The following is a 72,089-nucleotide window of genomic DNA, read 5'->3' on the forward strand; positions in this document are numbered from 1 at the left end:
GCTTTCCTACAGGCGATGGCCTGTCTGAACATGCCCCAATCAACAGTTCCTAACCAGGAAACGCTACAAAAAATCCGCCCCTTGTAAAGAGGTGGAGCCTGATCTGACTCCGATATCTCATTACTCTGACCGTGCTGAGCGACCATCCTCAGGATCTATCCATCGTTGGGAAGCTTATTAATATCATGTTTTTATTTGTCTCCCATGTAAATAATGACCCGACAAACAATTTTTTTTTTTTTTTTTTTTTCAAATGTTGTACATTTATTTATACCATAACCCCTGCTTTGTATAAGAATTGTGTTGAATAAAAACAAAACTAATGATTCAAAGGCTGTTTTCATTATTTTTTCAACTTAACACGCATGACATCTTTTAAAATCCTCACAAGAACACCCCATCTGTATACATGGCTGGCTAGGGTCGTAAGTCATTGTGTTATAAGGGGGGGTCCACAGTGTACTGACAAACTCTGCCACTTTTTTATCATTTTGGCCTAAATCCTCACTGTACAAGGCCATAATATCGGGGTATGACCTTCCTTTAGATCTATGATATAAGAAAAACACACAGTGTTGACCACAAGTGAAGGTCTGAAGACTTTGTACTTGACGACCGCTGTAAATGGTTTCTTGACAGTTGTTGAGCAGAAAGTTATTTATCTTCCGAGGGAAAGGTCTGAAATCCGGGGGGTTTGCATAGGAATCAAAAAATTCACCACGGTGGTCCTCCCTTAGATAAATAGCCAGCCAATGTTCTCCGGGCATATTTTTAGGGTGTGTGTTGATTATGTACATTGCAGGTAAATTCTTGATCTTAAATTTAGGCAGCTGATCGCAGGCGTAGACTCCTTGAAACAGTTTCCGTGAGCCGGCCAGGGCATTCATGATGTGGTTGAGCTCTCTGGTGTTCATTTTAATAATAATCATACAGAACGTTTCTCCTCTGATTCTCCTCAATAATGTTGTCAAACACAGCATTCACGACCATATTTACAGTGCGTGGTAGAGGCTGCTTGAAACGCATCACCAAACGCATATTGCACGTCTTCATCAGTGAAAAATGTTGTCCACACTCTTCGTCAGGGGTCAGGTTGAAACCGTACAGGGTGTAACCGCTGCAGTATTCCCGGCGATCGATCAGCAGAGTTTGATCCTTGAGATGGCGACCCGTAGCCAGTACTAGACTGTAATATTCACGAACCGCATTGCCGTTTTCAAAGTCAGGTTGAAAAGGTCTGGATGGAACCTGCACACCATCGATGTACAACGCTATAAATTCCGCGTTATAATGTTTAAAGATAAAGGGGTTCTTGTTGTAAACCCCGGTAAATGCATCATTATCCACGAGACCTATAATAACCTGTTTTGGGAGCTGTCCTAGAAACAGATTTTCCTGGTTCATCACCCGTGTCCCTGCGGGGATACTGTGGACTTTCATATAGACTCTTTCGATCGGGTACTTGGCGTTTGCCGTCATTAACGCCTGCGCGTGTCCTAGTTTAACCGCCGGGGAGACGGACACTTTTTTCACAAACAGCGAGGCCGATAATATGGTCAGTTTATATTTTTCAGTATCAGGGGTCATCAGACAAAAAGCACTTTTACTACGGATCATTTTAATTTTAATGTCTACCCCGTTGAGCATGAGTTTTTCTTGGAAAAATATGTCTGCATGGATATGCCCCATTAGCTCAAAGGTCCTCCCTTCTGTTGAAAAGGCCGTTCTTTTTTGCAAACCCTTATTGAGTCCCTCTGGATCCTTGTCGTCCATAGCTTCCGGGATGTCTTTGAAGAAAAGGCCGGGGTTGAACTGTTTGCTTAGGGTCTCCTCACTATAATTAAGGATACACTCCATCATGGCTCTATAGGGGTAAGTATTGCTGCTTTGACTAATGAGCCGATCTCCCAGGGTCACATCCACCTGTGAAAACATGGTGGCCACCGGGTAATTGATGACCCCAGCGTTGGTCGTCTTCTCGATTGCATCGCCATCCTCATCAGTCACTTTACAGTTCATTAAAATAAATGTGTTATTCAAATCAATATAATCCTCGCCATTGCCAGCCATAAAAAACTCCAGAGGGGCCGTGTCTGAAATTGCAGAAAGAGAGGGAATCTCTACATATATGATCTTATCTATACTCGTTTGAGTGTATGGAACTGTAAACAGATCCAGTTCTGATTTGACGCATTCTTCCGATAGACTGTGGACAAAAGACATGTTTAAAAGATGTATCCTGAGGCTCTATTTTTCTTTCTTTTAGACTTTCTTTTTGCAGGTTTTTTCTTGTGCTGCTTCCTTCTCCGAGTGTTTCCACGATATGTTGGAGAATGAGAGATTCTTCGTTTTTTGTTAGCCACGGATCTTCGTCTCCCCCTGGTGGACACATGCTGTTTCTTCTTTTACCCCCCCTCCTCGCCATTACCATGAGACCCGAACCCTCCTGATGCTCATGGCTAGCTGCCCGGTTCATAACATTGGTGAACACGTCACTAACAATATTTTTAGCCGCTGATTTCAAGTGGGGTCTGGCTATAGCAAAGCCTCTCCTAAGCAGGGGTACGGCCATTCTAAAGAGACCACGAAAGAGTCCTCCTAGACCGGCGCCATACATTGTGGGGGCTCCTACAATACCGGGCAAGCCGTTCCCGGCTTGCATCTTGTAATAATCCACATAGGCGCTAGGATCTACATAACCCCTCGAGGTAGCCATTTTAATAATGTACACACTGTTTCAGGGGTCGAAAATGTAGTTTGACAATAACTTTACCGAAGCGGAAGGGTACGTTGATATTCTGATCCGATTTGACTTCGATCGTGATGTTGTCAAAGTGGGTCTTTGAGACTGGTACGTAGTGTGGCTTGTCATAAGTAATTGTGACCATGTCATTGCTTTTACCTTTAATAAGTACATTTCTCAAAAGGGGGACATAACTATCCCCGACCCTCTGGTGGGTTATGATATCCGTATACACATAAAGAGTGTAAAAGCCGCCCCACCACTTCTGAGAACCTGCTCTCTGTGTCAGAATAGAACCCTAATATACGCCCCAGTTGGCCGCTGGTTTGAATGCTAATACCTGGTTTTGACACCTTGTACACTCTGTTTTTAATAGGGTTGTAATATAGCTTGATGTTGGGGGTGCCTTCTGAGAACTGTTTATGCATCTCATCTAATATTTTATCCACATTGTCATAATAACCTCCTCGTATCGTGAATATCCATTGATTTTAACATCATCAAAAATGGCGAAGGTGGCATCCTTATCTTGTAAAACAGCCCAAGTGTAAGGATACTGTATTTCCGCCAACCCCACTTCCCACGACCCCCTTAGATCTATAGATTTTCCAAATTGTACCGTGTAACTGGATATTTCATTTTTAGGGTATATATCGAGAGAGGCGTTACTGGGTAGAGTCACGTAGAAGCCTCCTGATTCCATCTTGAGTACCGAAAGTAATGCCCCCAACACACCCACGGGCATGTTGTTATAAGGATTGAATATCGCAAACCTGTTGTTCCGGGACCCAACTATTGAACTTTTCAGGCCATCCAAGCCATTTCACCAACACGTATTTTTTCCGGTTCTGGGTTTTTTCAGCTAATATCTTTTCAACTCTGTATACACTGTCTTTACCCACAATCATTTTTTGTAACTCGGCTTCGTAAAACGTTCCTTCTATATCCTCCCCGTCATAGTCTTTTAACCGGTACACGGGGGGGTCTCTAGCCAACTGTTCGGTAACTGTAAAATATTCGTCAGAAAATGTTTGTTCATAACCTTTGGCAAAAGTACTCCTTAGCTTTGAAACGCGAACCACATCACCGATGTTGAACTTATAAGTAGTTTTTCCCTTCTTAATAAATGGTCCGTATAATTCTTTATAGACCTTAAAAGAATTACTTTGATCAACATCTATAGGCTTCATTTTAATACTGGTGTGATACCCTTGGTTGTAAGCATCGATAAAATCCTGAACTTTATCAAAATACTTGAACGTGTTGACCGCTGTAAAATATCTCCAGATTTTGGTCTTCATGGTGCGGTTAAACCTCTCCACTACCGATGCCTTAAGCTCATTACCGGTGGTGAAATGATGTATTTTGTGTCTCTTCAGTAGATTCTGAAATTCTCTGTTGAGAAACTCTTTTCCTTTATTAGTCTGCAGTTTTTTAGGACATCGACCCTGGGACAATATATCCTTGTCACCGCCCGACCTGTTTTATTATGTAGAATGCGAGCCCAGGCATATTTTGATAACACATCGATACACATCAACATCAATTTGTGACCATTGTTATGTTTTGATAAATTTGACATATCGACTAGATCCATTTGTCATTGTGAGTCTATGTCAGTTGCATATACGCGGTTTCTTTTAAAGTTAATCCTGAGAGGTTTATGTAAGGTATAGGCGTCTTGTTCCCGTAACCATTCTGAAACAACCACATCATTAACCTTCACTCCGGCCTCAGCGAGTCCTCTTTGAAAACCCTTCTTACCCGCCAAACCCCCAATCTTGGCTGGGTTGTAGTATAGTTCCTGCATTTGGGGAGCTTGCCGAGTCATTCTGTCAAATAACCACACAGACCCACACTATGCGCAAAGTTTTTATACAAGGTTTTTTATTCAACTTCAGGAGAGCAGATACCCCTTTTTAGACATTTGAGAAAAGTATAACATACACAACAATTTTTTCTACGGTCCAGACAAAAAGAAATCAGATGATTGGTTACTTGATCTATATCAACAAATATACCTGTTTCTTTATCTTGTAGGCACACACCTCAGTTACATATGTAAATAAAACAACAATATGACCTATTTTAAAAGTAAACAGAGGTGTATTAAACATGCTCAGCAAAAGGTCATACAGATGTTGATGAAATGGCCTAATATCATTCTTGGCCCCCTTGAGCGCTTCATCCCAGTGTTCGTACCCCCCGGTCTTTGTTACAGCAGCCATTAACTTTTCCAGGTTTGAAAGTTGATCCTCATCGATGGTTAAATCTGTAGAGAAAAGGCTCGCGTTGGCTACTTTTCTGTCAAGCACATGGTGTAATAGCGCTCTCAGGTTAGCTGCAGAGTGTTGATGACAGAACCAGTTGCAGAAGCAGTCCAGAACATTCCCCATGTTCAAAGTCCCTTAGTTCAGGTCAGAGTCTGAATCAGTGGCGTAGATGTCGAATTCCTCGTCGCTGCCCCCAGCTTTAACTTCTTTACCGAAGAAATAAGCTTTTAGCTTGCCAGCGGTTTTTCTACTCGGCTCATCCAGGTCATTGAGCAGCTGCCCAAGTTTCTCTATTATAAACGGCTCCTTTTTCAGCTCCAGCAAAATCTCATCTATGATTTTCTGGACTTGTCCCACAGTTACATGTATGTGGGAGTAAGACAGCGCCTTGATTAATGCCGGTTTCAGCCACGGTTTGTTCAGTCTTCTGTAAAACACGTTGAAATACAACAGGAAATAGTAACGGTCTGGTTCAAACAAACAACTGTGTCTCAACTGACTGGCGTGATTCACTTCACACCCCCGACAGACTTCTTTCAGAGCTCGGTCGATGAGAGCACTCAGAATATACACCAGGGTGCTTTTAACCACTCTGCTTACTTGGTCACATACCCCGGGCATAAATCCTGCATCTTCATCACGCCATTGGGACAGTCCGATGCTCATTGGGTCGCCTGGTGGTTTGTGGGGTGTTTCTACATCCATTGGACTGACCCCCTCCTGAGACGCACAGACGGTAGACAGTTCGGCAAAATCGAGGCCCTCCATGAGCTCCAGAGGCTGGGGATCCCCGAGACTCATTTGGACATCCATCGCACCGCATGTTGTTTCGTCCTGAGGGACCGGGGTCTGAGGTCTTGGAGAGTAACCGCAGTCAAAGGGTTCCAGAGTGTATACAAAATCTGGGGAATAGAACCAGGGGTGATCCCGGGTTTGAAGAGGCCTGTAGAGCCTGTCGACGTCCGCAGCTTTCGGGTAAGACATTCTCTTTAATTTTAAACCATGAATGAATTGTTGCGCCTTTTATCCTATCTCTTCACTACGTCACGACACACCGCCCTCTTAGAAGAGAGTAGCCCCTGAGCCGTCAGACCCCCCTCCAAAACCCCACACGTCGTCTGTTTTATCATCGTCGTCGTCATTCAAGGGGGATATATAATCCATAATCCAGCATATTCTCCTTCTAACCAAATCCAGTTGCGAACATTTGGTCAAGATGTCAAAACCATCATTTATACAGTTTATGACCTCTTTCAAGAACGGCCAGTCCACGGCGTCAAACATAATTTCAGTAACCTGTTTTTCTGGATCCTCCACACCCCCTTCAATAGGGTTTGTAATCAGGGTACTGCTAAACAAAACCTTACGATCTGTAGTTTGAGTTAGACTCTTCACCACTCTACCGTAGTTCTGCAAGCTTTCCCATTCACACCTTTCAAAACCCTGAGTCGGAGACTCCATTTCGCATTCTCTTGGACCCTCTTGCAAGCCTTCTAGAGTCTTATCCACAAGCCCCAGATCTCTCCAGGCCATCACCTTCAACCAGTCCTCATAAGAGTATTCAATTACCGTCTCAAAAGGTTCCAACGTACCCTCCTTCTCTCCCAAAGCAAAAAGCTCCACTCCAACATAGCTGGGATCCCTTTTAAAGCGCAGGGCGACCTGCCTTTGAAAGAGTTTCCAAAGTGTCCTGATGTGCCCTTTAGCAATGCCAAACAGGTCTGTGAAAATGGCATCCTTTCGCGGCACTTCAGACGCCATCTCACAGTCTAGCCGACCTGAAATGCCTGAGCCCGTTTTACCAGCCGGCTTTGATAGGAGTTATTCGAAACACCAGGACGGGTTGGTTTCCGTAGTGTAGTGGCTATCACGTTTGCCTCACACGCGAAAGGTCCCCGGTTTGAAACCGGGCGGAAACAGCCTGCTGTGGGCCGGCCCTTTTCGTCCTGCTTGCCCTCGTGGTTCCCCGGAGGCGGTAGGTGGCTTTTCTTCATTGGAGTGCCCGAAATTGGTGCACTCAGAGCGTCCGTCAATCGACAGGTTGAAATTGTAAATGCTGGTGTAGGCACTTTTAATTAAAATCTGATGATGAAGTTATTGTTGTTGTTGTTGTTGTTCTTGTTGTCGTCGTGGTCGCCGTCATTATTATTGTTAAAGTAAAGCTACCGTAAGGTGTAGAAGGCACAATAGCTCTGTGATTGTCTGATGGTGGCACAAGACAAGCAGCAGCTGTTTGAACAAGCCATTGAGCATCACCTTGTTGGGGTAAGTGTAAGTCTTGTCATAGCTCAGGGCGTTCTTCCTTTGAAAGAGTTTTCAAAGTGTCCTGATGTGCCCTTGAGCAATGCAAAATAGGTCAGTGAAAATAGAAACCTTTATCTCACAGGCTGGCCCACGGGAAACGCCTGTGTGCGTTTTACCAGCCGGCTTCGATAGGAGTTATTCGAAACACCAGGACGGGTCGGTTTCTGTAGTGTAGTGGCTATCACGTTCGCCTCACACGCGAAAGGTCCCCGGTTCGAAACCGGGCGGAAACAACCCGTGGTGCACGCGTGCCAGTGCCGTGTTACCCGTCCCCCATCTCTCTGCCCCAAGGGTGGCTGTCGTTTTCTCTTCCTCGGAGTGGCAAGAAATCCTGACCTTGAGAACAAACGATGTAAGAAGGGTAGCTTTGCGAGGCGCTGGAACTGACACTTTTAAAATCGATACATGTTGTTGCTGTTACAATACGACCGTAGCAGGATCGGCGACATTGCTGTTACTCTTATGTAGTTGAAGGCGCAAAATAGCTCTGATAGTCTGGTGGTGACGGAAGACCACCAGCCGTTTGAACAAGCCATTCAGCATCACCTTGTTGGGCTAAGTGCAGGCACTGTCTGATCGCAGGGCGTCCTGCCTTTGAAAGAGTTTCCGAAGTATCCCGAAATCGGTGCACTCAGAGCGTCCGTCCGTCGACAGGATGAAATTGTAAACGCTGGTGTAGCCACTTTTAATTAAAATCTGATGATGATGATGATGATGATGTTGTTGTTCTTGTTGATGTTGTTGTTCTTGTTGTTGTTCTTGTTGTCGTCGTGGTCGCCGTCATTATTATTGTTAAAGTAAAGCAGTAGTTAGATTTGTTGCTACCGTAAGGTGTAGAAGGCACAATAGCTCTGATAGTCTGGTGGTGAAGGAAGACCACCAGCCGTTTGAACAAGCCATTCAGCATCACCTTGTTGGGTTAAGTGCAGGCACTGTCAGAGCGCAGGGCGTCCTGCCTTTGATAGAGTTTCCAAAGTGTCCTGATGTGCCCTTGAGCAATGCAAAATAGGTCAGTGAAAATAGAAACCTTTATCTCACAGGCTGGCCCACGGGAAACGCCTGTGCGCGTTTTACCAGCCTGCTTCGATGGGAGCCATTCGAAACGCCAGGACGGGTCGGTTTTACCAGCAGTCTCCAACGGTAACCGTTCTAAGCAAGAGGTGACGGTGTCAGTTTCCGAAGTGTAGCGGTTATCACGTTCTCCTAACGCACGAAAGGTCCCCGGTTTGAAACCGGGCGGAAAGAGCCTGCTGTGGGCCGGCCCTTTTCGTCCTGCTTGCCCTCGTGGTTCCCCGGAGGCGGTAGGTGGCTTTTCTTCATTGGAGTTCCCGAAATTGGTGGACTCAGAGCGTCCGTCCGTCGACAGGTTGAAATTGTAAACGCTGGTGTAGCCACTTTTAATTAAAATCTGATGATGATGTTATTGTTCTTGTTGTTGTTGTTGTTGTTCTTGTTTTTCTTTTTGTCGTCGAGGTCGCCGTCATTATTATTGTTAAAGTAAAGCTACCGTAAGGTGTAGAAGGCACAATAGCTCTGTGATTGTCTGATGGTGGCACAAGATGAGCAGCAGCTGTTTGAACAAGCCAGTGAGCATGACCTTGTTGGGGTAAGTGTAAGTCTTGTCATAGCTCAGGGCGTTCTTCCTTTGTAAGAGTTTCCAAAGTGTCCTGATGTGTCCTTGAGCAATGCAAAATAGGTCAGTGAAAATAGAAACCTTTATCTCACAGGCTGGCCCACGGGAAACGCCTGTGCGCGTTTTACCAGCCGGCTTCGATGGGAGCCATTCGAAACACCAGGACAGGTCGGTTTCCGTAGTGTAGTGGCTATCACGTTCGCCTCACACGCGAAAGGTCCCTGGTTCGAAACCGGGCGGAAACAACCCGCGGTGCACGCGTGCTAGTGCTTTGTTATCTGTCCCTGTAACGCGGCCGGCCATCGTTTTCTCTTCCTCGGAGTGTCAAGAAATCCTGACCTTGAGAACAAACGATCACAGAAGGGTAGCTTTGCGAGGCGCTGGAACTGACAGTTTTAAAATCGATACATGTTGTTGCTGTTACAATACGACCGTAGCAGGATCGGCGACATTGCTGTTACTCTTATGAGTAGATAGTAGGGTTTTATGGGCGCGGCCTATTTTGTTATGACGTATGCCCTAAGCTTATTAATATTCCTACGTCATAATTGGGGGGCGTGATTTTAGGTAGAGTTATTTCCTTAATTATTCCTACGTCATATCCGTCAGAAAGTGTACACCCATAAAACCCTGAACAACAAGGCCGCCCATAACCTGTTGTTCTTGTTGTTCTTGTTGGTCAACTGTAGAGTGTGAATGGGTCGGCTCTTCCTGTAGTGTTTGGGGGTCTTTTTTAAATATACATGTAATGGTTTAGTAAATCTAAACCGTTATAAGATCAACAAGTTCTGCTGTCTGTAATGGTCCCAGGTCTTAACAATGCCAGTTTTGAATAGTGCGTTTATCATATTCACACTGTCTCTGTCTGTCTCTCTCTCTCTCTCGCCCAATCATTTTATAAGATCAACAAGTTCTGTTGTCTGTTATGATCCCAGGTCCTAACAATGCCTGTTTTGCATAGGGTACTTATGTTATCCACACTGTATCTGGCTCTGTCTCTCCCCTCAAATTTAATTAAAAATAAAATTAAAAAAGAGGGTGTGTGTGTGGGTGTTTGTGTGTATAGGTTAATTGTTTAAAAAAAAAAAAAAAAAAAGCTGTGGTTATATTTTATCTCTCACATAATGTGTTCAGTCGTTTTACTTAAATACATTCTAGGGTCTTAAAGCTCATAAGAGTTAGACTTAAGATAAGGATATGCTTTTAAGGTATTTTAGCAGTCTCAATCCCTGATGATAAGGAATCGTTTAAAAAATAAAAACAACTGATCACTCAATGCTAAATAGATCACAACACTCAAGGCTAAATCACTCACACCATGGGTGGCGGGGGTGGGCTCAGACAACAGTACGTATGGCATGTGGTATCAAAACATTAAGAATACTTTTAACCTATATAATTTATAAGCTTTGTAAAATAAACCCAAATATCTCTTTTGCGGGGATAAACGCTGTTCTGAGTAGTTTGTGACTTGTTTAATACCAAACAAAGCATCGCTATTAAAAAAAAAAAAAAAATCACTGTAAAAGCGCTAGTTATTTTTGATCTTTATAGTTATTTTCTTGGCTCAGGTTGTTTTTTAGCGCTTATAAAGGCCTGAAATATTCTTAGTGGTTTGTTGACTATAGGTCTTGATGCTTAAAAATGTTTTTTTGAGAGACCTAAAGGTTCTAATAAAAGTTTAGAGTAGAGAGGAAGAGATCGTCTCCATCTTGGTTTCTATTTGAAATTTGATGCAGTGTCATTTTATTGGTTGGTTTTGATATGTTAATTGGTAACAGGGCGGCACAAAGGCCAGACCAGAACAATGCCTTACAAGCAGATCCGGCATGTGGCCATCAGTATAAGTATGAAGGTCTGGTCTTCAGCTCGACAGACTCATACTGACCTTTCGATTTAAGACTAAAGATCAACAATGTCCGGAAACAACATCAGCGACTTCGATTTAAACGAGTTTTTAGGCAAGTCTTCAGATTATTTTCATTGACTCAGAGCGTGTTGTGTGCATGTATTGTAAATAAGGCTATAACATCTGTTTTAAGTTCTGTAAAATTATTTTTCAGCCAGTCAACAGGAGTTAATTCCCAACGCTGAGGAGATCATCTGGAACAACGACGGTAAGATTTTTGTGTTTGCGCTCATGGGTTCTTATGTATGGGTGTGTGTGGTTTTGAAGCGGCTCATTAGAGTTATGAAAACATTTTAATATATATTAATGCCGGTCTCTTTAATTACACAGAAACTATCGAAAGGCCTGTGATTAATGTCTCCGAGGATCGACCAAGAGAAGTGGTTGTCCCTAGACATGCTGTCTGCCGACCGGGTAAGAACTAAACCCCTGTTTGTTTGTATAACGTTTCTGTAAGATGTTTGAGTCCAGTTTTGTTAATTTAAAAAAATTATCCTGTCTAACAGTATTAAGAAACGTGGTTCGAGACAACGAAAGGCCTTCCACATCGAGGGCTTGTTTCGTTTTACCTTCGAGAACCGTAACCTTTCACGAATCTGAAAGGCCGTCAGCCCCGGTATCTGATAGATGTGAGTATATGTCTGCAGCCTGTAAGAGGTAAAAGCTTTTTATAAAGCGGTGTGGTTAAAGGTTAAACATGTCTCTTACCTTCACAGCGGTGCAAAAAGCTAAACCAGCCGAAAAACATAAGAAACGATTATTCTGTGGAGGTAAGTAAGATCTTTCAAACTTTAATGTTTTTAAAAGGGCTTTGTTTGCCCGTTGAGGGCTAATATTTAAGCCATGGGTGACCGTTTCCTGTAGGGCGGGGGCTTCTGGGAAAGATCTTTAGAAGTCCGGACAGGTCTAGGCTTGTTTCTGGGGAACGTGTTTAGAAATGACCGATTGCCGTACCGTCTGGTTAGGAAGTAAAGCCGTCTGAAAGGGTTTAGTAAGTTGTTTGGCTTATCTCCCGCTATTATACTTCTGTTTTAAAGTGGTTGTAGGAAAAGGCTTGAAGGTGTTCATTGTATTTAATATTTAAACAGATCGTGAAAACGTTTGTGAAACAGGAAGTCCCGGGATCAGGAAGCGTTTACACTTGGAAGGTTCGTTTAAAAATGAAATGTTGTTGTGTGTGTGTGTGTTTTATTAACAATATTACAGTTTTTAAAGAAACATTTAAGAAACAGTTTATTTACAGCGGCTTCTCTCTTTTACATTTATTATCAAGTCCTAATAAATATATTGTCTGTAAATAATAAGGTGTTGTAGTGAATGTCTAAGGCTATTTTCAAAGGTCTAAAAAAGCTAAAGGTTTTGAATGTCCTGGACATGTTGTTTTAAGTTTGATTTCTGTCGCCGTTTAAAGATGTAAATGTAATGTATATTTTTATTCTTCCCAAGACTCTTGGGATAGTCATTCTGTGGATGAGCTATTGAGGACAATTACCCCGTCTAAGTGGGATCAAACATCTTCCCCGGTGAGATCACCGAGAGGATCCCCCACGGTGGTCTTGGAGACCCCCCAACATCTACTCAGGCCACAGCCTTCTGGGGGTAATTCAACACCCCAGATTCAGCCCGCCGCATTGTCGGGCGGAACAAATACAGGCATCCAACAACCTCAGGGGTCGCCGTCAGTCAGGGCTGACACACCACCCAACGACGGCCTGGTTTCAACATCGTCCCCCCAGACCCGTTTCTTGGCTACAGAAACGCGGAACAGTACCCCGCGCTTGGCCAGGGTGTCACCGCAAAGGCCTTCTTGGTCTCCGTCCATGAGTATACGCTCGCTCCCTGCCTCCTTCGACCGAGATTTACCGGAGCGACCATCCTTTGAAGCTGAGCCAGGCCACCAGCCCCCGGAGCTACTTCCTGAAGGTCGGCATGAGTTGCTACATACTTTGTTACAAAATCAAAGACTTGTGTTACTGGGGCAAAACCTGGTGATAGAGAGCCAAAACACCCTTATTAATACCCTTACTAACGAATTGTACCGTATTTAATGTTTTAATAGACACAAAACGCCTTACTATTGTGGGTTGTTGGAAAAATAAAAAATAAATTAAAAAATGTCCTGACTTGGTAAAAGAACTCACAAACTAAAGGATTATGAACAAGCTAGGGCCCCAAAAAGACCTTCCCGAGAGAACATCCCCGGCCCTGTTGTGAACTCCTCTGATGTCCCAATGAACCTGGAACTATTACAAATGATAAATGATTTAAATAACCCCCAATTACCACCGATAGAATGTGAATTAACACACTTACCGGTGAACCCCGACCTGTTACAGATGGTCAATGATCTAAATAACCACCTCCCACCGGTAGCGCTTATAGAGGTTCACCCCCTAGTTCACCCCGATTTGTTTGAAATGGTGGAGGCTTTGGAGGAGCTACCCCGACCAAATTCTGCCCCTATTATAAATTATTTGAGACAATTAGAACACAGGATGGCGGCAGAAGCAGCCATCACTATAGAGGAGGGTCTTGACATTAACCGGTTGGATATCTTTGAAGGACTTTTACAGGCTTTAAATGAGCCTCCTCAAAAAGGGGGTTTTGTAGATGTCAGCAGTGGGGGTGTTCGGAATGTGGAGGGTTCTGAGACTGATAAGGCTGTGGAGGACATGCTCTGTGAGAATGTAGGGGGTGAAGGCTTGGTTCAAAATGATGATGTGTCCAAGAGTACCAGTGATCCCGTGATTATAGATAGACCGGCCTATAACAATTTTGAAATGATTCAGCGTTTTACTTTTGCAGAACTTTTAAATTGTGACAATTATGCAGAAATATTTGTCAACATACACGAGGCCTTGCAGAAAATGCTTGAACAGGTTGCTGAAAGGGTCAGACCTCGAGATGTTGTACAGTTAGAACTCAGAGGGGATGCTTTGTTTAGCAACCTATCTGCAATGCTGAGTGGAGATAATTTAGATGTCTGGCTAAAATCGAAGCGTTATTGCAAAGTAACGCAGCCATCTTAGCTGATGAAAGTCTGTCTCTGGTAATGAATGTGGTTCGTAACCCTGAGGGTGGGGCGCTTAGAAGACTGTCGAAATGCTTGAAGAACGACATAATTAGGACCAAGCTCAGGCAATTAGTGGTGAGTTCCAGTGGGGACAATAAGCTCTGTTTTGCTTACAGTTTAATAAAACTACTCACCCCCGACATGCCTGAACCCCAAGCTCTGCAAGAGGCTTTAATGCTTCATCAGAGGGCCGGCTTAAACTCTCAACAGATGGTTGCCTTTTCAGACATTACCAAGTTTGAGGAGTTGTTGTCTTTAAAAATTGTTGTGTGGTACCGTTGTGAGGTAAAGGAAGTATTTGTTAAATTTCAGACACATCCTGAAACCCATACACAGACACTGTTTCTCTTCCTAGGTGATAGACATTAATTTGGAATAAAGAGTTTGACGGCTTTTTTGGGTTGTTCGTATGTTTGTCATTGGTGTTATAAGGCCTTCAATGATAAGCTTAAGCACCGCTGTGACGGTTACTGTAACGTCTGTTTCAATCCGCAATGTCGTAAGGGTTTGGCCCCTACCATCCAATGTAAAGATTGCTTAAGGATTTGTCTCTCAACGTTCTGTTTTTCCGAGCATAAGGTACAGAGGGCCGCTGCTGAGGGGGTTAAAAAACTGAGTTATTGTGATCAAACTAAATATTGCCCGCAGTGTTGCCTCCAGTACCATTTTCATGAGGTTAAACCACACAAATGTCTGGAGCCGAGATGCAGGATCTGTAATGCTGATTTAACCTCGGGGTCCGAACACCAGTGCTTTATTCAGCCGGTTAAAAAGGAGCCGCCGCACAACCGGTATGTCTTTTTTGCTTTTGAATGCCGGCAAGAAAACGGGGTCCACGTTGCTAATTATATACACTGTATTGACATGTTGGATCGTGAGTGGTCAGCTAGCGGTGAGAGTTGTGTCAGGGATTTCTTTACGCGGTATCGCGGTCCAAAATACCTCAATTACACATTTATTGCCCACAATGCTAAGGGTTATGATTCTTACATTTTGATGAAGTATCTGGTGGAAAATGGGGTGACCCCAAAAATAATAGCTCAGGGTAGCAAGATCATGTGTTTCACCGACGAAGCTTTCAACTAACGTTACATAGACTCGTTAAATTTCCTCCCCATGAAATTGAGCGCTTTGCCTAAGGCTCTGGGTTTTGAGGCTCAGAAGAAAGGTTGGTTCTGCCATTTTTTTAATACTAAGGACACTCAAAATTATCGAGGGTCCTACCCGCCCGCCTCTTATTATGGGGTTGATACTATGATGTCTCATGAGAGGGAGGAATTCTTTAAATGGTACAATACGGTTAAGTGAGGTGTTTTTGATTTCCGAGAAGAGATGGCCGCTTATTGTAAAAATGATGTGGTGATCCTTAAAGAAGCCTGTGTGCGTTTCTGCGCCGAGGTTATCAACACATCGGGTCTCGACCCTTTGCAAAGTGTGACCATAGTGTCTCTCTGCATGAAAATGTATCGGTCCAATTTCTTGCAGAGAAACACTATAGCGGTCACCACTTCTGACAACTATCGTGCTAGACAAAATAACTTTTCGACTGTCTCCATACAGTGGCTGGAATACCTGAGTGCCCGGGATAACATATTCATCAGACATGCTTTAAATCAAGGGGAAGTCAAAATGGGGCCTTACTACTTAGACGGTTTTAGCGACGTGTTCGGGCGGCGTACCGCTAATGAGTTTGCTGGTTGTATTTACCATGGCTGTCCTCAGTGCTTCGACCCAAACACCTTTAACCCCGAATCACAAAAACTCTGCGGTGATATCTACTATGATTTCCAGGAACGAATTGAAACTTTAAAAAACACCTATGGTTTGAACGTGCTGGTGATTTGGGAACACGAGTGGACGACCCTGAAGCAACAGGATGCGGGGGTACAATGGTTTATGGAAACCTTGGACTTTCCTGAATGTCTAGAGCCCCGGGATGCGTTATTTGTGGGTCGTACCAATGCCCTCTGTTTACATTATGAGGTAAAGGAGGGTGAGAGAGTAGATTACTATGATTTCACCAGTCTGTACCCTTATGTCAACAAGACCAAAATGTACCCGCTGGGGCGTCCAACCATTGTTTATCGTGACTTTCTCGAAATCGGACATTACTTTAGTTTGATCAAAGTCACCATGTACCCTCCTCGCGAGCTGTTCTTACCCGTGTTGCCTTACAGGTGTTCGGGAAAATTGATGTTCCCTCTGTGTAGAACGTGTGTGGAAACTGAAAATCAAACTACCTCTTGTCTGCACAGTGATGAAGAGAGAGCGCTGACGGGTGTCTGGTGTAGCATTGAGCTTGACAAGGCGGTGGAGAAAGGTTACAGAGTCGGTAAGGTGTATGAGGTTTGGCATTTTTCTGAAAAAACTGATACTCTTTTTGCTGATTACATTATGACCCATCTGAAAGGGAAACAGGAGGCATCGGGCAATCCCTCATGGTGTGTTGACTCCGCGGCCAAAGAGCGATACGTTCAGCAATATTTTGAAAAGGAAGGGATCCGTCTAGAGCCGGGGAACATAACTGTAAACCCCGCCAAGAGACAAATGTCCAAACTGATTTTAAACAGTCTGTGGGGTAAGTTTGGGGAAAGAAATTACCGTCTAAACACAACCTTGATTAAAACCCCTGAACTGTTCATAGAATTTATGTTTTCCAAACAACATGCAGTATCACACTTTCAATTCTTAAATGACCACGTGGCACAGGTCCAGTGGAGGGCCCCTAAAGATTTCCCCACCAAACAGGGGAACGTTAATGTTTTCATAGCGGTTTTTACCTCGGCTTACGCCCGGCTTGAACTGTACAACTTAATGGATCAGTTGCAGGAACGCACGCTCTATCATGATACTGACTCTGTAATCTTTGTCACCAGGCCAGGGGATTGGGTCCCTCCCCTCGGGGACTACCTTGGGGAGTTAACGAGCGAACTAGATCCTCAGGACCACATAGTGGAGTTTGTTTCAGGGGGTCCTAAGACTTACGCATACAGAACGGCTGCGGGTAAGACCTGTATGAAAGTTAAGGGTTTCACTCTGAACCATTGTAACAACAAGCTCATTAACATCAAGTCTCTGACGACCCTGGTAGAAAGTTTTGTAACCGAGAAAGACGCGCCTCCTCGTGAGATTATTACAGCCGGAAATCAGATCTATCGCAATAAAAAGGGGTACACGTTGGAAAATAGATCACTAAACAAACGGTTCAGGGTGGTGTACAATAAAAGAGTGTTGAAGACTGATTATACCACTCTGCCTTATGGATATTAGCGGTGGTTTTGAAAACAGACTTCAACACCCTTTCTCCTGTATTATAGCCGGTCCCTCCAATTCGGGGAAGAGCTATCTTATAAAGAACATCATAGAAGATGTGGACGCAACCGTGTCCCAAGCTCTTGACAACATAGTGTGGTGTTTCTCTTGCTGGCAACCTCTCTACGATGATTTGGCTTGGAAAAAAAATAATCTGAAATTTGTGCAAGGTCTCCCCGCCTCGTTGTGTGGCGATGACTTGTTCCCGCCCGGTAATACTAACCTAGTGATCCTTGATGACCTGATGGAGCAGGCCGGTGACAACAGTGAAGTGGAAAAAGCTTTCACAAAGTACACTCATCATAGGAATTTAAGTATTATTTATTTAGTTCAAAATCTATTTTTTCAAGGTAAAAAAAGCCGCACTATTAATTTATATGCCAATTATATAATTCTTTTTAAAAACCCCAGAGATAAACTACAGGTCACCGTCTTGGCTCGTCAAATGTACCCTAACCAGACCAAGTTCTTTTTGGAGGCATTTGAGGATGCCACCAAAAAACCCTACGGGTACTTGATTGCGGAATTAAATGCACAAACCCCAGAAGACTTTCGCCTAAGAACAGGTTTGTGCCCGCACGATTGGCCGGCAGTCTATGTGCTAAAGAAAAGGAAATAAATAAGAATGTCTGTTCGGATTAAAAGAAATCTGCCGCTTTTGCAAATGTTATTTGAGAGGAGCCCGCGCCATAGGAAAGCTGTGCTGGCAGGGGCCCCCTCGGATTTGATCGAGACCCTGTGTGAAATAGCTTTTAACATCTTACGCGGTAATATACCCCTAACCCCTTCTCAACATTCTAAACTCAAAAAACAAAAAGCGGTTATCAAGATCATCGCTAATAAGAAGTATTCTATTAAAAGAAAAAGAAAGAAGATTAATCAAACCGGGGGTTTTATAGGACCGCTGTTGAGCATAGCCGTGCCTTTCCTAACCAGTCTTCTAGCTTCCAGAGTGGGTTAATAATGGAATATGCTCAGAAAATGTTTTTGATCCCTCAGGAGCAGCTTGAGAAACTGAGAAAAAATGTTGTCGGGCCAGAGCCCATTAGACAAACGGCCGAAAACAACCTGGACTCTGAAATGAAAGCTATACAGGCCAGGGCCGATTTAAATCAGTATTCCAAAGCCCAGTTGTATACCAACACGTTACAGCGCTACCTCCGTCTGGTTAGACAGGGTGAAAAAGATCAAAACATTTTAACTTTAACCATGGCCTCTCAAGAAAATGGTTCTGGGGCTGATGCGGGGGGAACGGTTGATAAAGATGTTGCGGTGACCGAACCTGTAGAGAGTTCAGAGGGAGATGTTGTAACGGATGTTTTGAGAAACATGCCGGCCAGAAGCAAAAGACATGCACAATATATCCTGCACAAAATGGTTCAGAAACTGCGGGTAACGGCTTGGAATGAACAGGGTGAATTTGTTTTTAAAGGACTACTGATCAAAGGTTCACACATGTTCGATTTGTTGAAGAGTGTCACTAGCACTAATAAGGTACCTGATAGTCGCCGACCTGTAGGCTGGAATGCTTTCCTACAGGCGATGGCCTGTCTGAACATGCCCCAATCAACAGTTCCTAACCAGGAAACGCGACAAAAAATCCGTCTGTGTAAAGAGGTGGAGCCTGATCTGACTCCGATATCTCATTACTCTGACCGTGCTGAGCGACCATCCTCAGGATCTATCCATTGTTGGGAAGCTTATTAATCTCATGTTTTTATTTGTCTCCCCTGTAAATAATGACCCGACAAACAATTTTTTATTTTTATTTTTTATTTTTCAAATGTTGTACATTTATTTATACCATAACCCCTGCTTTGTATAAGAATTGTGTTGAATAAAAACAAAACTAATGATTCAAAGGCTGTTTTCATTATTTTTTCACCTTAACACGCATGACATCTTTTAAAATCCTCACAAGAACACCCCATCTGTATACACGGCTGGCTAGGGTCGTAAGTCATTGTGTTATAAGGGGGGGTCCACAGTGTCCTGACAAACTCTGCCACTTTTTTATCATTTTGGCCTAAATCCTCACTGTACAAGGCCATAATATCGGGGTATGACCTTCCTTTAGATCTATGAAATAAGAAAAACACACAGTGTTGACCACAAGTGAAGGTCTGAAGACTTTGTACTTGACGACCGCTGTAAATGGTTTCTTGACAGTTGTTGAGCAGAAAGTTATTGATCTTCCGAGGGAAAGGTCTGAAATCCGGGGGGTTTGCATAGGAATCAAAAAATTCACCACGGTGGTCCTCCCTTAGATAAATAGCCAGCCAATGTTCTCCGGGCATATTTTTAGGGTGTGTGTTGATTATGTACATTGCAGGTAAATTCTTGATCTTAAATTTAGGCAGCTGATCGCAGGTGTAGACTCCTTGAAACAGTTTCCGTGAGCTGGCCAGGGCATTCATGATGTGGTTGAGCTCTCTGGTGTTCATTTTAATAATAATCATACATAACATTTCTCCTCTGATTCACCTCAATAATGTTGTCAAACACTGCATACACGACCATATTTACAGTGCGTGGTAGAGGCTGCTTGAAACGCATCTCCAAACGCATATTGCCCGTCTTCATCAGTGAAAAATGTTGTCCACACTCTTCGTCAGGGGTCAGGTTGAAACCGTACAGGGTGTAACCGCTGCAGTATTCCCGGCGATCGATCAGCCGGGAGTTTGATCCTTGAGATGGCGACCCGTAGCCAGTACTAGACTGTCATATTCACGAACCACATTGCCGTTTTCAAAGTCAGGTTGAAAAGGTCTGGATGGAACCTGCACACCATCGACGTACAACGCTATAAATTCCGCGTTATAATGTTTAAAGTTAAAGGGGTTCTTGTTGTAAACCCCGGTAAATGCATCATTATCCACGAGACCTATAATAACCTGTTTTGGGAGCTGTCCTAGAAACAGATTTTCCTGGTTCATCACCCGTGTCCCTGCGGGGATACTGTGGACTTTCATATAGACTCTTTCGATCGGGTACTTGGCGTTTGCCGTCATTAACGCCTGCGCGTGTCCTAGTTTAACCGCCGGGGAGACGGACACTTTTTTCACAAACAGCGAGGCCGATAATATGGTCAGTTTATATTTTTCAGTATCAGGGGTCATCAGACAAAAAGCACTTTTACTACGGATCATTTTAATTTTAATGTCTACCCCGTTGAGCATGAGTTTTTCTTGGAAAAATATGTCTGCATGGATATGCCCCATTAGCTCAAAGGTCCTCCCTTCTGTTGAAAAGGCCGTTCTTTTTTGCAAACCCTTATTGAGTCCCTCTGGATCCTTGTCGTCCATAGCTTCCGGGATGTCTTTGAAGAAAAGGCCGGGGTTGAACTGTTTGCCTAGGGTCTCCTCACTATAATTAAGTATACACTCCATCATGGCTCTATAGGGGTAAGTATTGCTGCTTTGACTAATGAGCCGATCTCCCAGGGTCACATCCACCTGTGAAAACATGGTGGCCACCGGGTAATTGATGACCCCAGCGTTGGTCGTCTTCTCGATTGCATCGCCATCCTCATCAGTCACTTTACAGTTCATTAAAATAAATGTGTTATTCAAATCAATATAATCCTCGCCATTGCCAGCTATAAAAAACTCCAGAGGGGCCGTGTCTGAAATTGCAGAAAGAGGGGGAATCTCTACATATATGATCTTATCTATACTCGTTTGAGTGTATGGAACTGTAAACAGATCCAGTTCTGATTTGACGCATTCTTCCGATAGACTGTGGACAAAAGACATGTTTAAAAGATGTATCCTGAGGCTCTATTTTTCTTTCTTTGAGACTTTCTTTTTGCAGGTTTTTTCTTGTGCTGCTTCCTTCTCCGAGTGTTTCCACGATATGTTGGAGAATGAGAGATTCTTCGTTTTTTGTTAGCCACGGATCTTTGTCGCCCCCTGGTGGACACATGCTGTTTCTTCTTTTACCCCCCTCCTCGCCATTACCATGAGACCCGAACCCTCCTGATGCTCATGGCTAGCTGCCCGGTTCATAACATTGGTGAACACGTCACTAACAATATTTTTAGCCGCTGATTTCAAGTGGGGTCTGGCTATAGCAAAGCCTCTCTTAAGCAGGGGTATGGCCATTCTAAAGAGACCACGAAAGAGTCCTCCTAGACCGGCGCCATACATTGTGGGGGCTCCTACAATACCGGGCAAGCCGTTCCATCTTGCATCTTGTAATAATCCACATAGGCGCTAGGATCTACATAACCATTCGAGGTAGCCATTTTAATAATGTACAAACTGTTTCAGGGGTCGAAAATGTAGTTTGACATTAACTTTACCGAAGCGGAAGGGTACGTTGATATTCTGATCCGATTTTACTTCGATCGTGATGTTGTCAAAGTGGGTCTTTGAGACTGGTACGTAGTGTGGTTTGTCATAAGTAATTGTGACCATGTCATTGCTTTTACCTTTATTAAGTACATTTCTCAAAAGGGGGACATAACTATCCCCGACCCTCTGGTGGGTTATGATATCCGTATACACATAAAGAGTGTAAAAGCCGCCCCACCACTTCTGAGAACCTGCTCTCTGTGTCAGAATAGAACCCAAATATACGCCCCAGTTGGCCGCTGGTTTGAATGCTAATACCTGGTTTTGACACCTTGTACACTCTGTTTTTAATAGGGTTGTAATATAGCTTGATGTTGGGGGTGCCTTCTGAGAACTGTTTATGCATCTCATCTAATATTTTATCCACATTGTCATAATAACCTCCTTGTATCGTGAATGTCCATTGACTCTTTTTAACATCATCAAAAATGGCGAAGGTGGCATCCTTATCTTGTAAAACAGCCCAAGTGTAAGGATACTGTATTTCCGCCAACCCCACTTCCCACGACCCCCTTAGATCTATAGATTTTCCAAATTGTACCGTGTAACTGGATATTTCATTTTTAGGATATATATCGAGAGAGGCATTACTGGGTAGAGTCACGTAGAAGCCTCCTGATTCCATCTTGAGAATCGAAAGTAATGCCCCCAACACACCCGCGGGCATGTTGTTATAAGGATTGAATATCGCAAACCTGTTGTTCCGGGACCCAACTATTGAACTTTTCAGGCCATCCAAGCCATTTCATCAACACATATTTTTTCCGGTTCTGGGTTTTTTCAGCTAATATCTTTTCAACTCTGTATACACTGTCTTTACCCACAATAATTTTTTGTAACTCGGCTTCGTAAAACGTTCCTTCTATATCCTCCCTGTCATAGTCTTTTAACCGGTACACGGGGGGGTCTCTACCCAACTGTTCGGTAACTGTAAAATATTCGTCAGAAAATGTTTGTTCATAACCTTTGGCAAAAGTACTCCTTAGCTTTGAAACGCGAACCACATCACCGATGTTGAACTAATAAGTAGTTTTTCCCTTCTTAATAAATGGTCGGTATAATTTTTTATAGACCTTAAAAGAATTGCTTTGATCAACATCTAAAGGCTTCATTTTAATACTGGTGTGATACCCTTGGTTGTAAGCATCGATAAAATCTTGAACTTTATCAAAATACTTGAACGTGTTGACCGCTGTAAAATATCTCCACATTTTGGTCTTTATGGTGCGGTTAAACCTCTCCACTACCGATGCCCTAAGCTCATTACCGGTGGTGAAATGATGTATTTTGTGTCTCTTCAGTAGATTCTGAAATTCTCTGTTGAGAAACTCTTTTCCTTTATCAGTCTGCAGTTTTTTAGGACATCGACCCTGGGACAATATATCCTCAAAGGCCCTTGTCACCGCCCGACCTGTTTTATTATGTAGAATGCGAGCCCAGGCATATTTTGATAACACATCGATACACATCAACATCAATTTGTGACCATTGTTATGTTTTGATAAATTTGACATATCGACTAGATCCATTTGCCATTGTGAATCTATGTCAGTTGCATATACGCGGTTTCTTTTAAAGTTAATCCTGAGAGGTTTATGTAAGGTATAGGCGTCTTGTTCCCGTAACCATTCTGAAACAACCACATCATTAACCTTCACTCCGGCCTCAGCGAGTCCTCTTTGAAAACCCTTCTTACCCGCCAAACCCCCAATCTTGGCTGGGTTGTAGTATAGTTCCTGCATTTGGGGAGCTTGCCGAGTCATTCTGTCAAATAACCACACAGACCCACACTATGCGCAAAGTTTTTATACAAGGTTTTTTATTCAACTTCAGGAGAGCAGATACCACTTTTTAGACATTTGAGAAAAGTATAACATACACAACAATTTTTTCTACGGTCCAGACAAAAATAAATCAGATGATTGGTTACTTGATCTATATCAACAAATATACCTGTTTCTTTATCTTGTAGGCACACACCTCAGTTACATATGTAAATAAAACAACAATATGACCTATTTTAAAAGTAAACAGAGGTGTATTAAACATGCTCAGTAAAAGGTCATACAGATGTTGATGAAATGGCCTAATATCATTCTTGGCCCCCTTGAGCCCTTCATCCCAGTGTTCGTACCCCCCGGTCTTTGTTACAGCAGCCATTCACTTTTCCAGGTTTGAAAGTTGATCCTCATCGATGGTTAAATCTGTAGAGAAAAGGCTCGCGTTGGCTACTTTTCTGTCAAGCACATGGTGTAATAGCGCTCTCAGGTTAGCTGCTGAGTGTTGATGACAGAACCAGTTGCAGAAGCAGTCCAGAACATTCCCCATGTTCAAAGTCCCTTAGTTCAGGTCAGAGTCTGAATCAGTGGCGTAGATGTCGAATTCTTCGTCGCTGCCCCCAGCTTTAACTTCTTTACGGAAGAAATAAGCTTTTAGCTTGCCAGCGGTTTTTCTACTCGGCTCATCCAGGTCATTGAACAGCTGCCCAAGTTTCTCTATTATAAACGGCTCCTTTTTCAGCTCCAGCAAAATCTCATCTATGATTTTCTGGACTTGTCCCACAGTGACATGTATGTGGGAGTAAGAGAGCGCCTTGATTAGTGCCGGTTTCAGCCACGGTTTGTTCAGTCTTCTGTAAAACACGTTGAAATAGAACAGGAAATAGTAACGGTCTGGTTCAAACAAACAACTGTGTCTCAACTGACTGGGGTGATTCACTTCACACCCCCGACAGACTTCTTTCAGAGCTCGGTCGATGAGAGCACTCAGAATATACACCAGGGTGCTTTTAACCACTCTGCTTACTTGGTCACATACCCCGGGCAAAAATCCTGCGTCTTCATCACGCCCCCGGGACAGTCCGATGCTCATTGGGTCGCCTGGTGGTTTGTGGGGTGTTTCTCCATCCATTGGACTGACCCCCTCCTGAGACGCACAGACGGTAGACAGTTCGGCAAAATCAAGGCCCTCCATGAGCTCCAGAGGCTGGGGATCCCCGAGACTCATTTGGACATCCATCGCACCGCATGTTGTTTCGTCCTGAGGGACCGGGGTCTGAGGTCTTGGAGAGTAACCACAGTCAAAGGGTTCCAGAGTGTATACAAAATCTGGGGAATAGAACCAGGGGTGATCCCGGGTTTGAAGAGGCCTGTAGAGCCTGTCGACGTCCGCAGCTTTCGGGTAAGACATTCTCTTTAATTTTAAACCATGAATGAATTGTTGCACCTTTTATCCTATCTCTTCACTACGTCACGACACACCGCCCTCTTAGAAGAGAGTAGCCCCTGAGCCGTCAGACCCCCCTCCAAAACCCCACACGTCGTCTGTCGTAGTTCTGCAAGCTTTCCCATTCACACCTTTCAAAACCCTGAGTCGGAGACTCCATTTCGCATTCTCTTGGACCCTCTTGCAAGCCTTCTAGAGTCTTATCCACAAGCCCCAGATCTCTCCAGGCCATCACCTTCAACCAGTCCTCATAAGAGTATTCAATTACCATCTCAAAAGGTTCCAACGTACCCTCCTTCTCTCCCAAAGCAAGAAGCTCCACTCCAACATAGCTGGGATCCCTTTTAAAGCGGTAACCCCGTCGAGCCCCCCAGAACAACACCCAGGAGCGTTCAATCTTCAAATTGGTGAGTACAGGAACCCTTGCCCGGGATTGTTTCTTGCGGGGTTTCATGTTGATGTCGCTGGACATGTTGAAGAAGCGGGATGTTTCAGAAGCTGAGAATTAAAGAGGTATTGCCTAAAAGAAGCGCGGGTTCTTAAATAGAGAGGAGAGTTTCGGGGCGTTGCCTTCAGAGGGGTGGGGGTATTTATGGGTGGCCTTGTTGTTCAGGGTTTTATGGGTGCACACTTTCTGACGGATATGACGTAGGAATAATTAAGGAAATAACTCTACCTAAAATCACGCCCCCCAATTATGACGTAGGAATATTAATAAGCTTAGGGCATAAGTCATAACAAAATAGGCCGCGCCCAAAAAACCCTACTATCTACTCTTATGTAGTTGAAGGCGCAGTATAGCTCTCATAGTCTGGTGGAGACGGAAGACCACCAGCCGTTTGAACAAGCCATTCAGCATCACCTTGTTGGGTTAAGTGCAGGCACTGTCAGAGCGCAGGGCGTCCTGCCTTTGAAAGAGTTTCCGAAGTGTCCTGATGTGCCCTTTAGCAATGCAAAATAGGTCAGTGAAAATAGAAACCTTTATCTCACAGGCTGGCCCACGGGAAACGCCTGTGCGCGTTTTATCAGCCTGCTTCGATGGGAGGCATTCGAAACGCCAGGACGGGTCGTTTTCCGTAGTGTAGTGGCTATCACGTTTGCCTCACACGCGAAAGGTCCCCGGTTCGAAACCGGGCGGAAACAACCCGCGGTGCACGCGTGCCAGTGCCATGTTACCCGTCGCCATCTCTCTGCTCCAAGGCCGGCCGTCGTTTTCTCTTCCTCGGAGTGGCAAGAAATCCTGACCTTGAGAACAAACGATCGCAGAAGGGTAGCTTTGCGAGGCGCTGGAACTCACACTTTTAAAATCGATACATGTTGTAGCTGTTACAATACGACCGTAGCAGGATCAGCGACATTGCTGTTACTCTTATGTAGTCGAAGGCGCAGTATAGCTCTGATAGTCTGGTGGTGACGGAGGACCTCCAGCCGTTTGAACAAGCCATTCAGCATCACCTTGTTGGGCTAAGTGCAGGCACTGTCAGAGCGCAGGGCGACCTGCCTTTGATAGAGTTTCCTAAGTGTCCCGAAATCGGTGCACTCAGAGCGTCCGTCCGTCGACAGGTTGAAATTGTAAACGCTGGTGTAGCCACTTTTAATTGAAATATGATGATGATGATGATGATGTTGTTGTTCTTGTTCTTGTTGTTGTTGTTGTTCTTGTTTTTCTTGTTGTCGTCGTGGTCGCCGTCATTATTATTGTTAAAGTAAAGCAGTAGTTAGATTTGTTGCTACCGTAAGGTGTAGAAGGCACAATAGCTTTGTGATTGTCTGATGGTGGCACAAGACGAGCAGCAGCTGTTTGAACAAGCCATTGAACATCACCTTGTTGGGGTAAGTGTAAGTCTTGTCATAGCTCAGGGCGTTCTTCCTTTGAAAGAGTTTCCAAAGTGTCCTGATGTGCCCTTTAGCAATGCCAAACAGGTCAGTGAAAATGGCATCCTTTCGCCGCACTTCAGACGCCATCTCACAGCCTAGCCGACCTGAAACACCTGAGCCCGTTTTACCAGCAGGCTTTAACGGTAACCATTTGAAGCAAGAGGCAGCGGTGTCGGTTTCCGTAGTGTAGCGGTTATCACGTTCGCCTAACGCGCGAAAGGTCCCCGGTTCGAAACCGGGCGGAAACAGCCTACTGTGGGCTGGCCCTTTTCGTCATTCTTGCCCTCGTGGTTCCCCGGAGGCGGTGGGTGTCTTTTCTTCATTGGAGTGCCCGCAATCGATGCACTCAGAGCGTCCGTCCGTCGACAGGTTGAAATTGTAAACGCTGGTGTAGCCACTTTTAATTAAAATCTGATGATGATGATGATGATGATGTTGTTGTTGTTGTTCTTGTTGTTGTTGTTCTTGTTGTCATCGTGGTCGCCGTCATTATTATTGTTAAAGTAAAGCAGTAGTTAGATTTGTTGCTACCGTAAGGTGTAGAAGACAACAGTTGGTATGGCGTGTGATATCAAAACATTCAGAATACTTTTAACCTATATAATTTATAAGCTTTGTAAAATAAACCCAAATATATCTTTTGCGGGGATAAACGCTGTTCTGAGTAGTTTGTGACTTGTTTAATACCAAACATAGCATCGCTATAAAAAAAAAAAAAAAATCACTGTAAAAGCGCTAGTTATTTTTGATCTTTATAGTTATTTTCTAGGCTCAGGTTGTTTTTTAGTGCTTATAAAGGCCTGAAATATTCTTAGTGGTGGTTGACTATAGGTCTTGATGTTTAAAAATGTTTTTTTGAGAGACCAAAAGGTTCTAATAAAAGTTTAGAGTAGAGAGGAGAGAGATCGTCTCCATCTTGGTTTCTATTTGAAATTTGATGCAGTGTCATTTTATTGGTTGGTTTTGATATGTTAATTGGTAACAGGGCGGCACAAAGGCCAGACCAGAACAATGCCTTACAAGCAGATCCGGCATGTGGCCATCAGTATAAGTATGAAGGTCTGGTCTTCAGCTCGACAGACTCATACTGACCTTTCGATTTAAGACTAAAGATCAACAATGTCCGGAAACAACATCAGCGATTCGATTTAAACGAGTTTTTAGGCAAGTCTTCAGATTCTTTTCATTGACTCAGAGCGTGTTGTGTGCATGTATTGTAAATAAGGCTATAACATCTGTTTTAAGTTCTGTAAAATAATTTTTCAGCCAGTCAACAGGAGTTAATTCCCAACGCTGAGGAGATCATCTGGAACAACGACGGTAAGATTTTTGTGTTTGCGCTCATGGGTTCTTATGCATGGGTGTGTGTGGTTTGAAGCGGCTCATTAGAGTTATGAAAACGTTTTAATATATATTAATGCCGGTCTCTTTAATTACACAGAAACTATCGAAAGGCCTGTGATTAATGTCTCCAAGGATCGACCAAGAGAAGTGGTTGTCCCTAGACAGGCTGTCTGCCGACCGGGTAAGAACTAAACCCCTGTTTGTTTGTATAACGTTTCTGTAAGATGTTTGAGTCCAGTTTTGTTAATTTTAAAAAATTATCCTGTCTAACAGTATTAAGAAACGTGGTTCGAGACAACGAAAGGCCTTCCACATCGAGGGCTTGTTTCGTTTTACCTTCGAGAACCGTAACCTTTCAAGAATCTGAAAGGCCGTCAGCCCCGGTATCTGATAGCTGTGAGTATATATCTGCAGCCTGTAAGAGGTTAAAGCTTTTTATAAAGCGGTGTGGTTAAAGGTTAAACATGTCTCTTACCTTCACAGCGGTGCAAAAAGCTAAACCAGCCGAAAAACATAAGAAACGATTATTCTGTGGAGGTAAGTAAGATCTTTCAAACTTTAATGTTTTTAAAAGGGCTTTGTTTGCCCGTTGAGGGCTAATATTTAAGCGATGGGTGACCGTTTCCTGTAGGGCGGGGGGTTCTGGGAAAGATCTTTAGAAGTCCGGACAGGTCTAGGCTTGTTTCTGGGGAACGTGTTTAGAAATGACCGATTGCCGTACCGTCTGGTTAGGAAGTAAAGCCGTCCGAAAGGGTTTAGTAAGTTGTTTGGCTTATCTCCCGCTATTATACTTCTGTTTTAAAGTGGTTGTAGGAAAAGGCTTGAAGGTGTTCATTGTATTTAATATTTAAACAGATCGTGAAAACGTTTGTGAAACAGGAAGTCCCGGGATCAGGAAGCGTTTACACTTGGAAGGTTCGTTTAAAAATGAAATGTTGTTGTGTGTGTGTGTGTTTTATTAACAATATTACAGTTTTTAAAGAAACATTTAAGAAACAGTTTATTTACAGCGGCTTCTCTGTTTTAAATTTATTATCAAGTCCTAATAAATATATTGTCTGTAAATAATAAGGCGTTGTAGTGAATGTCTAAGGCTATTTTCAAAGGTCTAAAAAAGCTAAAGGTTTTGAATGTCCTGGACATGTTGTTTTAAGTTTGATTTCTGTCGCCGTTTAAAGATGTAAATGTAATGTATATTTTTATTCTTCCCAAGACTCTTGGGATAGTCATTCTGTGAATGAGCTATTGAGGACAATTACCCCGTCTAAGTGGGATCAAACATCTTTCCCGGTGAGATCACCGAGAGGATCCCCCACGATGGTCTTGGAGACCCCCCAACATCTACTCAGGCCACAGCCTTCTGGGGGTAATTCAACACCCCAGATTCAGCCCGCCGCATTGTCGGGCGGAACAAATACAGGCATCCAACAACCTCAGGGGTCGCCGTCAGTCAGGGCTGACACACCACCCAACGACGGCCTAGTTTCAACATCGTCCCCCCAGACCCGTTTCTTGGCTACCGAAACGCGAAACAGTAACCCCGCGCTTGGCCAGGGTGTCACCGCAAAGGCCTTCTTGGTCTCCGTCCATGAGTATACACTCGCTCCCTGCCTCCTTCGACCGAGATTTACCGGAGCGACCATCCTTTGAAGCTGAGCCAGGCCACCAGCCCCCGGAGCTACTTCCTGAAGGTCGGCATGAGTTGCTACATACTTTGTTACAAAATCAAAGACTTGTGTTAGTGGGGCAAAACCTGGTGATAGAGAGCCAAAACACCCTTATTAATACCCTTACTAACGAATTGTACCGTATTTAATGTTTTAATAGACACAAAACGCCTTACTATTGTGGGTTGTTGGAAAAATAAAAAATAAATTAAAAAATGTCCTGACTTGGTAAAAGAACTCACAAACTAAAGGATTATGAACAAGCTAGGGCCCCAAAAAGACCTTCCCGAGAGAACATCCCCGGCCCTGTTGTGAACTCCTCTGATGTCCCAATGAACCTATTACTATTACAAATGATAAATGATTTAAATAACCCCCAATTACCACCGATAGAATGTGAATTAACAGACTTACCTGTGAACCCCGACCTGTTACAGATGGTCAATGATCTAAATAACCACCTCCCACCGGTAGCGCTTATAGAGGTTCACCCCCTAGTTCACCCCGATTTGTTTGAAATGGTGGAGTCTTTGGAGGAGCTACCCCGACCAAATTCTGCCCCTATTATAAATGATTTGAAACAATTAGAACACAGGATGGCGGCAGAAGCAGCCATCACTATAGAGGAGGGTCTTGACATTAACCGGTTGGATATCTTTGAAGGACTTTTACAGGCTTTAAATGAGCCTCCTCAAAAAGGGGGTTTTGTAGATGTCAGCAGTGGGGGTGTTCGGAATGTGGAGGGTTCTGAGACTGATAAGGCTGTGGAGGACATGCTCTGTGAGAATGTAGGGGGTGAAGGCTTTGTTCAAAATGATGATGTGTCCAAGAGTACCAGTGATCCCGTGATTATAGATAGACCGGCCTATAACAATTTTGAAATGATTCAGTGTTTTAATTTTGCAGAACTTTTAAATTGTGACAATTATGCAGAAATATTTGTCAACATACACGAGGCTTTGCAGAAAATGCTTGAACAGGTTGCTGAAAGGGTCAGACCTCGAGATGTTGTACAGTTAGAACTCAGAGGGGATGATTTGTTTAGCAACCTATCTGTAATGCTGAGTGGAGATAATTTAGATGTCTGGCTAAAATCGAAGCGTTATTGCAAAGTAACGCAGCCATCTTAGCTGATGAAAGTCTGTCTCTGGTAATGAATGTGGTTCGTAACCCTGAGGGTGGGGCGCTTAGAAGACTGTCGAAATGCTTGAAGAACGACATAATTAGGACCAAGCTCAGGCAATTAGTGGTGAGTTCCAGTGGGGACAATAAGCTCTGTTTTGCTTACAGTTTAATAAAACTACTCACCCCCGACATGCCTGAACCCCAAGCTCTGCAAGAGGCTTTAACGCTTCATCAGAGGGCTGGCTTAAACTCTCAACAGAGGGTTGCCTTTTCAGACATCACCAAGTTGCAGGAACATAACTGTAAACCCCGCCAAGAGACAAATGTCCAAACTGATTTTAAACAGTCTGTGGGGTAAGTTTGGGGAAAGAAATTACCGTCTAAACACAACCTTGATTAAAACCCCTGAACAGTTTATAGAATTTATGTTTTCCAAACAACATGCAGTATCACACTTTCAATTCTTAAATGACCACGTGGCACAGGTCCAGTGGAGGGCCCCTAAAGATTTCCCCACCAAACAGGGGAACGTTAATGTTTTCATAGCGGTTTTTACCACGGCTTACGCCCGGCTTGAACTGTACAACTTAATGGATCAGTTGCAGGAACGCACACTCTATCATGATTCTGACTCTGTAATCTTTGTCACCAGGCCAGGGGATTGGGTCCCTCCCCTCGGGGACTACCTTGGGGAGTTAACGAGCGAACTAGATCCTCAGGACCACATAGTGGAGTTTGTTTCAGGGGGTCCTAAGACGCATACAGAACGGCTGCGGGTAAGACCTGTATGAAAGTTAAGGGTTTCACTCTGAACCATTGTAACAACAAGCTCATTAACATCAAGTCTCTGACGACCCTGGTAGAAAGTTTTGTAACCGAGAAAGACGCGCCTCCTCGTGAGATTATTACAGCCGGAAATCAGATCTATCGCAATAAAAAGGAGTACACGTTGGAAAATAGATCACTAAACAAACGGTTCAGGGTGGTGTACAATAAAGGAGTGTTGAAGACTGATTATACCACTCTGCCTTATGGATATTAGCGGTGGTTTTGATAACAGACTTCAACACCCTTTCTCCTGTATTATAGCTGGTCCCTCCAATTCGGGGAAGAGCTATCTTATAAGGAACATCATAGAAGATGTGGACGCAACCGTGTCCCAAGCTCTTGACAACATAGTGTGGTGTTACTCTTGCTGGCAACCTCTCTACGATGATTTGGCTTCGAAAAAAAATAATCTGAAATTTGTGCAAGGTCTCCCCGCCTCGTTGTAAGACGATGACTTGTTCCCGCCCGGTCAAACTAACCTAGTGATCCTTGATGACCTGATGGAGCAGGCCGGTGACAACAGTGAAGTGGAAAAAGCTTTCACAAAGTACACTCATCATAGGAATTTAAGTATTCTTTATTTAGTTCAAAATCTATTTTTTCAAGGTAAAAAAAGCCGCACTATTAATTTAAATGCCAATTATATAATTATTTTTAAAAACCCCAGAGATAAACTACAGGTCACCGTCTTGGCTCGTCAAATGTACCCTAACCAGACCAAGTTCTTTTTGGAGGCATTTGAGGATGCCACCAAAAAACCCTACGGGTACTTGATTGCGGACTTAAAAGCACAAACCCCAGAAGACTTTCGCCTCAGAACAGGTTTGTGCCCGCCCGATTGGCCGGCAGTGTATGTGCTAAAGAAAAGGAAATAAATAAGAATGTCTGTTCGGATTAAAAGAAATCTGCCACTTTTGCAAATGTTATTTGAGGGGAGCCTGCGCCATAGGAAAGCTGTGCTGGCAGGGGCCCCCTCGGATTTGATCGAGACCATGTGTGAAATAGCTTTTAACATCTTACACGGTAATATACCCCTAACCCCTTCTTAACATTCTAAACTCAAAAAACAAAAAGCGGTTATCAAGATCATCGCTAATAAGAAGTATTCTATTAAAAGAAAAAGAAAGAAGATTAATCAAACCAGGGGTTTTATAGGACCGCTGTTGAGCATAGCCGTGCCTTTCCTAACCAGTCTTCTAGCTTCCAGAGTGGGTTAATAATGGAATATGCTCAGAAAATGTTTTTGATCCCTCAGGAGCAGCTTGAGAAACTGAGAAAAAATGTTGTCGGGCAAGAGCCCATTAGACAAACAGCCGAAAACAACCTGGACTCTGAAATGAAAGCTATACAGGCCAGGGCCGATTTAAATCAGTATTCCAAAGCCCAGTTGTATACCAACACGTTACAGCGTTACCTCCGTCTGGTTAGACAGGGTGAAAAAGATCAAAACATTTTAACTTTAACCATGGCCTCTCAAGAAAATGGTTCTGGGGCTGATGCGGGGGGTACGGTTGATAAAGATGTTGCGGTGACCGAACCTGTTGAGAGTTCAGAGGGAGATGTTGTAACGGATGTTTTGAGAAACATGCCGGCCAGAAGCAGGAGACATGCAGAATATATCCTGCGCAAAATGGTTCAGAAACCGCGGGTAACGGCTTGGAATGAACAGGGTGAATTTGTTTTTAAAGGACAACTGATCAAAGGTTCACACATGTTTGATTTGTTGAAGAGTGTCAATAGCACTAATAAGGTACCCGAGAGTCGCCGACCTGTAGGCTGGAATGCTTTCCTACAGGCGATGGCCTGTCTGAACATGCCCCAATCCACAGTTCCTAACCAGGAAACGCGACAAAAAATCCATCTGTGTAAAGAGGTGTAGCCTGATCTGACTCCGATATCTCATTACTCTGACCGTGCTTAGCGACCATCCTCAGGATCTATCCATCGTTGGGAAGCTTATTAATCTCATGTTTTTATTTGTCTCCCCTGTAAATAATGACCCGACAAACAATTTTTTATTTATTTTTTTTTATTTTCAAATGTTGTACATTTATTTATAACATAACCCCTGCTTTGTATAAGAATTGTTTTGAATAAAAACAAAACTAATGATTCAAAGGCTGTTTTCATTATTTTTTCACCTTAACACGCATGACATCTTTTAAAATCCTCACAAGAACACCCCATCTGTATACATGACTGGCTAGGGTCGTAAGTCATTGTGTTATAAGGGGGGTCCACAGTGTACTGACAAACTCTGCCACTTTTTTATCATTTTGGCCTAAATCCTCACTGTACAAGGCCATAATATCGGGGTATGACCTTCCTTTAGATCTATGATATAAGAAAAACACACAGTGCTGACCACAAGTGAAGGTCTGAAGACTTTGTACTTGACGACCGCTGTAAATGGTTTCTTGACAGTTGTTGAGCAGAAAGTTATTGATCTTCCGAGGGAAAGGTCTGAAATCCGGGGGGTTTCCATAGGAATCAAAAAATTCACCACGGTGGTCCTCCCTTAGATAAATAGCCAGCCAATGTTCTCCGGGCATATTTTTAGGGTGTGTGTTGATTATGTACATTGCAGGTAAATTCTTGATCTTAAATTTAGGTAGCTGATCGCAGGCGTAGACTCCTTGAAACAGTTTCCGTGAGCCGGCCAGGGCATTCATGATGTGGTTGAGCTCTCTGGTGTTCATTTTAATAATAATCATACAGAACGTTTCTCCTCCGATTCACCTCAATAATGTTGTCAAACACAGCATACACGACCATATTTACAGTGCGTGGTAGAGGCTGCTTGAAACGCATCTCCAAACGCATATTGCCCGTCTTCATCAGTGAAAAATGTTGTCCACACTCTTCGTCAGGGGTCAGGTTGAAACCGTACAGGGTGTAACCGCTGCAGTATTCCCGGCGATCGATCAGCAGAGTTTGATCCTTGAGATGGCGACCCGTAGCCAGTACTACACTGTAATATTCACGAACCGCATTGCCGTTTTCAAAGTCAGGTTGAAAAGGTCTGGATGGAACCTGCACACCATCGACGTACAACGCTATAAATTCCGCGTTATAATGTTAAAAGTTAAAAAGGTTCTTGTTGTAAACCCCGGTAAATGCATCATTATCCACGAGACCAATAATAACCTGTTTTGGGAGCTGTCCTAGAAACAGATTTTCCTGGTTCATCACCCGTGTCCCTGCAGGGATACTGTGGACTTTCATATAGACTCTTTCGATCGGGTACTTAACGCCTGCGCGTGTCCTAGTTTAACCGCCGGGGAGACGGACACTTTTTTCACAAACAGCGAGGCCGATAATATGGTCAGTTTATATTTTTCAGTATCAGGGGTCATCAGATAAAAAGCACTTTTACTACGGATCATTTTAATTTTAATGTCTACCCCGTTGAGCATGAGTTTTTCTTGGAAAAATATGTCTGCATTGATATGCCCCATTAGCTCAAAGGTCCTCCCTTCTGTTGAAGAGGCCGTTCTTTTTTGCAAACCCTTATTGAGTCCCTCTGGATCCTTGTCGTCCATAGCTTCCGGGTTGTCTTTGAAGAAAAGGCCGGGGCTGAACTGTTTGCTTAGGGTCTCCTCACTATAATTAAGTTTACACTCCATCATGGCTCTATAGGGGTAAGTATTGCTGCTTTGACTAATGAGCCGATCTCCCAGGGTCACATCCACCTGTGAAAACATGGTGGCCACCGGGTAATTGATGACCCCAGCGTTGGCCGTCTTCTCGATTGCATCGCCATCCTCATTAGTCACTTTACAGTTCATTAAAATAAATGTGTTTTTCAAATCATTATAATCCTCGCCATTGCCAGCTATAAAAAACTCCAGAGGGGCCATGTCTGAAATTGCAGAAAGAGGGGGAATCTCTACATATATGCTCTTATCTATACTCGTTTGAGTGTATGGAACTGTAAACAGATCCAGTTCTGATTTGACGCATTCTTCCAATAGACTGTGGACAAAAGACATGTTTAAAAGATATATCCTGAGGCTCTATTTTTCTTTCTTTGAGACTTTCTTTTTGCAGGTTTTTTCTTGTGCTGCTTCCTTCTCCGAGTGTTTCCACGATATGTTGGAGAATGAGAGATTCTTCGTTTTCTGTTAGCCACGGATCATCGTCGCCCTGGTGGACACATGCTGTTTCTTCTTTTACCCCCCCTCCTCGCCATTACCATGAGACCCGAACCCTCCTGATGCTCATGGCTAGCTGCCCGGTTCATAACATTGGTGAACACGTCACTAACAATATTTTTAGCCGCTGATTTCAAGTGGGGTCTGGCTATAGCAAAGCCTCTCTTAAGCAGGGGTACGGCCATTCTAAAGAGACCACGAAAGAGTCCTCCTAGACCGGCGCCATACATTGTGGGGGCTCCTACAAAACCGGGCAAGCCGTTCCATCTTGCATCTTGTAATAATCCACATTGGCGCTAGGATCTACATAACCCCTCGAGGTAGCCATTTTAATAATGTACACACTGTTTCAGGGGTCGAAAATGTAGTTTGACAACTTAACTTTACCGAAGCGGAAGGGTACGTTGATATTCTGATCCGATTTGACTTCGATCGTGATGTTGTCAAAGTGGGTCTTTGAGACTGGTACGTAGTGTGGCTTGTCATAAGTAATTGTGACCATGTCATTGCTTTTACCTTTAATAAGTACATTTCTCAAAAGGGGGACATAACTATCCCCGACCCTCTGGTGGGTTATGATATCCGTATACACATAAAGAGTGTAAAAGCCGCCCCACCACTTCTGAGAACCTGCTCTCTGTGTCAGAATAGAACCCTAATATACGCCCCAGTTGGCCGCTGGTTTGAATGCTAATACCTGGTTTTGACACCTTGTACACTCTGTTTTTAATAGGGTTGTAATATAGCTTGATGTTGGGGGTGCCTTCTGAGAACTGTTTATGCATCTCATCTAATATTTTATCCACATTGTCATAATAACCTCCTTGTATCGTGAATGTCCATTGACTCTTTTTAACATCATCAAAAATGGCGAAGGTGGCATCCTTATCTTGTAAAACAGCCCAAGTGTAAGGATACTGTATTTCCGCCAACCCCACTTCCCACGACCCTCTTAGATCTATAGATTTTCCAAATTGTACCGTGTAACTGGATATTTCATTTTTAGGGTATATATCGAGAGAGGCGTTACTGGGTAGAGTCACGTAGAAGCCTCCTGATTCCATCTTGAGTATCGAGAGTAATGCCCCCAACACACCCGCGGGCATGTTGTTATAAGGATTGAATATCGCAAACCTGTTGTTCCGGGACCCAACTATTGAACTTTTCAGGCCATCCAAGCCATTTCACCAACACATATTTTTTCCGGTTCTGGGTTTTTTCAGCTAATATCTTTTCAACTCTGTATACACTGTCTTTACCCACAATAATTTTTTGTAACTCGGCTTCGTAAAACGTCCTCTTTTCCTTAATCAGTCTGCAGTTTTTTAGGACATCGACCCTGGGACAATATATCCTCAAAGACCCTCGTCACCGCTCAACCTGTTTTATTATGTAGAATTCGAGCCCAGGCATATTTTGATTAAACATCGATACACATCAACATCAATTTGTGACCATTGTTATGTTTTGATAAATTTGACATATCGACTAGATCCATTTGCCATTGTGAGTCTATGTCAGTTGCATATACGCGGTTTCTTTTAAAGTTAATCCTGAGAGGTTTATGTAAGGTATAGGCGTCTTGTTCCCGTAACCATTCTGAAACAAACACATCATTAACCTTCACTCCGGCCTCAGCGAGTCCTCTTTGAAAACCCTTCTTACCCGCCAAACCCCCAATCTTGGCTGGGTTGTAGTATAGTTCCTGCATTTGGGGAGCTTGCCGAGTCATTCTGTCAAATAACCACACAGACCCACACTATGCGCAAAGTTTTTTACAAGGTTTTTTATTCAACTTCAGGAGAGCAGATACCCCTTTTTAGACATTTGAGAAAAGTATAACATACACAACAATTTTTTCTACGGTCCAGACAAAAAGAAATCAGATGATTGGTTACTTGATCTATATCAACAAATATACCTGTTTCTTTATCTTGTAGGCACACACCTCAGTTACATATGTAAATAAACAACAATATGACCTATTTTAAAATTAAACAGAGGTGTATTAAACATGCTCAGTAAAAGGTCATACAGATGTTGATGAAATGGCCTAATATCATTCTTGGCCCCCTTGAGCGCTTCATCCCAGTGTTCGTACCCCCCGATCTTTGTTACAGCAGCCATTAACTTTTCCAGGTTTGAAAGTTGATCCTCATCGATGGTTAAATCTGTAGAGAAAAGGCTCGCGTTGGCTACTTTTCTGTCAAGCACATGGTGTAATAGCGCTCTCAGGTTAGCTGCAGAGTGTTGATGACAGAACCAGTTGCAGAAGCAGTCCAGAACATTCCCCATGTTCAAAGTCCCTTAGTTCAGGTCAGAGTCTGAATCAGTGGCGTAGATGTCGAATTCTTCGTCGCTGTCCCCAGCTTTAACTTCTTTACGGAAGAAATAAGCTTTTAGCTTGCCAGCGGTTTTTCTACTCGGCTCATCCAGGTCATTGAGCAGCTGCCCAAGTTTCTCTATTATAAACGGCTCCTTTTTCAGCTCCAGCAAAATCTCATCTATGATTTTCTGGACTTGTCCCGCAGTGACATGTATGTGGGAGTAAGACAGCGCCTTGATTAGTGCCGGTTTCAGCCACGGTTTGTTCAGTCTTCTGTAAAACACGTTGAAATAGAACAGGAAATAGTAACGGTCTGGTTCAAACAAACAACTGTGTCTCAACTGACTGGGGTGATTCACTTCACACCCCCGACAGACTTCTTTCAGAGCTCGGTCGATGAGAGCACTCAGAATATACACCAGGGTGCTTTTAACCACTCTGCTTACTTGGTCACATACCCCGGGCATAAATCCTTCGTCTTCATCACGCCCCCGGGACTGTCCGATGCTCATTGGTTCGCCTGGTGGTTTGTGGGGTGTTTCTACATCCATTGGACTGACCCCCTCCTGAGACGCACAGACGGTAGACAGTTCGGCAAAATCGAGGCCCTCCATGAGCTCCAGAGGCTGGGGATCCCCGAGACTCATTTGGACATCCATCGCACCGCATGTTGTTTCGTCCTGAGGGACCGGGGTCTGAGGTCTTGGAGAGTAACCGCAGTCAAAGGGTTCCAGAGTGTATACAAAATCTGGGGAATAGAACCAGGGGTGATCCCGGGTTTGAAGAGGCCTGTAGAGCCTGTCGACGTCCGCAGCTTTCGGGTAAGACATTCTCTTTAATTTTAAACCATGAATGAATTGTTGCACCTTTTATCCTATCTCTTCACTACGTCATGACACACCGCCCTCTTAGAAGAGAGTAGCCCCTGAGCCGTCAGACCCCCCTCCAAAACCCCACACGTCGTCTGTTTTATCATCGTCGTCGTCATTCAAGGGGGATATATAATCCATAATCCAGCATATTCTCCTTCTAACCAAATCCAGTTGCGAACATTTGGTCAAGATGTCAAAACCATCATTTATACAGTTTATGACCTCTTTCAAGAACGGCCAGTCCACGGCGTCAAACATCATTTCAGTAACCTGTTTTTCTGGATCCTCTTGCCCTTGAGCAATGCAAAATAGGTCAGTGAAATTAGAAACCTTTATCTCACAGGCTGGCCCACGGGAAACGCCTGTGCGCGTTTTACCAGCCTGCTTCGATGGGAGCCATTCGAAACGCCAGGACGGGTCGGTTTTACCAGCAGTCTCCAACGGTAACCGTTCTAAGCAAGAGGTGACGGTGTCAGTTTCCGAAGTGTAGCGGTTATCACGTTCGCCTAACGCACGAAAGATCCCCGGTTTGAAACCGGGCGGAAAGAGCCTGCTGTGGGCCGGCCCTTTTCGTCCTGCTTACCCTCGTGGTTCCCCGGAGGCGGTAGGTGGCTTTTCTTCATTGGAGTTCCCGAAATTGGTGGACTCAGAGCGTCCGTCCGTCGACAGGTTGAAATTGTAAACGCTGGTGTAGCCACTTTTAATTAAAATCTGATGATGATGTTATTGTTGTTGTTGTTGTTCTTGTTGTCGTCGTGGTCGCCGTCATTATTATTGTTAAAGTAAAGCTACCGTAAGGTGTAGAAGGCACAATAGCTCTGTGATTGTCTGATGGTGGCACAAGACAAGCAGCAGCTGTTTGAACAAGCCATTGAGCATCACCTTGTTGGGGTAAGTGTAAGTCTTGTCATTGCTCAGGGCGTTCTTCCTTTGAAAGAGTTTCCAAAGTGTCCTGATGTGCCCTTGAGCAATGCAAAATAGGTCAGTGAAAATAGAAACCTTTATCTCACAGGCTGGCCCACGGGAAACGCCTGTGTGCGTTTTACCAGCCGGATTCGATGGGAGCCATTCGAAACACCAGGACGGGTTGGTTTCCGTAGTGTAGTGGCTATGATGTTTGCCTCACACGCGAAAGGTCCCCGGTTCAAAACCGGGCGGAAACAACCCACGGTGCACGCGTGCCAGTGCCGTGTTACCCGTCCTCATCTCTCTGCCCCATGGCCGGCCGTCGTTTTCTCTTCCTCGGAGTGGCAAGAAATCCTGACCTTGAGAACAAACGATCGCAGAAGGGTAGCTTTGCGAGGCGCAGGAACTGACACTTTTAAAATCGATACATGTTGTTGCTGTGACAATACGACCGTAGCAGGATCGGCGACATTGCTGTTACTCTTATGAGTAGATAGTTGGTTTTTTTGGGTGCGGCCTATTTTGTTATGACGTATGCCCTAAGCTTATTAATATTCCTACGTCATAATTGGGGGGCGTGATTCTAGGTAGAGTTATTTCCTTAATTATTCCTACGTCATATCCGTCAGAAAGTGTACACCCATAAAACCCTGAACAACAAGGCCGCCCATAACCTGTTGTTCTTGTTGTTCTTGTTGGTCAACTGTAGAGTGTGAATGGGTCGGCTCTTCCTGTAGTGGTTGGGGGTCTTTTTTAAATATACATGTAATGGTTTAGTAAATCTAAACCGTTATAAGATCAACAAGTTCTGTTGTCTGTAATGGTCCCAGGTCTTAACAATGCCAGTTTTGAATAGTGCGTTTATCATATTCACACTGTCTCTGTCTGTCTCTCTCTCTCTCTCGCCCAATCATTTTATAAGATCAACAAGTTCTGTTGTCTGTTATGATCCCAGGTCCTAACAATGCCTGTTTTGCATAGGGTACTTATGTTATCCACACTGTATCTGGCTCTGTCTCTCCCCTCAAATTTAATTAAAAATAAAATTAAAAAAGAGGGTGTGTGTGTGGGTGTTTGTGTGTATAGGTTAATTGTGTTTGTAAAAAAAAAAAAAAAAAAGCTGTGGTTATATTTTATCTCTCACATAATGTGTTCAGTCGTTTTACTTAAATACATTCTAGGGTCTTAAAGCTCAAAAGAGTTAGACTTAAGATAAGGATATGCTTTTAAGGTATTTTAGCAGTCTCAATCCCTGATGATAAGGAATCGTTTAAAAAATAAAAACAACTGATCACTCAATGCTAAATAGATCACAACACTCAAGGCTAAATCACTCACACCATGGGGGGCGGGTGTGGGCTCAGACAACAGTAGGTATGGCGTGTGGTATCAAAACATTCAGAATACTTTTAACCTATATAATTTATAAGCTTTGTAAAATAAACCCAAATATCTCTTTTGCGGGGATAAACGCTGTTCTGAGTAGTTTGTGACTTGTTTATTACCAAACAAAGCATCGCTATTAAAAAAAAAAAAAATCACTGTAAAAGCGCTAGTTATTTTAGATCTTTATAGTTATTTTCTTGGCTCAGGTTGTTTTTTAGCGCTTATAAAGGCCTGAAATATTCTTAGTGGTTGTTGACTATAGGTCTTGATGCTTAAAAATGTTTTTTTGAGAGACCAAAAGGTTCTAATAAAAGTTTAGAGTAGAGAGGAGAGAGATCGTCTCCATCTTGGTTTCTATTTGAAATTTGATGCAGTGTCATTTTATTGGTTGGTTTTGATATGTTAATTGGTAACAGGGCGGCACAAAGGCCAGACCAGAACAATGCCTTACAAGCAGATCCGGCATGTGGCCATCAGTATAAGTATGAAGGTCTGGTCTTCAGCTCGACAGACTCATACTGACCTTTCGATTTAAGACTAAAGATCAACAATGTCCGGAAACAACATCAGCGACTTCGATTTAAACGAGTTTTTAGGCAAGTCTTCAGATTATTTTCATTGACTCAGAGCGTGTTGTGTGCATGTATTGTAAATAAGGCTATAACATCTGTTTTAAGTTCTGTAAAATTATTTTTCAGCCAGTCAACAGCAGTTATTTCCCAACGCTGAGGAGATAATCTGGAACAACGACGGTAAGATTTTTGTGTTTGCGCTCATGGGTTCTTATGTATGGGTGTGTGTGGTTTTGAAGAGGCTCATTAGAGTTATGAAAACGTTTTAATATATATTAATGCCGGTCTCTTTAATTACACAGATACTATCGAAAGGCCTGTGATTAATGTCTCCGAGGATCGACCAAGAGAAGTGGTTGTCCCTAGACAGGCTGTCTGCCGACCGGGTAAGAACTAAACCCCTGTTTGTTTGTATAACGTTTCTGTAAGATGTTTGAGTCCAGTTTTGTTAATTTAAAAAAATTATCCTGTCTAACAGTATTAAGAAACGTGGTTCGAGACAACGAAAGGCCTTCCACATCGAGGGCTTGTTTCGTTTTACCTACGAGAACAGTAACCTTTCAAGAATCTGAAAGGCCGTCAGCCCCGGTATCTGATAGCTGTGAGTATATATCTGCAGCCTGTAAGAGGTTAAAGCTTTTTATAAAGCGGTGTGGTTAAAGGTTAAACATGTCTCTTACCTTCACAGCGGTGCAAAAAGCTAAACCAGCCGAAAAACATAAGAAACGATTATTCTGTGGAGGTAAGTAAGATCTTTCAAACTTTAATGTTTTTAAAAGGGCTTTGTTTGCCCGTTGAGGGCTAATATTTAAGCCATGGGTGACCGTTTCCTGTAGGGCGGGGGCTTCTGGGAAAGATCTTTAGAAGTCCGGACAGGTCTAGGCTTGTTTCTGGGGAACGTGTTTAGAAATGACCGATTGCCGTACCATCTGGTTAGGAAGTAAAGCCGTCTGAAAGGGTTTAGTAAGTTGTTTGGCTTATCTCCCGCTATTATACTTCTGTTTTAAAGTGGTTGTAGGAAAAGGCTTGAAGGTGTTCATTGTATTTAATATTTAAACAGATCGTGAAAACGTTTGTGAAACAGGAAGTCCCGGGATCAGGAAGCGTTTACACTTGGAAGGTTCGTTTAAAAATGAAATGTTGTTGTGTGTGTGTGTGTTTTATTAACAATATTACAGTTTTTAAAGAAACATTTAAGAAACAGTTTATTTACAGCGGCTTCTCTCTTTTACATTTATTATCAAGTCCTAATAAATATATTGTCTGTAAATAATAAGGTGTTGTAGTGAATGTCTAAGGCTATTTTCAAAGGTCTAAAAAAGCTAAAGGTTTTGAATGTCCTGGACATGTTGTTTTAAGTTTGATTTCTGTCGCCGTTTAAAGATGTAAATGTAATGTATATTTTTATTCTTCCCAAGACTCTTGGGATAGTCATTCTGTGGATGAGCTATTGAGGACAATTACCCCGTCTAAGTGGGATCAAACATCTTCCCCGGTGAGATCACCGAGAGGATCCCCCACGGTGGTCTTGGAGACCCCCCAACATCTACTCAGGCCACAGCCTTCTGGGGGTAATTCAACACCCCAGATTCAGCCCGCCGCATTGTCGGGCGGAACAAATACAGGCATCCAACAACCTCAGGGGTCGCCGTCAGTCAGGGCTGACACACCACCCAACGACGGCCTGGTTTCAACATCGTCCCCCCAGACCCGTTTCTTGGCTACAGAAACGCGGAACAGTACCCCGCGCTTGGCCAGGGTGTCACCGCAAAGGCCTTCTTGGTCTCCGTCCATGAGTATACGCTCGCTCCCTGCCTCCTTCGACCGAGATTTACCGGAGCGACCATCCTTTGAAGCTGAGCCAGGCCACCAGCCCCCGGAGCTACTTCCTGAAGGTCGGCATGAGTTGCTACATACTTTGTTACAAAATCAAAGACTTGTGTTACTGGGGCAAAACCTGGTGATAGAGAGCCAAAACACCCTTATTAATACCCTTACTAACGAATTGTACCGTATTTAATGTTTTAATAGACACAAAACGCCTTACTATTGTGGGTTGTTGGAAAAATAAAAAATAAATTAAAAAATGTCCTGACTTGGTAAAAGAACTCACAAACTAAAGGATTATGAACAAGCTAGGGCCCCAAAAAGACCTTCCCGAGAGAACATCCCCGGCCCTGTTGTGAACTCCTCTGATGTCCCAATGAACCTGGAACTATTACAAATGATAAATGATTTAAATAACCCCCAATTACCACCGATAGAATGTGAATTAACACACTTACCGGTGAACCCCGACCTGTTACAGATGGTCAATGATCTAAATAACCACCTCCCACCGGTAGCGCTTATAGAGGTTCACCCCCTAGTTCACCCCGATTTGTTTGAAATGGTGGAGGCTTTGGAGGAGCTACCCCGACCAAATTCTGCCCCTATTATAAATGATTTGAGACAATTAGAACACAGGATGGCGGCAGAAGCAGCCATCACTATAGAGGAGGGTCTTGACATTAACCGGTTGGATATCTTTGAAGGACTTTTACAGGCTTTAAATGAGCCTCCTCAAAAAGGGGGTTTTGTAGATGTCAGCAGTGGGGGTGTTCGGAATGTGGAGGGTTCTGAGACTGATAAGGCTGTGGAGGACATGCTCTGTGAGAATGTAGGGGGTGAAGGCTTGGTTCAAAATGATGATGTGTCCAAGAGTACCAGTGATCCCGTGATTATAGATAGACCGGCCTATAACAATTTTGAAATGATTCAGCGTTTTACTTTTGCAGAACTTTTAAATTGTGACAATTATGCAGAAATATTTGTCAACATACACGAGGCCTTGCAGAAAATGCTTGAACAGGTTCAGACCTCGAGATGTTGTACAGTTAGAACTCAGAGGGGATGCTTTGTTTAGCAACCTATCTGCAATGCTGAGTGGAGATAATTTAGATGTCTGGCTAAAATCGAAGCGTTATTGCAAAGTAACGCAGCCATCTTAGCTGATGAAAGTCTGTCTCTGGTAATGAATGTGGTTCGTAACCCTGAGGGTGGGGCGCTTAGAAGACTGTCGAAATGCTTGAAGAACGACATAATTAGGACCAAGCTCAGGCAATTAGTGGTGAGTTCCAGTGGGGACAATAAGCTCTGTTTTGCTTACAGTTTAATAAAACTACTCACCCCCGACATGCCTGAACCCCAAGCTCTGCAAGAGGCTTTAATGCTTCATCAGAGGGCCGGCTTAAACTCTCAACAGATGGTTGCCTTTTCAGACATTACCAAGTTTGAGGAGTTGTTGTCTTTAAAAATTGTTGTGTGGTACCGTTGTGAGGTAAAGGAAGTATTTGTTAAATTTCAGACACATCCTGAAACCCATACACAGACACTGTTTCTCTTCCTAGGTGATAGACATTAATTTGGAATAAAGAGTTTGACGGCTTTTTTGGGTTGTTCGTATGTTTGTCATTGGTGTTATAAGGCCTTCAATGATAAGCTTAAGCACCGCTGTGACGGTTACTGTAACGTCTGTTTCAATCCGCAATGTCGTAAGGGTTTGGCCCCTACCATCCAATGTAAAGATTGCTTAAGGATTTGTCTCTCAACGTTCTGTTTTTCCGAGCATAAGGTACAGAGGGCCGCTGCTGAGGGGGTTAAAAAACTGAGTTATTGTGATCAAACTAAATATTGCCCGCAGTGTTGCCTCCAGTACCATTTTCATGAGGTTAAACCACACAAATGTCTGGAGCCGAGATGCAGGATCTGTAATGCTGATTTAACCTCGGGGTCCGAACACCAGTGCTTTATTCAGCCGGTTAAAAAGGAGCCGCCGCACAACCGGTATGTCTTTTTTGCTTTTGAATGCCGGCAAGAAAACGGGGTCCACGTTGCTAATTATATACACTGTATTGACATGTTGGATCGTGAGTGGTCAGCTAGCGGTGAGAGTTGTGTCAGGGATTTCTTTACGCGGTATCGCGGTCCAAAATACCTCAATTACACATTTATTGCCCACAATGCTAAGGGTTATGATTCTTACATTTTGATGAAGTATCTGGTGGAAAATGGGGTGACCCCAAAAATAATAGCTCAGGGTAGCAAGATCATGTGTTTCACCGACGAAGCTTTCAACTAACGTTACATAGACTCGTTAAATTTCCTCCCCATGAAATTGAGCGCTTTGCCTAAGGCTCTGGGTTTTGAGGCTCAGAAGAAAGGTTGGTTCTGCCATTTTTTTAATACTAAGGACACTCAAAATTATCGAGGGTCCTACCCGCCCGCCTCTTATTATGGGGTTGATACTATGATGTCTCATGAGAGGGAGGAATTCTTTAAATGGTACAATACGGTTAAGTGAGGTGTTTTTGATTTCCGAGAAGAGATGGCCGCTTATTGTAAAAATGATGTGGTGATCCTTAAAGAAGCCTGTGTGCGTTTCTGCGCCGAGGTTATCAACACATCGGGTCTCGACCCTTTGCAAAGTGTGACCATAGTGTCTCTCTGCATGAAAATGTATCGGTCCAATTTCTTGCAGAGAAACACTATAGCGGTCACCACTTCTGACAACTATCGTGCTAGACAAAATAACTTTTCGACTGTCTCCATACAGTGGCTGGAATACCTGAGTGCCCGGGATAACATATTCATCAGACATGCTTTAAATCAAGGGGAAGTCAAAATGGGGCCTTACTACTTAGACGGTTTTAGCGACGTGTTCGGGCGGCGTACCGCTTATGAGTTTGCTGGTTGTATTTACCATGGCTGTCCTCAGTGCTTCGACCCAAACACCTTTAACCCCGAATCACAAAAACTCTGCGGTGATATCTACTATGATTTCCAGGAACGAATTGAAACTTTAAAAAACACCTATGGTTTGAACGTGCTGGTGATTTGGGAACACGAGTGGACGACCCTGAAGCAACAGGATGCGGGGGTACAATGGTTTATGGAAACCTTGGACTTTCCTGAATGTCTAGAGCCCCGGGATGCGTTATTTGGGGGTCGTACCAATGCCCTCTGTTTACATTATGAGGTAAAGGAGGGTGAGAGAGTAGATTACTATGATTTCACCAGTCTGTACCCTTATGTCAACAAGACCAAAATGTACCCGGTGGGGCGTCCAACCATTGTTTATCGTGACTTTCTCGAAATCGGACATTACTTTAGTTTGATCAAAGTCACCATGTACCCTCCTCGCGAGCTGTTCTTACCCGTGTTGCCTTACAGGTGTTCAGGAAAATTGATGTTCCCTCTGTGTAGAACGTGTGTGGAAACTGAAAATCAAACTACCTCTTGTCTGCACAGTGATGAAGAGAGAGCGCTGACGGGTGTCTGGTGTAGCATTGAGCTTGACAAGGCGGTGGAGAAAGGTTACAGAGTCGGTAAGGTGTATGAGGTTTGGCATTTTTCTGAAAAAACTGATACTCTTTTTGCTGATTACATTATGACCCATCTGAAAGGGAAACAGGAGGCATCGGGCTATCCCTCATGGTGTGTTGACTCCGCGGCCAAAGAGCGATACGTTCAGCAATATTTTGAAAAGGAAGGGATCCGTCTAGAGCCGGGGAACATAACTGTAAACCCCGCCAAGAGACAAATGTCCAAACTGATTTTAAACAGTCTGTGGGGTAAGTTTGGGGAAAGAAATTACCGTCTAAACACAACCTTGATTAAAACCCCTGAACTGTTCATAGAATTTATGTTTTCCAAACAACATGCAGTATCACACTTTCAATTCTTAAATGACCACGTGGCACAGGTCCAGTGGAGGGCCCCTAAAGATTTCCCCACCAAACAGGGGAACGTTAATGTTTTCATAGCGGATTTTACCTCGGCTTACGCCCGGCTTGAACTGTACAACTTAATGGATCAGTTGCAGGAACGCACGCTCTATCATGATACTGACTCTGTAATCTTTGTCACCAGGCCAGGGGATTGGGTCCCTCCCCTCGGGGACTACCTTGGGGAGTTAACGAGCGAACTAGATCCTCAGGACCACATAGTGGAGTTTGTTTCAGGGGGTCCTAAGACTTACGCATACAGAACGGCTGCGGGTAAGACCTGTATGAAAGTTAAGGGTTTCACTCTGAACCATTGTAACAACAAGCTCATTAACATCAAGTCTCTGACGACCCTGGTAGAAAGTTTTGTAACCGAGAAAGACGCGCCTCCTCGTGAGATTATTACAGCCGGAAATCAGATCTATCGCAATAAAAAGGGGTACACGTTGGAAAATAGATCACTAAACAAACGGTTCAGGGTGGTGTACAATAAAAGAGTGTTGAAGACTGATTATACCACTCTGCCTTATGGATATTAGCGGTGGTTTTGAAAACAGACTTCAACACCCTTTCTCCTGTATTATAGCCGGTCCCTCCAATTCGGGGAAGAGCTATCTTATAAAGAACATCATAGAAGATGTGGACGCAACCGTGTCCCAAGCTCTTGACAACATAGTGTGGTGTTTCTCTTGCTGGCAACCTCTCTACGATGATTTGGCTTCGAAAAAAAATAATCTGAAATTTGTGCAAGGTCTCCCCGCCTCGTTGTGTGGCGATGACTTGTTCCCGCCCGGTAATACTAACCTAGTGATCCTTGATGACCTGATGGAGCAGGCCGGTGACAACAGTGAAGTGGAAAAAGCTTTCACAAAGTACACTCATCATAGGAATTTAAGTATTATTTATTTAGTTCAAAATCTATTTTTTCAAGGTAAAAAAAGCCGCACTATTAATTTATATGCCAATTATATAATTCTTTTTAAAAACCCCAGAGATAAACTACAGGTCACCGTCTTGGCTCGTCAAATGTACCCTAACCAGACCAAGTTCTTTTTGGAGGCATTTGAGGATGCCACCAAAAAACCCTACGGGTACTTGATTGCGGAATTAAATGCACAAACCCCAGAAGACTTTCGCCTAAGAACAGGTTTGTGCCCGCACGATTGGCCGGCAGTCTATGTGCTAAAGAAAAGGAAATAAATAAGAATGTCTGTTCGGATTAAAAGAAATCTGCCGCTTTTGCAAATGTTATTTGAGAGGAGCCCGCGCCATAGGAAAGCTGTGCTGGCAGGGGCCCCCTCGGATTTGATCGAGTCCCTGTGTGAAATAGCTTTTAACATCTTACGCGGTAATATACCCCTAACCCCTTCTCAACATTCTAAACTCAAAAAACAAAAAGCGGTTATCAAGATCATCGCTAATAAGAAGTATTCTATTAAAAGAAAAAGAAAGAAGATTAATCAAACCGGGGGTTTTATAGGACCGCTGTTGAGCATAGCCGTGCCTTTCCTAACCAGTCTTCTAGCTTCCAGAGTGGGTTAATAATGGAATATGCTCAGAAAATGTTTTTGATCCCTCAGGAGCAGCTTGAGAAACTGAGAAAAAATGTTGTCGGGCCAGAGCCCATTAGACAAACGGCCGAAAACAACCTGGACTCTGAAATGAAAGCTATACAGGCCAGGGCCGATTTAAATCAGTATTCCAAAGCCCAGTTGTATACCAACACGTTACAGCGCTACCTCCGTCTGGTTAGACAGGGTGAAAAAGATCAAAACATTTTAACTTTAACCATGGCCTCTCAAGAAAATGGTTCTGGGGCTGATGCGGGGGGAACGGTTGATAAAGATGTTGCGGTGACCGAACCTGTAGAGAGTTCAGAGGGAGATGTTGTAACGGATGTTTTGAGAAACATGCCGGCCAGAAGCAAAAGACATGCACAATATATCCTGCACAAAATGGTTCAGAAACCGCGGGTAACGGCTTGGAATGAACAGGGTGAATTTGTTTTTAAAGGACTACTGATCAAAGGTTCACACATGTTCGATTTGTTGAAGAGTGTCACTAGCACTAATAAGGTACCCGATAGTCGCCGACCTGTAGGCTGGAATGCTTTCCTACAGGCGATGGCCTGTCTGAACATGCCCCAATCAACAGTTCCTAACCAGGAAACGCGACAAAAAATCCGTCTGTGTAAAGAGGTGGAGCCTGATCTGACTCCGATATCTCATTACTCTGACCGTGCTGAGCGACCATCCTCAGGATCTATCCATTGTTGGGAAGCTTATTAATCTCATGTTTTTATTTGTCTCCCCTGTAAATAATGACCCGACAAACAATTTTTTATTTTTATTTTTTATTTTTCAAATGTTGTACATTTATTTATACCATAACCCCTGCTTTGTATAAGAATTGTGTTGAATAAAAACAAAACTAATGATTCAAAGGCTGTTTTCATTATTTTTTCACCTTAACACGCATGACATCTTTTAAAATCCTCACAAGAACACCCCATCTGTATACACGGCTGGCTAGGGTCGTAAGTCATTGTGTTATAAGGGGGGGTCCACAGTGTCCTGACAAACTCTGCCACTTTTTTATAATTTTGGCCTAAATCCTCACTGTACAAGGCCATAATATCGGGGTATGACCTTCCTTTAGATCTATGAAATAAGAAAAACACACAGTGTTGACCACAAGTGAAGGTCTGAAGACTTTGTACTTGACGACCGCTGTAAATGGTTTCTTGACAGTTGTTGAGCAGAAAGTTATTGATCTTCCGAGGGAAAGGTCTGAAATCCGGGGGGTTTGCATAGGAATCAAAAAATTCACCACGGTGGTCCTCCCTTAGATAAATAGCCAGCCAATGTTCTCCGGGCATATTTTTAGGGTGTGTGTTGATTATGTACATTGCAGGTAAATTCTTGATCTTAAATTTAGGCAGCTGATCGCAGGTGTAGACTCCTTGAAACAGTTTCCGTGAGCTGGCCAGGGCATTCATGATGTGGTTGAGCTCTCTGGTGTTCATTTTAATAATAATCATACATAACGTTTCTCCTCTGATTCACCTCAATAATGTTGTCAAACACTGCATACACGACCATATTTACAGTGCGTGGTAGAGGCTGCTTGAAACGCATCTCCAAACGCATATTGCCCGTCTTCATCAGTGAAAAATGTTGTCCACACTCTTCGTCAGGGGTCAGGTTGAAACCGTACAGGGTGTAACCGCTGCAGTATTCCCGGCGATCGATCAGCCGGGAGTTTGATCCTTGAGATGGCGACCCGTAGCCAGTACTACACTGTCATATTCACGAACCACATTGCCGTTTTCAAAGTCAGGTTGAAAAGGTCTGGATGGAACCTGCACACCATCGACGTACAACGCTATAAATTCCGCGTTATAATGTTTAAAGTTAAAGGGGTTCTTGTTGTAAACCCCGGTAAATGCATCATTATCCACGAGACCTATAATAACCTGTTTTGGGAGCTGTCCTAGAAACAGATTTTCCTGGTTCATCACCCGTGTCCCTGCGGGGATACTGTGGACTTTCATATAGACTCTTTCGATCGGGTACTTGGCGTTTGCCGTCATTAACGCCTGCGCGTGTCCTAGTTTAACCGCCGGGGAGACGGACACTTTTTTCACAAACAGCGAGGCCGATAATATGGTCAGTTTATATTTTTCAGTATCAGGGGTCATCAGACAAAAAGCACTTTTACTACGGATCATTTTAATTTTAATGTCTACCCCGTTGAGCATGAGTTTTTCTTGGAAAAATATGTCTGCATGGATATGCCCCATTAGCTCAAAGGTCCTCCCTTCTGTTGAAAAGGCCGTTCTTTTTTGCAAACCCTTATTGAGTCCCTCTGGATCCTTGTCGTCCATAGCTTCCGGGATGTCTTTGAAGAAAAGGCCGGGGTTGAACTGTTTGCTTAGGGTCTCCTCACTATAATTAAGTATACACTCCATCATGGCTCTATAGGGGTAAGTATTGCTGCTTTGACTAATGAGCCGATTTCCCAGGGTCACATCCACCTGTGAAAACATGGTGGCCACCGGGTAATTGATGACCCCAGCGTTGGTCGTCTTCTCGATTGCATCGCCATCCTCATCAGTCACTTTACAGTTCATTAAAATAAATGTGTTATTCAAATCAATATAATCCTCGCCATTGCCAGCTATAAAAAACTCCAGAGGGGCCGTGTCTGAAATTGCAGAAAGAGGGGGAATCTCTACATATATGATCTTATCTATACTCGTTTGAGTGTATGGAACTGTAAACAGATCCAGTTCTGATTTGACGCATTCTTCCGATAGACTGTGGACAAAAGACATGTTTAAAAGATGTATCCTGAGGCTCTATTTTTCTTTCTTTGAGACTTTCTTTTTGCAGGTTTTTTCTTGTGCTGCTTCCTTCTCCGAGTGTTTCCACGATATGTTGGAGAATGAGAGATTCTTCGTTTTTTGTTAGCCACGGATCTTTGTCGCCCCCTGGTGGACACATGCTGTTTCTTCTTTTACCCCCCTCCTCGCCATTACCATGAGACCCGAACCCTCCTGATGCTCATGGCTAGCTGCCCGGTTCATAACATTGGTGAACACGTCACTAACAATATTTTTAGCCGCTGATTTCAAGTGGGGTCTGGCTATAGCAAAGCCTCTCTTAAGCAGGGGTATGGCCATTCTAAAGAGACCACGAAAGAGTCCTCCTAGACCGGCGCCATACATTGTGGGGGCTCCTACAATACCGGGCAAGCCGTTCCATCTTGCATCTTGTAATAATCCACATAGGCGCTAGGATCTACATAACCCCTCGAGGTAGCCATTTTAATAATGTACAAACTGTTTCAGGGGTCGAAAATGTAGTTTGACATTAACTTTAACGAAGCGGAAGGGTACGTTGATATTCTGATCCGATTTTACTTCGATCGTGATGTTGTCAAAGTGGGTCTTTGAGACTGGTACGTAGTGTGGTTTGTCATAAGTAATTGTGACCATGTCATTGCTTTTACCTTTATTAAGTACATTTCTCAAAAGGGGGACATAACTATCCCCGACCCTCTGGTGGGTTATGATATCCGTATACACATAAAGAGTGTAAAAGCCGCCCCACCACTTCTGAGAACCTGCTCTCTGTGTCAGAATAGAACCCAAATATACGCCCCAGTTGGCCGCTGGTTTGAATGCTAATACCTGGTTTTGACACCTTGTACACTCTGTTTTTAATAGGGTTGTAATATAGCTTGATGTTGGGGGTGCCTTCTGAGAACTGTTTATGCATCTCATCTAATATTTTATCCACATTGTCATAATAACCTCCTTGTATCGTGAATGTCCATTGACTCTTTTTAACATCATCAAAAATGGCGAAGGTGGCATCCTTATCTTGTAAAACAGCCCAAGTGTAAGGATACTGTATTTCCGCCAACCCCACTTCCCACGACCCCCTTAGATCTATAGATTTTCCAAATTGTACCGTGTAACTGGATATTTCATTTTTAGGATATATATCGAGAGAGGCATTACTGGGTAGAGTCACGTAGAAGCCTCCTGATTCCATCTTGAGAATCGAAAGTAATGCCCCCAACACACCCGCGGGCATGTTGTTATAAGGATTGAATATCGCAAACCTGTTGTTCCGGGACCCAACTATTGAACTTTTCAGGCCATCCAAGCCATTTCATCAACACATATTTTTTCCGGTTCTGGGTTTTTTCAGCTAATATCTTTTCAACTCTGTATACACTGTCTTTACCCACAATAATTTTTTGTAACTCGGCTTCGTAAAACGTTCCTTCTATATCCTCCCTGTCATAGTCTTTTAACCGGTACACGGGGGGGTCTCTAGCCAACTGTTCGGTAACTGTAAAATATTCGTCAGAAAATGTTTCTTCATAACCTTTGGCAAAAGTACTCCTTAGCTTTGAAACGCGAACCACATCACCGATGTTGAACTAATAAGTAGTTTTTCCCTTCTTAATAAATGGTCGGTATAATTTTTTATAGACCTTAAAAGAATTACTTTGATCAACATCTAAAGGCTTCATTTTAATACTGGTGTGATACCCTTGGTTGTAAGCATCGATAAAATCTTGAACTTTATCAAAATACTTGAACGTGTTGACCGCTGTAAAATATCTCCACATTTTGGTCTTTATGGTGCGGTTAAACCTCTCCACTACCGATGCCCTAAGCTCATTACCGGTGGTGAAATGATGTATTTTGTGTCTCTTCAGTAGATTCTGAAATTCTCTGTTGAGAAACTCTTTTCCTTTATCAGTCTGCAGTTTTTTAGGACATCGACCCTGGGACAATATATCCTCAAAGGCCCTTGTCACCGCCCGACCTGTTTTATTATGTAGAATGCGAGCCCAGGCATATTTTGATAACACATCGATACACATCAACATCAATTTGTGACCATTGTTATGTTTTGATAAATTTGACATATCGACTAGATCCATTTGCCATTGTGAATCTATGTCAGTTGCATATACGCGGTTTCTTTTAAAGTTAATCCTGAGAGGTTTATGTAAGGTATAGGCGTCTTGTTCTCGTAACCATTCTGAAACAACCACATCATTAACCTTCACTCCGGCCTCAGCGAGTCCTCTTTGAAAACCCTTCTTACCCGCCAAACCCCCAATCTTGGCTGGGTTGTAGTATAGTTCCTGCATTTGGGGAGCTTGCCGAGTCATTCTGTCAAATAACCACACAGACCCACACTATGCGCAAAGTTTTTATACAAGGTTTTTTATTCAACTTCAGGAGAGCAGATACCACTTTTTAGACATTTGAGAAAAGTATAACATACACAACAATTTTTTCTACGGTCCAGACAAAAATAAATCAGATGATTGGTTACTTGATCTATATCAACAAATATACCTGTTTCTTTATCTTGTAGGCACACACCTCAGTTACATATGTAAATAAAACAACAATATGACCTATTTTAAAAGTAAACAGAGGTGTATTAAACATGCTCAGTAAAAGGTCATACAGATGTTGATGAAATGGCCTAATATCATTCTTGGCCCCCTTGAGCCCTTCATCCCAGTGTTCGTACCCCCCGGTCTTTGTTACAGCAGCCATTCACTTTTCCAGGTTTGAAAGTTGATCCTCATCGATGGTTAAATCTGTAGAGAAAAGGCTCGCGTTGGCTACTTTTCTGTCAAGCACATGGTGTAATAGCGCTCTCAGGTTAGCTGCTGAGTGTTGATGACAGAACCAGTTGCAGAAGCAGTCCAGAACATTCCCCATGTTCAAAGTCCCTTAGTTCAGGTCAGAGTCTGAATCAGTGGCGTAGATGTCGAATTCTTCGTCGCTGCCCCCAGCTTTAACTTCTTTACGGAAGAAATAAGCTTTTAGCTTGCCAGCGGTTTTTCTACTCGGCTCATCCAGGTCATTGAGCAGCTGCCCAAGTTTCTCTATTATAAACGGCTCCTTTTTCAGCTCCAGCAAAATCTCATCTATGATTTTCTGGACTTGTCCCACAGTGACATGTATGTGGGAGTAAGAGAGCGCCTTGATTAGTGCCGGTTTCAGCCACGGTTTGTTCAGTCTTCTGTAAAACACGTTGAAATAGAACAGGAAATAGTAACGGTCTGGTTCAAACAAACAACTGTGTCTCAACTGACTGGGGTGATTCACTTCACACCCCCGACAGACTTCATTCAGAGCTCGGTCGATGAGAGCACTCAGAATATACACCAGGGTGCTTTTAACCACTCTGCTTACTTGGTCACATACCCCGGGCAAAAATCCTGCGTCTTCATCACGCCCCCGGGACAGTCCGATGCTCATTGGGTCGCCTGGTGGTTTGTGGGGTGTTTCTCCATCCATTGGACTGACCCCCTCCTGAGACGCACAGACGGTAGACAGTTCGGCAAAATCAAGGCCCTCCATGAGCTCCAGAGGCTGGGGATCCCCGAGACTCATTTGGACATCCATCGCACCGCATGTTGTTTCGTCCTGAGGGACCGGGGTCTGAGGTCTTGGAGAGTAACCACAGTCAAAGGGTTCCAGAGTGTATACAAAATCTGGGGAATAGAACCAGGGGTGATCCCGGGTTTGAAGAGGCCTGTAGAGCCTGTCGACGTCCGCAGCTTTCGGGTAAGACATTCTCTTTAATTTTAAACCATGAATGAATTGTTGCACCTTTTATCCTATCTCTTCACTACGTCACGACACACCGCCCTCTTAGAAGAGAGTAGCCCCTGAGCCGTCAGACCCCCCTCCAAAACCCCACACGTCGTCTGTCGTAGTTCTGCAAGCTTTCCCATTCACACCTTTCAAAACCCTGAGTCGGAGACTCCATTTCGCATTCTCTTGGACCCTCTTGCAAGCCTTCTAGAGTCTTATCCACAAGCCCCAGATCTCTCCAGGCCATCACCTTCAACCAGTCCTCATAAGAGTATTCAATTACCGTCTCAAAAGGTTCCAACGTACCCTCCTTCTCTCCCAAAGCAAAAAGCTCCACTCCAACATAGCTGGGATCCCTTTTAAAGCGGTAACCCCGTCGAGCCCCCCAGAACAACACCCAGGAGCGTTCAATCTTCAAATTGGTGAGTACAGGAACCCTTGCCCGGGATTGTTTCTTGCGGGGTTTCATGTTGATGTCGCTGGACATGTTGAAGAAGCGGGATGTTTCTGATGCTGAGAATTAAAGAGGTATTGCCTAAAAGCAGCGCGGGTTCTTAAATAGAGAGGAGAGTTTCGGGGCGTTGCCTTCAGAGGGGTGGGGGTATTTATGGGTGGCCTTGATGTTCAGGGTTTTATGGGTGTACACTTTCTGACGGATATGACGTAGGAATAATTAAGGAAATAACTCTACCTAAAATCACGCCCCCCAATTATGACGTAGGAATATTAATAAGCTTAGGGCATACGTCATAACAAAATAGGCCGCGCCCAAAAAACCCTACTATCTACTCTTATGTAGTTGAAGGCGCAGTATAGCTCTGATAGTCTGGTGGTGACGGAAGACCACCAGCCGTTTGAACAAGCCATTCAGCATCACCTTGTTGGGCTAAGTGCAGGCACTGTCTGATCGCAGGGCGTCCTGCCTTTGAAAGAGTTTCCGAAGTATCCCGAAATCGGTGCACTCAGAGCGTCCGTCCGTCGACAGGTTGAAATTGTAAACGCTGGTGTAGCCACTTTTAATTAAAATCTGATGATGATGATGATGATGTTGTTGTTGTTCTTGTTGATGTTGTTGTTGTTGTTGTTGTTCTTGTTGTCGTCGTAGTCGCCGTCATTATTAATGTTAAAGTAAAGCAGTAGTTAGATTTGTTGCTACCGTAAGGTGCAGAAGGCACAATAGCTCTGTGATTGTCTGATGGTGGCACAAGACGAGCAGCAGCTGTTTGAACAAGCCATTGAGCATCACCTTGTTGGGGTAAGTGTAAGTCTTGTCATTGCTCAGGGCGTTCTTCCTTTGAAAGAGTTTCCAAAGTGTCCTGATGTGCCCTTGAGCAATGCAAAATAGGTCAGTGAAAATAGAAACCTTTATCTCACAGGCTGGCCCACGGGAAACGCCTGTGTGCGTTTTACCAGCCGGCTTCGATAGGAGTTATTCGAAACACCAGGACGGGTTGGTTTCCGTAGTGTAGTGGCTATCACGTTCGCCTAACGCACGAAAGGTCCCCGGTTTGAAACCGGGCGGAAAGAGCCTGCTGTGGGCCGGCCCTTTTCGTCCTGCTTGCCCTCGTGGTTCCCCAGAGGCGGTAGGTGGCTTTTCTTCATTGGAGTTCCCGAAATTGTTGGACTCAGAGCGTCCGTCCGTCGACAGGTTGAAATTGTAAACGCTGGTGTAGCCACTTTTAATTAAAATCTGATGATGATGTTATTGTTCTTGTTGTTGTTGTTGTTGTTCTTGTTTTTCTTTTTGTCGTCGTGGTCGCCGTCATTATTATTGTTAAAGTAAAGCTACCGTAAGGTGTAGAAGGCACAATAGCTCTGTGATTGTCTGATGGTGGCACAAGACGAGCAGCAGCTGTTTGAACAAGCCATTGAGCATCACCTTGTTGGGGTAAGTGTAAGTCTTGTCATAGCTCAGGGCGTTCTTCCTTTGAAAGAGTTTCCAAAGTGTCCTGATGTGTCCTTGAGCAATGCAAAATAGGTCAGTGAAAATACACTCACCTAAAGGATTATTAGGAACACCATACTAATACTATGTTTGACACCCTTTCGCCTTCAGAACTGACTTAATTCTACGTGGCATTGATTCAACAAGGTGCTGAAAGCATTCTTTAGAAATGTTGGCCCAAATTGATAGGATAGCATCTTGCAGTTGATGGAGATTTGTGGGATGCACATCCAGGGCACGAAGCTCCCGTTCCACCACATCCCAAAGATGCTCTATTGGGTTGAGATCTGGTGACTGTGGGGGCCAGTTTAGTACAGTGAACTCATTGTCATGTTCAAGAAACCAATTTGAAATGATTCAACCTTTGTGACATGGTGCATTATCCTGCTGGAAGTAGCCATCAGAGGATGGGTACATGGTGGTCATAAAGGGATGGACATGGTCAGAAACAATGCTCAGGTAGGCCGTGGCATTTAAACGATGCCCAATTGGCACTAAGGAGCCTAAAGTGTGCCAAGAAAACATCCCCCACACCATTACACCACCACCACCAGCCTGCACAGTGGTAACAAGGCATGATGGATCCATGTTCTCATTCTGTTTACGTCAAATTCTGTCTCAACAGAAATCGAGACTCATCAGACCAGGCAACAACTGTCCAATTTTGGTGAGTTTGTGCAAATTGTAGCCTCTTTTTCCTATTTGTAGTGGAGATGAGTGGTACCCGGTGGGGTCTTCTGCTGTTGTAGCCCATCCGCCTCAAGGTTGTACGTGTTGTGGCTTCACAAATGCTTTGCTGCATACCTCGGTTGTAACGAGTGGTTATTTCAGTCAAAGTTGCTCTTCTATCAGCTTGAATCAGTCGGCCCATTCTCCTCTGACCTCTAGCATCAACAAGGCATTTTCGCCCACAGGACTGCCGCATACTGGATGTTTTTCCCTTTTCACACCATTCTTTGTAAACCCTAGAAATGGTTGTGCGTGAAAATCCCAGTAACTGAGCAGATTGTGAAATACTCAGACCAGCCCGTCTGGCACCAACAACCATGCCACGCTCAAAATTGCTTAAATCACCTTTCTTTCCCATTCAGACTTTCAGTTTGGAGTTCAGGAGATTGTCTTGACCAGGACCACACCCCTAAATGCATTGAAGCAACTGCCATATGATTGGTTGGTTATTGAACAGGTGTTCCTAATAATCCTTTAGGTGAGTGTAGAAACCTTTATCTCACAGGCTGGCCCACGGGAAACGCCTGTGCGCGTTTTACCAGCCGGCTTCGATGGGAGCCATTCGAAACACCAGGACAGGTCGGTTTCCGTAGTGTAGTGGCTATCACGTTCGCCTCACACGCGAAAGGTCCCTGGTTCGAAACCGGGCGGAAACAACCCGCGGTGCATGCGTGCTAGTGCACACAGTGCTGACCACAAGTGAAGGTCTGAAGACTTTGTACTTGACGACCGCTGTAAATGGTTTCTTGACAGTTGTTGAGCAGAAAGTTATTGATCTTCCGAGGGAAAGGTCTGAAATCCGGGGGGTTTGCATAGGAATCAAAAAATTCACCACGATGGTCCTCCCTTAGATAAATAGCCAGCCAATGTTCTCCGGGCATATTTTTAGGGTGTGTGTTGATTATGTACATTGCAGGTAAATTCTTGATCTTAAATTTAGGCAGCTGATCGCAGGCGTTGACTCCTTGAAACAGTTTCCGTGAGCCGGCCAGGGCATTCATGATGTGGTTGAGCTCTCTGGTGTTCATTTTAATAATAATCATACGGAACGTTTCTCCTCTGATTCACCTCAATAATGTTGTCAAACACAGCATACACGACCATATTTACAGTGTGTGGTAGAGGCTGCTTGAAACGCATCTCCAAACGCATATTGCCCGTCTTCATCAGTGAAATATGTTGTCCACACTCTTCGTCAGGGGTCAGGTTGAAACCGTACAGGGTGTAACCGCTGCAGTATTCCCGGCGATCGATCAGCAGAGTTTGATCCTTGAGATGGCGACCCGTAGCCAGTACTAGACTGTAATATTCACGAACCGCATTGCCGTTTTCAAAGTCAGGTTGAAAAGGTCTGGATGGAACCTGCACACCATCGACGTACAATGCTATAAATTCCGCGTTATAATGTTTAAAGTTAAAGGTGTTCTTGTTGTAAACCCCGGTAAATGCATCATTATCCACGAGACCTATAATAACCTGTTTTGGGAGCTGTCCTAGAAACAGATTTTCCTGGTTCATCACCCGTGTCCCTGCGGGGATACTGTGGACTTTCATATAGACTCTTTCGATCGGGTACTTGGCGTTTGCCGTCACTAACGCCAGCGCGTGTCCTAGTTTAACCGCCGGGGAGACGGACACTTATTTCACAAACAGCGAGGCCGATAATATGGTCAGTTTATATTTTTCCGTATCAGGGGTCATCAGACAAAAAGCACTTTTACTACGGATCATTTTAATTTTAATGTCTACCCCGTTGAGCATGAGTTTTTCTTGGAAAAATATGTCTGCATGGATATGCCCCATTAGCTCAAAGGTCCTCCCTTCTGTTGAAGAGGCCGATCTTTTTTGCAAACCCTTATTGAGTCCCTCTGGATCCTTGTCGTCCATAGCTTCCGGGATGTCTTTGAAGAGAAGGCCGGGGCTGAACTGTTTGCTTAGGGTCTCCTCACTATAATTAAGGATACACTCCATCATGACTCTATAGGGGTAAGTATTGCTGCTTTGACTAATGAGCCGATCTCCCAGGGTCACATCCACCTGTGAAAACATGGTGGCCACCGGGTAATTGATTAATTGATGACCCCAGCGTTGGCCGTCTTCTCGATTGCATCGCCATCCTAATCAGTCACTTTACAGTTCATTAAAATAAATGTGTTATTCAAATCAATATAATCCTCGCCATTGCCAGCTATAAAAAACTCCAGAGGGGCCGTGTCTGAAATTGCAGAAAGAGGGGGAATCTCTACATATATGATCTTATCTATACTCGTTTGAGTGTATGGAACTGTAAACAGATCCAGTTCTGATTTGACGCATTCTTCCGATAGACTGTTGACAAAAGACATGTTTAAAAGATGTATCCTGAGGCTCTATTTTTCTTTCTTTGAGACTTTCTTTTTGCAGGTTTTTTCTTGTGCTGCTTCCTTCTCCGAGTGTTTCCACGATATGTTGGAGAATGAGAGATTCTTCGTTTTTTGTTAGCCACGGATCTTCGTCGCCCTGGTGGACACATGCTGTTTCTTCTTTTACCCCCCCTCCTCGCCATTACCATGAGACCCGAACCCTCCTGATGCTCATGGCTAGCTGCCCGGTTCATAACATTGGTGAACACGTCACTAACAATATTTTTAGCCGCTGATTTCAAGTGGGGTCTGGCTATAGCAAAGCCTCTCTTAAGCAGGGGTACGGCCATTCTAAAGAGACCATGAAAGAGTCCTCCTAGACCGGCGCCATACATTGTGGGGGCTCCTACAAAACCGGGCAAGCCGTTCCCGGCTTGCATCTTGTAATAATCCACATAGGCGCTAGGATCTACATAACCCCTCGAGGTAGCCATTTTAATAATGTACAAACTGTTTCAGGGGTCGAAAATGTAGTTTGACAATAACTTTACTGAAGCGGAAGGGTACGTTGATATTCTGATCCGATTTTACTTCGATCGTGATGTTGTCAAATTGGGTCTTTGAGACTGGTACGTAGTGTGGCTTGTCATAAGTAATTGTGACCATGTCATTGCTTTTACCTTTAATAAGTACATTTCTCAAAAGGGGGACATAACTATCCCCGACCCTCTGGTGGGTTATGATATCCGTATACACATAAAGAGTGTAAAAGCCGCCCCACCACTTCTGAGAACCTGCTCTCTGTGTCAGAATAGATCCCAAATATACGCCCCAGTTGGCCGCTGGTTTGAATGCTAATACCTGGTTTTGACACCTTGTACACTCTGTTTTTAATAGGGTTGTAATATAGCTTGATGTTGGGGGTGCCTTCTGAGAACTGTTTATGCATCTCATCTAATATTTTATCCACATTGTCATAATAACCTCCTTGTATCGTGAATGTCCATTGACTCTTTTTAACATCATCAAAAATGGCGAAGGTGGCATCCTTATCTTGTAAAACAGCCCAAGTGTAAGGATACTGTATTTCCGCCAACCCCACTTCCCACGACCCCCTTAGATCTATAGATTTTCCAAATTGTACCGTGTAACTGGATATTTCATTTTTAGGGTATATATCGAGAGAGGCGTTACTGGGTAGAGTCACGTAGAAGCCTCCTGATTCCATCTTGAGTATCGAAAGTAATGCCCACAACACACCCGCGGGCAAGTTGTTATAAGGATTGAATATCGGAAACCTGTTGTTCCGGGACCCAACTATTGAACTTTTCAGGCCATCCAAGCCATTTCATCAACACATATTTTTTCCGGTTCTGGGTTTTTTCAGCTAATATCTTTTCAACTCTGTATACACTGTCTTTACCCACAATAATTTTTTGTAACTCGGCTTCGTAAAACGTTCCTTCTATATCCTCCCCGTCATAGTCTTTTAACCGGTACACGGGTGGGTCTCTAGCCAACTGTTCGGTAACTGTAAAATATTCGTCAGAAAATGTTTCTTCATAACCTTTGGCAAAAGTACTCCTTAGCTTTGAAACGCGAACCACATCACCGATGTTGAACTTATAAGTAGTTTTTCCCTTCTTAATAAATGGTCCGTATAATTTTTTATAGACCTTAAAAGAATTACTTTGATCAACATCTTTAGGCTTCATTTTAATACTGGTGTGATACCCTTGGTTGTAAGCATCGATAAAATCCTGAACTTTATCAAAATACTTGAACGTGTTGACCGCTGTAAAATATCTCCACATTTTGGTCTTTATGGTGCGGTTAAACCTCTCCACTACCGATGCCCTAAGCTCATTACCGGTGGTGAAATGATGTATTTTGTGTCTCTTCAGTAGATTCTGAAATTCTCTGTTGAGAAACTCTTTTCCTTTATCAGTCTGCAGTTTTTTAGGACATCGACCCTGGGACAATATATCCTCAAAGGCCCTTGTCACCGCCCGACCTGTTTTATTATGTAGAATGCGAGCCCAGGCATATTTTGATAACACATCGATACACATCAACATCAATTTGTGACCATTGTTATGTTTTGATAAATTTGACATATCGACTAGATCCATTTGCCATTGTGAGTCTATGTCAGTTGCATATACGCGGTTTCTTTTAAAGTTAATCCTGAGAGGTTTATGTAAGGTATAGGCGTCTTGTTCCCGTAACCATTCTGAAACAACCACATCATTAACCTTCACTCCGGCCTCAGCGAGTCCTCTTTGAAAACCCTTCTTACCCGCCAAACCCCCAATCTTGGCTGGGTTGTAGTATAGTTCCTGCATTTGGGGAGCTTGCCGAGTCATTCTGTCAAATAACCACACAGACCCACACTATGCGCAAAGTTTTTATACAAGGTTTTTTATTCAACTTCAGGAGAGCAGATACCCCTTTTTAGACATTTGAGAAAAGTATAACATACACAACAATTTTTTCTACGGTCCAGACAAAAAGAAATCAGATGATTGGTTACTTGATCTATATCAACAAATATACCTGTTTCTTTATCTTGTAGGCACACACCTCAGTTACATATGTAAATAAAACAACAATATGACCTATTTTAAAAGTAAACAGAGGTGTATTAAACATGCTCAGTAAAAGGTCATACAGATGTTGATGAAATGGCCTAATATCATTCTTGGCCCCCTTGAGCGCTTCATCCCAGTGTTCGTACCCCCCGGTCTTTGTTACAGCAGCCATTAACTTTTCCAGGTTTGAAAGTTGATCCTCATCGATGGTTAAATCTGTAGAGAAAAGGCTCGCGTTGGCTACTTTTCTGTCAAGCACATGGTGTAATAGCGCTCTCAGGTTAGCTGCAGAGTGTTGATGACAGAACCAGTTGCAGAAGCAGTCCAGGGTCTGAGGTCTTGGAGAGTAACCGCAGTCAAAGGGTTCCAGAGTGTATACAAAATCTGGGGAATAGAACCAGGGGTGATCCCGGGTTTGAAGAGGCCTGTAGAGCCTGTCGACGTCCGCAGCTTTCAGGTAAGACATTCTCTTTAATTTTAAACCATGATTGAATTGTTGCGCCTTTTATCCTATCTCTTCACTACGTCACGACACACCGCCCTCTTAGAAGAGAGTAGCCCCTGAGCCGTCAGACCCCCCTCCAAAACCCCACACGTCGTCTGTTTTATCATCGTCGTCGTCATTCAAGGGGGATATATAATCCATAATCCAGCATATTCTCCTTCTAACCAAATCCAGTTGCGAACATTTGGTCAAGATGTCAAAACCATCATTTATACAGTTTATGACCTCTTTCAAGAACGGCCAGTCCACGGCGTCAAACATAATTTCAGTAACCTGTTTTTCTGGATCCTCCACACCCCCTTCAATAGGGTTTGTAATCAGAGTACTGCTAAACAAAACCTTACGATCTGTAGTTAGAGATAGACTCTTCACCACTCTACCGTAGTTCTGCAAGCTTTCCCATTCACACCTTTCAAAACCCTGAGTCGGAGACTCCATTTCGCATTCTCTTGGACCCTCTTGCAAGCCTTCTAGAGTCTTATCCACAAGCCCCAGATCTCTCCAGGCCATCACCTTCAACCAGTCCTCATAAGAGTATTCAATTACCGTCTCAAAAGGTTCCAACGTACCCTCCTTCTCTCCCAAAGCAAAAAGCTCCACTCCAACATAGCTGGGATCCCTTTTAAAGCGGTAACCCCGTCGAGCCCCCCAGAACAACACCCAGGAGCGTTCAATCTTCAAATTGGTGAGTACAGGAACCCTTGCCCGGGATTGTTTCTTGCGGGGTTTCATGTTGATGTCGCTGGACATGTTGAAGAAGCGGGATGTTTCTGATGCTGAGAATTAAAGAGGTATTGCCTAAAAGCAGCGCGGGTTCTTAAATAGAGAGGAGAGTTTCGGGGCGTTGCCTTCAGAGGGGTGGGGGTATTTATGGGTGGCCTTGATGTTCAGGGTTTTATGGGTGTACACTTTCTGACGGATATGACGTAGGAATAATTAAGGAAATAACTCTACCTAAAATCACGCCCCCCAATTATGACGTAGGAATATTAATAAGCTTAGGGCATACGTCATAACAAAATAGGCCGCGCCCAAAAAACCCTACTATCTACTCTTATGTAGTTGAAGGCGCAGTATAGCTCTGATAGTCTGGTGGTGACGGAAGACCACCAGCCGTTTGAACAAGCCATTCAGCATCACCTTGTTGGGCTAAGTGCAGGCACTGTCAGAGCGCAGGGCGTCCTGCCTTTGAAAGAGTTTCCGAAGTGTCCTGATGTGCCCTTTAGCAATGCCAAACAGGTCTGTGAAAATGGCATCCTTTCGCGGCACTTCAGACGCCATCTCACAGTCTAGCCGACCTGAAATGCCTGAGCCCGTTTTACCAGCAGGCTTCAACGGTAACCGTTTGAAGCAAGACGTGGCGGTGTCAGTTTCCGTAGTGTAGCGGTTATCACGTTCGCCTAACACGCGAAAGGTCCCCGGTTCGAAACCGGGCGGAAACAGCCTGCTGTGGGCCGGCCCTTTTCGTCCTGTTTGCCCTCGTGGTTCCCCGGAGGCGGTGGGTAGCTTTTCTTCATTGGAGTGCCCGAAATCGGTGCTCTCAGAGCGTCCGTCCGTCGACAGGTTGAAATTGTAAACGCTGGTGTAGCCACTTTTAATTAAAATCTGATGATGATGATGATGATGATGATGATGTTGTTGTTGTTGTTCTTGTTGTCATCGTGGTCGCCGTCATTATTATTGTTAAAGTAAAGCAGTAGTTAGATTTGTTGCTACCGTAAGGTGTAGAAGGCACAATAGCTCTGTGATTGTCTGATGGTGGCACAAGACGAGCAGCAGCTGTTTGAACAAGCCATTGAGCATCACCTTGTTGGGGTAAGTGTAAGTCTTGTCATAGCTCAGGGCATTCTTCCTTTAAAAGAGTTTCCAAAGTGTCCTGATGTGCCCTTGAGCAATGCAATATAGGTCAGTGAAAATAGAAACCTTTATCTCACAGGCAGGCCCACGGGAAACGCCTGTGCGCGTTTTACCAGCCTGCTTCGATGGGAGCCAATCGAAACCCCAGGACAGGTTGGTTTCTGTAGTGTAGTGGCTATCATGTTCGCCTCACACGCGAGAAGTCCCTGGTTCGAAACTGGGCGGAAACAACCCGCGGTGCACGCGTGCCAGTGCCGTGTTACCCGTCCTCATCTCTCTGCCCCATGGCCGGCCGTCGTTTTCTCTTCCTCGGAGTGGCAAGAAATCCTGACCTTGAGAACAAATGATCGCAGAAGGGTAGCTTTGCGAGGCGCTGGAACTGACACTTTTAAAATCGATACATGTCGTTGCTGTTGCAATACGACCGTAGCAGGATCGGTGACATTGCTGTTACTCTTATGTAGTTGAAGGCGCAAAATAGCTCTGATAGTCTGGTGGTGACGGAAGACCACCAGCCGTTTGAACAAGCCATTCAGCATCACCTTGTTGGGCTAAGTGCAGGCACTGTCTGATCGCAGGGCGTCCTGCCTTTGAAAGAGTTTCCGAAGTATCCCGAAATCGGTGCACTCAGAGCGTCCGTCCGTCGACAGGTTGAAATTGTAAACGCTGGTGTAGCCACTTTTAATTAAAATCTGATGATGATGTTATTGTTCTTGTTGTTGTTGTTGTTGTTCTTGTTTTTCTTTTTGTCGTCGTGGTCGCCGTCATTATTATTGTTAAAGTAAAGCTACCGTAAGGTGTAGAAGGCACAATAGCTCTGTGATTGTCTGATGGTGGCACAAGACGAGCATCAGCTGTTTGAACAAGCCATTGAGCATCACCTTGTTGGGGTAAGTGTAAGTCTTGTCATAGCTCAGGGCGTTCTTCCTTTGAAAGAGTTTCCAAAGTGTCCTGATGTGTCCTTGAGCAATGCAAAATAGGTCAGTGAAAATACACTCACCTAAAGGATTATTAGGAACACCATACTAATACTATGTTTGACACCCTTTCGCCTTCAGAACTGACTTAATTCTACGTGGCATTGATTCAACAAGGTGCTGAAAGCATTCTTTAGAAATGTTGGCCCAAATTGATAGGATAGCATCTTGCAGTTGATGGAGATTTGTGGGATGCACATCCAGGGCACGAAGCTCCCGTTCCACCACATCCCAAAGATGCTCTATTGGGTTGAGATCTGGTGACTGTGGGGGCCAGTTTAGTACAGTGAACTCATTGTCATGTTCAAGAAACCAATTTGAAATGATTCAACCTTTGTGACATGGTGCATTATCCTGCTGGAAGTAGCCATCAGAGGATGGGTACATGGTGGTCATAAAGGGATGGACATGGTCAGAAACAATGCTCAGGTAGGCCGTGGCATTTAAACGATGCCCAATTGGCACTAAGGAGCCTAAAGTGTGCCAAGAAAACATCCCCCACACCATTACACCACCACCACCAGCCTGCACAGTGGTAACAAGGCATGATGGATCCATGTTCTCATTCTGTTTACGTCAAATTCTGTCTCAACAGAAATCGAGACTCATCAGACCAGGCAACAACTGTCCAATTTTGGTGAGTTTGTGCAAATTGTAGCCTCTTTTTCCTATTTGTAGTGGAGATGAGTGGTACCCGGTGGGGTCTTCTGCTGTTGTAGCCCATCCGCCTCAAGGTTGTACGTGTTGTGGCTTCACAAATGCTTTGCTGCATACCTCGGTTGTAACGAGTGGTTATTTCAGTCAAAGTTGCTCTTCTATCAGCTTGAATCAGTCGGCCCATTCTCCTCTGACCTCTAGCATCAACAAGGCATTTTCGCCCACAGGACTGCCGCATACTGGATGTTTTTCCCTTTTCACACCATTCTTTGTAAACCCTAGAAATGGTTGTGCGTGAAAATCCCAGTAACTGAGCAGATTGTGAAATACTCAGACCAGCCCGTCTGGCACCAACAACCATGCCACGCTCAAAATTGCTTAAATCACCTTTCTTTCCCATTCAGACTTTCAGTTTGGAGTTCAGGAGATTGTCTTGACCAGGACCACACCCCTAAATGCATTGAAGCAACTGCCATATGATTGGTTGGTTATTGAACAGGTGTTCCTAATAATCCTTTAGGTGAGTGTAGAAACCTTTATCTCACAGGCTGGCCCACGGGAAACGCCTGTGCGCGTTTTACCAGCCGGCTTCGATGGGAGCCATTCGAAACACCAGGACAGGTCGGTTTCCGTAGTGTAGTGGCTATCACGTTCGCCTCACACGCGAAAGGTCCCTGGTTCGAAACCGGGCGGAAACAACCCGCGGTGCATGCGTGCTAGTGCACACAGTGCTGACCACAAGTGAAGGTCTGAAGACTTTGTACTTGACGACCGCTGTAAATGGTTTCTTGACAGTTGTTGAGCAGAAAGTTATTGATCTTCCGAGGGAAAGGTCTGAAATCCGGGGGGTTTGCATAGGAATCAAAAAATTCACCACGGTGGTCCTCCCTTAGATAAATAGCCAGCCAATGTTCTCCGGGCATATTTTTAGGGTGTGTGTTGATTATGTACATTGCAGGTAAATTCTTGATCTTAAATTTAGGCAGCTGATCGCAGGCGTAGACTCCTTGAAACAGTTTCCGTGAGCCGGCCAGGGCATTCATGATGTGGTTGAGCTCTCTGGTGTTCATTTTAATAATAATCATACGGAACGTTTCTCCTCTGATTCACCTCAATAATGTTGTCAAACACAGCATACACGACCATATTTACAGTGTGTGGTAGAGGCTGCTTGAAACGCATCTCCAAACGCATATTGCCCGTCTTCATCAGTGAAATATGTTGTCCACACTCTTCGTCAGGGGTCAGGTTGAAACCATACAGGGTGTAACCGCTGCAGTATTCCCGGCGATCGATCAGCAGAGTTTGATCCTTGAGATGGCGACCCGTAGCCAGTACTAGACTGTAATATTCACGAACCGCATTGCCGTTTTCAAAGTCAGGTTGAAAAGGTCTGGATGGAACCTGCACACCATCGACGTACAACGCTATAAATTCCGCGTTATAATGTTTAAAGTTAAAGGTGTTCTTGTTGTAAACCCCGGTAAATGCATCATTATCCACGAGACCTATAATAACCTGTTTTGGGAGCTGTCCTAGAAACAGATTTTCCTGGTTCATCACCCGTGTCCCTGCGGGGATACTGTGGACTTTCATATAGACTCTTTCGATCGGGTACTTGGCGTTTGCCGTCACTAACGCCAGCGCGTGTCCTAGTTTAACCGCCGGGGAGACGGACACTTATTTCACAAACAGCGAGGCCGATAATATGGTCAGTTTATATTTTTCCGTATCAGGGGTCATCAGACAAAAAGCACTTTTACTACGGATCATTTTAATTTTAATGTCTACCCCGTTGAGCATGAGTTTTTCTTGGAAAAATATGTCTGCATGGATATGCCCCATTAGCTCAAAGGTCCTCCCTTCTGTTGAAGAGGCCGATCTTTTTTGCAAACCCTTATTGAGTCCCTCTGGATCCTTGTCGTCCATAGCTTCCGGGATGTCTTTGAAGAGAAGGCCGGGGCTGAACTGTTTGCTTAGGGTCTCCTCACTATAATTAAGGATACACTCCATCATGACTCTATAGGGGTAAGTATTGCTGCTTTGACTAATGAGCCGATCTCCCAGGGTCACATCCACCTGTGAAAACATGGTGGCCACCGGGTAATTGATGACCCCAGCGTTGGCCGTCTTCTCGATTGCATCGCCATCCTCATTAGTCACTTTACAGTTCATTAAAATAAATGTGTTTTTCAAATCATTATAATCCTCGCCATTGCCAGCTATAAAAAACTCCAGAGGGGCCATGTCTGAAATTGCAGAAAGAGGGGGAATCTCTACATATATGCTCTTATCTATACTCGTTTGAGTGTATGGAACTGTAAACAGATCCAGTTCTGATTTGACGCATTCTTCCAATAGACTGTGGACAAAAGACATGTTTAAAAGATATATCCTGAGGCTCTATTTTTCTTTCTTTGAGACTTTCTTTTTGCAGGTTTTTTCTTGTGCTGCTTCCTTCTCCGAGTGTTTCCACGATATGTTGGAGAATGAGAGATTCTTCGTTTTCTGTTAGCCACGGATCATCGTCGCCCTGGTGGACACATGCTGTTTCTTCTTTTACCCCCCCTCCTCGCCATTACCATGAGACCCGAACCCTCCTGATGCTCATGGCTAGCTGCCCGGTTCATAACATTGGTGAACACGTCACTAACAATATTTTTAGCCGCTGATTTCAAGTGGGGTCTGGCTATAGCAAAGCCTCTCTTAAGCAGGGGTACGGCCATTCTAAAGAGACCACGAAAGAGTCCTCCTAGACCGGCGCCATACATTGTGGGGGCTCCTACAAAACCGGGCAAGCCGTTCCATCTTGCATCTTGTAATAATCCACATTGGCGCTAGGATCTACATAACCCCTCGAGGTAGCCATTTTAATAATGTACACACTGTTTCAGGGGTCGAAAATGTAGTTTGACAACTTAACTTTACCGAAGCGGAAGGGTACGTTGATATTCTGATCCGATTTGACTTCGATCGTGATGTTGTCAAAGTGGGTCTTTGAGACTGGTACGTAGTGTGGCTTGTCATAAGTAATTGTGACCATGTCATTGCTTTTACCTTTAATAAGTACATTTCTCAAAAGGGGGACATAACTATCCCCGACCCTCTGGTGGGTTATGATATCCGTATACACATAAAGAGTGTAAAAGCCGCCCCACCACTTCTGAGAACCTGCTCTCTGTGTCAGAATAGAACCCTAATATACGCCCCAGTTGGCCGCTGGTTTGAATGCTAATACCTGGTTTTGACACCTTGTACACTCTGTTTTTAATAGGGTTGTAATATAGCTTGATGTTGGGGGTGCCTTCTGAGAACTGTTTATGCATCTCATCTAATATTTTATCCACATTGTCATAATAACCTCCTTGTATCGTGAATGTCCATTGACTCTTTTTAACATCATCAAAAATGGCGAAGGTGGCATCCTTATCTTGTAAAACAGCCCAAGTGTAAGGATACTGTATTTCCGCCAACCCCACTTCCCACGACCCCCTTAGATCTATAGATTTTCCAAATTGTACCGTGTAACTGGATATTTCATTTTTAGGGTATATATCGAGAGAGGCGTTACTGGGTAGAGTCACGTAGAAGCCTCCTGATTCCATCTTGAGTATCGAGAGTAATGCCCCCAACACACCCGCGGGCATGTTGTTATAAGGATTGAATATCGCAAACCTGTTGTTCCGGGACCCAACTATTGAACTTTTCAGGCCATCCAAGCCATTTCACCAACACATATTTTTTCCGGTTCTGGGTTTTTTCAGCTAATATCTTTTCAACTCTGTATACACTGTCTTTACCCACAATAATTTTTTGTAACTCGGCTTCGTAAAACGTTCCTTCTATATCCTCCCCGTCATAGTCTTTTAACCGGTACACGGGGGGGGCTCTAGCCAACTGTTCGGTAACTGTAAAATATTCGTCAGAAAATGTTTGTTCATAACCTTTGGCAAAAGTACTCCTTAGCTTTGAAACGCGAACCACATCACCGATGTTGAACTTATAAGTAGTTTTTCCCTTCTTAATAAATGGTCCGTATAATTTTGTATAGACCTGAAAAGAATTACTTTGATCAACATCTATAGACTTCATTTTAATACTGGTGTGATACCCTTGGTTGTAAGCATCAATAAAATCCTGAACTTTATCAAAATACTTGAACGTGTTGACCGCTGTAAAATATCTCCACATTTTGGTCTTTATGGTGCGGTTAAACCTCTCCACTACCGATGCTTTAAGCTCATTTCCGGTGGTGAAATGATGTATTTTGTGTCTCTTCAGCAGATTCTGAAATTCTCTGTTGAGAAACTCTTTTCCTTAATCAGTCTGCAGTTTTTTAGGACATCGACCCTGGGACAATATATCCTCAAAGACCCTCGTCACCGCTCGACCTGTTTTATTATGTAGAATTCGAGCCCAGGCATATTTTGATTAAACATCGATACACATCAACATCAATTTGTGACCATTGTTATGTTTTGATAAATTTGACATATCGACTAGATCCATTTGCCATTGTGAGTCTATGTCAGTTGCATATACGCGGTTTCTTTTAAAGTTAATCCTGAGAGGTTTATGTAAGGTATAGGCGTCTTGTTCCCGTAACCATTCTGAAACAACCACATCATTAACCTTCACTCCGGCCTCAGCGAGTCCTCTTTGAAAACCCTTCTTACCCGCCAAACCCCCA

The 72,089-nt window shown here is 43.8% G+C and overlaps 8 non-coding genes across 8 annotated transcripts; all 8 read left to right on the forward strand.

Moving 5' to 3' along the window:
• Positions 1-6,862: 6,862 nt before the first annotated feature.
• trnav-cac (transfer RNA valine (anticodon CAC)) lies at positions 6,863-6,935 on the forward strand. The gene has a single exon. It is a non-coding gene; the product is annotated as a tRNA-Val (tRNA).
• Positions 6,936-7,480: 545 nt separating this feature from the next.
• trnav-cac (transfer RNA valine (anticodon CAC)) lies at positions 7,481-7,553 on the forward strand. The gene has a single exon. It is a non-coding gene; the product is annotated as a tRNA-Val (tRNA).
• Positions 7,554-9,125: 1,572 nt separating this feature from the next.
• trnav-cac (transfer RNA valine (anticodon CAC)) lies at positions 9,126-9,198 on the forward strand. The gene has a single exon. It is a non-coding gene; the product is annotated as a tRNA-Val (tRNA).
• A 16,698-nt stretch (positions 9,199-25,896) lies between these two features.
• On the forward strand, positions 25,897-25,970 carry trnav-cac (transfer RNA valine (anticodon CAC)). Its single transcript has one exon. It is a non-coding gene; the product is annotated as a tRNA-Val (tRNA).
• Positions 25,971-26,880: 910 nt separating this feature from the next.
• trnav-aac (transfer RNA valine (anticodon AAC)) lies at positions 26,881-26,953 on the forward strand. The gene has a single exon. It is a non-coding gene; the product is annotated as a tRNA-Val (tRNA).
• Positions 26,954-59,053: 32,100 nt separating this feature from the next.
• On the forward strand, positions 59,054-59,126 carry trnav-cac (transfer RNA valine (anticodon CAC)). The gene has a single exon. It is a non-coding gene; the product is annotated as a tRNA-Val (tRNA).
• Positions 59,127-65,277: 6,151 nt separating this feature from the next.
• On the forward strand, positions 65,278-65,350 carry trnav-aac (transfer RNA valine (anticodon AAC)). Its single transcript has one exon. It is a non-coding gene; the product is annotated as a tRNA-Val (tRNA).
• A 2,674-nt stretch (positions 65,351-68,024) lies between these two features.
• On the forward strand, positions 68,025-68,097 carry trnav-cac (transfer RNA valine (anticodon CAC)). Its single transcript has one exon. It is a non-coding gene; the product is annotated as a tRNA-Val (tRNA).
• Positions 68,098-72,089: the final 3,992 nt, after the last annotated feature.

Source organism: Amia ocellicauda, assembly GCF_036373705.1.
Source record: "Amia ocellicauda isolate fAmiCal2 chromosome 11 unlocalized genomic scaffold, fAmiCal2.hap1 SUPER_11_unloc_1, whole genome shotgun sequence".
In the NCBI taxonomy this organism is placed as follows: Eukaryota; Metazoa; Chordata; class Actinopteri; order Amiiformes; family Amiidae; genus Amia; species Amia ocellicauda.